Source organism: Schistocerca cancellata, chromosome 6 (assembly GCF_023864275.1).
Source record: "Schistocerca cancellata isolate TAMUIC-IGC-003103 chromosome 6, iqSchCanc2.1, whole genome shotgun sequence".
Taxonomy (NCBI): Eukaryota; Metazoa; Arthropoda; class Insecta; order Orthoptera; family Acrididae; genus Schistocerca; species Schistocerca cancellata.
In genome coordinates, this window is record NC_064631.1 from 416095545 (window position 1) to 416167633 (window position 72089).

The following is a 72089-nucleotide window of genomic DNA, read 5'->3' on the forward strand; positions in this document are numbered from 1 at the left end:
GGGCGCGGCTCGAAAATTAGCAGCGTCGACAGCTTGGAGCTCTCCCTCAAGAGCTGCCGAAGCACCGACTCTCAATACGCAACACAAGCGGCATGTCGCTTCCCACAGTTCGCTGTGCTATATGTTATCGTCTCGACGTTTGCTGTAAGAAAAGATGAAGCTCGGACAGCATTCGGACATCATGATGTGTTCACACCTTCGGAGGTCATTTGTGTACTATGTGACTGTCGTACTAACTTCACAATATCCGTTTACGTTAACATCCTCAATCCGGCAAACCTATCCCATACAAACGCCAAAGCGTACAAGTCTGGAAATGCCAACTTTTTCGTTACCCCGTTACACGATATACGAAACGTGAAACTCTGCACCAGCGTCCCAAGTGTACATATCTGGAAATACATCCTTGTAAAGCTGCTGTCTGCTCATATTGAAACTTCTGAGAGGTCTAGCTTCTACATCTACACTACTGGCCGTTAAAATTGCTACACCAAGAAGAAATTCAGATGACAAACGGGTATTCATTGGACAAATATATTATACTAGAACTGACATGTGATTATATTTCCACGCAATTTCGTGGCATAGAACCTGAGAAATCAGTATCCAGAAGAACCACCTCTCGTCGTAATAACGGCCTTGATACGCCTGGGTATTGAGTCAAACAGAGCTTGGATGCCGTGCACAGGTACAGCTGCCCATGCAGCTTCAACACGATACCACACTTCATCAAGAGTAGTGACCGGCGTATTGTGATGAGACAGTTGCTCGGCCACCATTGACCACACCTTTCCAATTGATGAGAGATCTGGAGAATGTGCTGGCGAGGGCAGCAGTCGAACATTTTCTGTATCCAGAAAGGCCCGTACAGGACCTGCAACATGCGGTCGTGCATTATCCTACTGAAATGTAGGGTTTCGCAGTGATCGAATGAAGGGTAGAGCCACGGGTCGTAACACATCAGAAATGTAACGTCCACTGTTCAAAGTGCCGTAGATTCGAACAAGAGGTGACCGAGACGTGTAACCAATGGCACCCCATATCATCACGCCAGGTGATACGCCAGTATGGCGATGACGAATACACGCTTCCAATGTGCGTTCACCGCGATGTCGCCAAACACGGATGTGACCATCATGATGCTGTAAACAGAACCTGGATTCATCAGAAAAAATGACGTTTTGCCATTCGTGCACCCACATTCGTCGTTGAGTACACCATCGCAGGCGCCCCTGTCTGTGATGCAGCGTCAAGAGTAACCGCAACCATGGTCTTCGAGCTGATAGTCGATGCCGCTGCAAACGCCGTCGGACTGTTGGTGCATATGGTTGATGTCTTGCAAACGTCCCCATCTGTTGACTCAGGGATCGAGACGAGGCTGCACGATCCGTTACAACCATGCGGATAAGATGCCTGTCATCTCGACTGCTTGTGATACGAGGCCGTTGGGATCCAGCACGGCGTTCCGCATTACCATCCTGAACCCACCGATTCCATATTCTGGTAACAGTCATTAGATCTCGACCAATGTGAGCAGCACTCTTACGATACGATAAACCGCAATCGCGATAGGCTACAATCTGACCTTTATCAAAGTCGGAAACGTGATGGTACGCATTTCGCCTCCTTACACGAGGCATCACAACAACGTTTCACCAGGCAACGCCGGTCAGCCGCTGTTTGTGTATGAGAAATCGGTTGGAAACTTTCCTCATGTCAGCACGTTGTAGGTGTCGCCACCAGCGCCAGCCTTGTGTGAATGCTCTGGAAAGGTAATCATTTGCATATCACAGCATCTTCTTTCTGTCGGTTAAATTTCGCGTCTGTAGCACGTCATCTTGGTAGTGTAGCAATTTTAATGGCCAGTAGTGTACATCTAAATGGATACCCTACAAATCACATTTAAGTGTCTGGCAGAGGGTTCATCGAAACACCTTCACAATTCTCTATTGTTCCAATCTCGTATAGCGCGCGGAAAGAACGAACACCTGTATCTTTCCATACGAGCTCTGATTTCTCTTATTTTATCATGGTGATTTTTCTCCTGTGGAGGTTGGTCTCAACAAAATATTTTCGCATTCGGAGGAGAAAGTTGGTGATTGGAATTTCGTGAGAAGATTCCGCGGCAACGGAAAACGCCCTTGTTTTTATGATATCCACCCCAAATCCTGTATCGATTCAGTGACGCTCTCTCCCCTATTTCCCGATAATACAAAAAGCGGCTGCTCTTCTTCGTAAGGATCCCACACCGCACAGCAGTATTCTAAAACAGAACGGACAAGCGTAGTGTAGGCAGATTCCTTACCAGATCTGTTACATTTTCTAAGTGTCCTGCCAATAAAAAGCAGTCTTTGGTTAGCCTTCCCACAACATTTTCAGTGTGTTCCTTCCCTTTAAGTTGTTCGTAATTGTAATTCCTAGTTATTTACTCAAATTTACGGCCTTTAGATCTGACTGATTTATCGTTCAACCGTAATTGACCAGACTCCTTTTAGCACTCATGTGGATGAGGGTCAACTGTCAATTTCGCACCATACAGATATCTTTTATAAATAGTTTTCAAATTTGTTTTGATCTTCTGATGACTTTATTACTCAATAAGCGACAGCGTAATCTGAAAACAACATAAGACTGTTCCTCACGTTGTCTTACATATTGTTTCTATAGATAAGGAATAGCAAAGGGTCTATAACATTACCCTCGGAAACGCCAGCGATCACTTCTGTTTTACTCGATGACTTTTCGTCAGTTACTACGAACTGTGACCTCTCTGACAGGTAATGAAGAATCCAGTCACATAACTGAAACTCTGTTCCATAAGCACGTTGTTTCACTATAAGCCGCTTCAAGTGTCGTATAGTATCAAGAGCCTTCCGGACATCCAAAAATACGGAATCAATCTGTAATCTCTTTTCAATAGCACTCAACACTTGATGCGAGTAAAGAACCAGTTGTGTTTCACAAAAACGACGTTTTCTAAACCTATGTCAACTATGTGTCAATAGACCGTTTTCTTCGAGGTACTTCATGATATCGACCGCAATATATATTCCAAAATCCTGCTGCATAATGACGTTAATGATATGGGCCTGTAATTTAGTGGATTACTCCTACTACCTTTCTTGTATATTGATGTGACCTGTGCATCTTTCTACATATTTATTAAGTATTTCCATTTCGTAAATCGTTACAGAGTTCAATGTTCTTAACAGCAGTTAAAATGAAATTACATTATGATTATACAGGATTATGACTAAAGAGTTCGTTTTGTGTCATGCTGATCCAAGCAAATGATTATGTGTACTGAGATGACAGAAGTCATTGAATAGCGATGAGTACATTTACGGATGGTGGTATATCAAATAAACAAGGTATAAAAATGTAGTGAATTGGTGGAGCTGTGATTTGTGCTCAGCTGATTCATGAGAAAAAGTTTACGACGCGATTATGACCGCACGTTGGGAATTAACAGACTTTGGACGTGAAAAGGTAGTGGGAGATAAATTTATATAAGGTCCATTTCGGAGATCGTCACAGAATTGAACATTCCGAAATCCACAGTGTCAAGAGTGTGCCGAGAGTACTGAATGTCAGGCATTACCTCTCACCACGGACAACAGACTGGCAGACGGCTTTCACTTAAACATGAAGAGCAGCGGCGTTTGCGTGGAGTGGTCAGTGCTAACGATAGACAGCATTGCGAGATATAACCGCGGAAATCAATTTGGGACGTACGAAGAATATATCAGTTATTACAGCGAAGCAAATTTCTGCGTTAATGGGGTGTGACAGCGGAGGACGGACACGAGTGCCTTTGGTAACAGCACGACATCGCTGCTTTCCTGGGCTCATGACCATATTTGTTTGACCCTAGACGACTGGAAAACCTTGGTATGGTCAAATGAGTCCTGGTTTCAGTTGGTAAGGGCTAATAGTGGGGCACAAGTTGTCAACGCGGCAATGTGCAAAATAGTGGTGGCTCCGAAATGGTGTGGGCTTTACAAGGAATGGACTGGGTAGTCTGGTCCAAGTGAAGCGATCATAGATTGGAAATGGGTAAGATGGGCTACTTGGTGACCTTTTGCAGCCATTCATGGACTTCATATTCCCAATCAACGACGGAATCTTTTTAGACGGCAATGGGCGAAGTCACTGATCAACAGTTATTCGCTACTGGTTTGAAGAACGTTTGGGACAATTCAAAGCAATGATTCGGTCGCTTGTCGAACATTTATGGCACATAATGGAGAGATCAGTTCGTGCACAAAGTCCGCCACAGGCAACACCTTTTCGATTACGTATTGCTATACGGGCAGCATGGCTAAATATTTCTTCTAGGGAGTTCCAGCGACTTGTTGAGTCTACGCCACGCCAAGCTGCTAAGCTACGCCGGGGAAAAGGGAGTCCGACATGATATTAGGAGGTATCTCATGACTTCCGTCACCTCATTGTATGTTTACGTTTCACAGCACATTAGACATGTAGAACGAAATTATCTATGCAGCATTTGCTGCGACAGTGTCCACCCTCATCGTTAGGATAGAGCAGTATACGACGTAATGCCAGGAAAAGGAATTGGGTTCGACCCTAGCTGGCAAGAAGGAGGGAAGGCGGAGACATAAACTAAACTCCTTCCGAACACGTCTTGGAAGGCCCAATGGTACCGACCGGCCGCCGTGTTATCCTCAGGCCACAGGCGCTACTTGGATGCGGATGGGGGCATGCGGTCAGTACACTGCTCTCTCACTTTACGAGACCGGAGCCGCTACTTCTCGATAACATTGCTCTTCAGTTTGCATCACAAAAACAAGGGCTGAGTGCACCCCACTTGCCAACAGCGCTCGGCAGAACAGATGGTCACCCATCCAAGCGCTAGCCAAGCTCGAAGCGCTTAACTTCAGTGATCTGACGGGAACCGATGTTACCACTGCGGCAATGCCGTCGGCCAGTCACTCAAACCCCATGATAATGTAGTAAAAATGGTTGAAATGGCTCTGAGCACTTGTAAGGTGTCAGGCAAATCCAACACCTTCCATGAAAACCCTCACATGATACGCAAATCCAGTAGTATGTCACATAGCTCCGAATAAATCGTGACATTAAATTAACCAAAGTAATACGAGTAACGAGTGAGCAAATGGAATACCACAGACTAACACAAGAATGCCTAATGCATATCATACCTTCCTACCGTGAGACAGACGCAGTTTCGAGGGGAGAAACGAGAACAGAAGCCGAGAGCAGAACCGTGTTAAGCTAGAAGGCCCTACGATAAGGGACGGACACCAACATCTCCAGCTAACCGCTAGGACCACCCCCCAGCCCATGTTAAAAGGTAGAGCCCTCCAGAAGAACAGTCTAGATCTTACGATAGCACTAAAAGGGCCACCCCAGCCGCAAGTTATAGCGTGAGACTTTTTTGCGTCTCTTTTACGTCAGGACCACCCCCCCATCCCATGTTGAGAGATAGAGCCCTCCAGGAGAACAGTATAGATCTTACGATAACACTAAAAGGACCACACCAGCTGCAAGTTTTAGCGTGAGACTTTTTCGCGTCTCTGTTACGTTGCAAACTTTAAAAACATTGCCCCACCACGAAAAGTATAACTTTTCTCATTGGATAGACAGAATTTTTGTAGGTGGAGCTTAAGGTTAACATTGAGACCCTGATTGGTCAGTTGAAAACACAGCCAGATAGTGTTTTTAAACCAACTTCGGTAAATTGTAGTAAGGAGAAGTTAGGAGAGAGTTGCTTCCGAGATGGCGAGGTGAGGGGAGCTGTGCTGTCCGCCACCCCCTGACGAACACCGACAAGGTAATGAATGCACGCAATGCTGCATAACAGCACATAAAGCTTCACTCAGAACTGCGGGAGTCTCATCTGTTACACCCCCTTTTTGCGTAATACTAGCGTCGATCGTCAATTAAAGCTCATGGTGTTCACATTTGCCACTTGAAGTAAAATCTGAAACGCGATGATTTTTCTGTTATATAGTTATTGAGAAGCCACATCAGCCACTGTAATTTACGAATAGTTAGATAAGTAATTAAAGATAATTGAGGGTCACTGTAGACCATTTTGATAGTTTTCTCCTTTGTGAAACTTAATTTAAACCTAGATTATAGATGTGATATGGCATAGGTCATCCTTCGATCCATTGTAGAACTTGGAAACCCATTCAGGGAATATTCGTTCACATTTTTGTTGAACGCAGTTGGTTTTTACCATCCTGCATTAAAACATTTTCTTTTATCAATAGTGCAATTTATAAACAATGTTTTGTGAGTAGAATAAAATTTCCAATGGTAAACTTAACTGCTTTTTCGACGTTATTTTAACAGCTAACTAAAAATAGGAAAGACTTGAACCCCATCCACTAAATTTAGTTAGTATTAAGATTCTTTTACAGGGAGTGCAGTGGAGCTGACGCTGAAATCATTAAGTATTCGGTTATATCATCGCTAGTCTCACTGAACTGTTCTGAATTCTACATGTCATGTGTGGTCTGGCGTCACCTTACCAGCAACAGGTCCCAGGTTCAAACTAGTCAATTCCTTAAAAAACACACTCAGAGCGTCGTTGCAGGAAAGTGGTAGGGAGACACGACGTAGAACAAACAGAAACCACGCAGAATGTTAGAGAATGGCGACCCTGCCAGGATGGTAAAATACCATGATTGAAGGTCGACCACATGCCTAACCAGGTCAGAAAAATATCCTGTTAAAAATTTTTCGTAATAAAAAAAAAATTTTTAAAGGCATAAATAGTTGAAAACAGTAGCTGCAGCGATAGATAGTGAGACATTCTAGCAGAGACAATAGCATAATTAAGCTATGTGTTTTAAAAATAGTTAGAATTAAGTTTTATCCTCAATGCAAGTGCACAGGTGGCGGCTATATCGTTGACAAGTTGGTTCTGACCCAACAAGTAAGTGAATGGATTGTCAATCTTCGGTATAATAGGTGTCAAGTCGTGTCATCAAAAAGTTTATGAAACGCGTGAGATCGTATGAGCGCATGTTGACTCGAAGTAGGGCGCGTGAATTGCTTTTAAAGCAGAAAATAAGGGATTCGGAAAGATTAGCAATGGCAGATCGAGACCTTGACCGAATTGAGGTAGAGAACCAGCATGAAAATGGACAGAGAATAGAGGACAGTACAACAGACGATGCAGTATCGCGAGAAATAGGACATATAACGAACCATAACGAGGATAATGTACGTCAAGGCATAGAAAACATAAGTCATCATACGACAGAATAGCAGGAAAGTAGAGAGACAGTCGATGAGGGTTCTAACTTGCGTCTTGAATATGTAGAACCCATAGTACAAGTAATCAGAGCTCCCTCACCACAGAGTTCAAGGAATGCGAACAGAAACGTGTCAGAGCGCAGTTCAATGCAATCGGTTGCGAACCAACACTTGGGCGAAAACACAGAGCGTAGGAGATCGGAAGAAAACGCAATAGGACCCACCAATCTGGCAGAATTATTACAACAAATTACGGAAACCATGGCAAGGCAAAATAAAGACATAGCGAACCAAATTCAAATTCAGAATGCAGAAACCACGAGACAAATGCGTACGATTAAAGAACAAAACAAAAAAATTCAGTCACACCTAAGTCATATTGAAGATGAGGCAAAAGAATCTCGGGAAGTGATAGGAAACTTAATAACAGGTCACAATCAGTTGAGAACAGACATTGACAAAGCACAAGCGGACGTACAAACACTGCGTAATGACATTCAGGACGAGATCCAAACATTACGTAACAACACCCAGGGAGTAGTCAAGAAACTAGAGAAACAGATAAACGAAATTACTAGACAAGCAGCAGGTACAGCGCGTGAAGTTAATGAAAACAGTGTGTTACACAAACGTATCACAAAAGCAGCGCTGAAAAGATATGATAACCGCATAGTGAAAATAGAAGCGCAAACGAAGCGACAATTTCAGAAATTGCGAACAGAGTTGTTGCAAACCATTTAAGAGCGTAGTGAACAGGATCGAACAAACACAGAGTCTGCACCCACTTCCGTATCTGTAACAGCACCGGCAAAACAAGCAATTAAGGAAGATATTACGCATTTGCGATTCCAATCACAGGCGGAAAGTAACATACGTGAAATCAGACAGCCTGCACAGCAACAAACACGTTACGAAATTCTTGATGAACAAACGTCATCACAAACACATGCGGAACCACAAATGTATGTTTCAAGACAGTTTGGATCGTGCAATGAAGCAGCAAGGTTAGCCAGACAAAATACCGAACCAATACCTGACAATGGAAAGCCAGGTCGCGAAGAGTACAGTGCAATGCATTCAGCTACACGTTCACAACCGATGGAAGAAAATTATTGCGTACCACTCCAAAGATACTACGCAAGGGTAGGCGAAAGTTACAGTGGACAATATCCAATGGATCTACCACAACCGGAAAGAACGACGGGAGAAATGGTCAGAAACAAAAGTGGCGAAGAATCGCAAATTTCATATGGAACTATGACGAAGTACGACAACGATCATTTCCTCACAGTCAGAAAATTTCAACACTTTCGAGAAGGAAACTCATTACAACCACGAATTTTTATTGGTCAATCCCGAGTAGGATTACCAGAACACTGGACGTTAGCGCACAAATTAGACTTTATATGTGCACACATGTCAGGAACAGTCTCAGAAACCATGCAGAATGTAGCAGCGACATGCCGATCGTACGAAGATTTCAGAGAGAAGTTTCTCTCACGAGATTGGTCCAGCGAAGGACAGAACAGAGTGAAGTACGAATTATTACAGAACCCATATTTCGAAAATTCAGGAGAGAAGAGTCCCGCGAAATTTTTCGAATTAATGGCAAAGAAAAATCAATGCTTAGATGTACAATACAGTGACAGAGAGTTGATTAAATTATGCGGGATGAAGCTACGATTGAAATACCGGCAATCATTAGTAGGTCGCGGAGGCTATGACGTCGAAGCATTTAAAGGTATTCTAAGGGAATTAGAGTTCATACTTTCGAAAGATGACGCAAGAAAAAGACGAAACGCACGTGAAAACGAAAGCAAAAAGCAGTGGAATCCACAAGACACAGTAGGAAGAAACAATAATTACGAACCATGTGATAATTTCGCACCAAGAAACGACAATAGATTTCAACAAAGAACCGGTTATTGATTTAGAAGAGAATATGGCAATAACTATAATTCACCCAGGAACGGCAACAACTATTACAGAGGGAATAATGACAACCGGAACGGGTACTGGAGAACCAACAGACCGACAAATTATCAACAAATAAACCACTATCAACAAGCTGAACAAGAAAAGAGAATACAGATAGAAGAGGTGGAGGTAAGACCACCAAACCCCCATAAACGTTCGAATTGACAGCTAAGCGCCCATGCAAAAGAGAATGACGCACCGACCCAGGACAATTGCAGCACCTTGAACAGAGAAGTAAAAATCTTATCACGAGAAGAAAAGAAGGAAGAAACAAATCCGCAGGGACCAGATCAAAATGAACACAGGAAAATAACAATATCGTGTTGGGACGAAATTAATTGGGAGAATACTGACGAGGAAGATGAATTACCAGAGGCATGCACAACGAATGTAGGAGGAAAGGACGAAGTAATGAGTATTGCAGAGCTGTTTGAGATGGAAACCAGGGAAAGCGAATTCAATGAGGATAATGCGCAGTCAGCAGGAGTTGAAAATAAGTTACTAGTGGGCGCACAACCCAACGTATATAATGAAGGAAGTTATGAAGCGATAATTAGAGCATTTAGATGCGATTATGTGGAAGTAGTGATGAAGAAGGAGAAGATAGACGAGGATGAGGAAAAAGTAGAGGATGCTGAAGAAAGCGTAAATGAAGTAAGAAATAGAGAAGAGGAAATAAAAGAGAGAGAAGTAGCAGTCGAAGCTTATCCTACAGAAAGTTCGAATTCACAAGGGAAATTCCTAAAAAGACTCATGTATGATTCAGTGGAGGATTCGTTAATGCAACAAGAAGAAGCACAGAACCAACCCTTTCAAATTCAACCAATTGTGAAGGCCATAGTAAAGCATATCCCAGTCAATATTGTAATTGATAGCGGAAGTGAACTGACTGCGCTCTCAGAAAATGTATTCATGTAGTGTAATGTAAATGAGGATTTGCCAGTTCTGAAAACACGTAAGATTAAATTAAGAGGTCCTATTAGGAACAATGCTGCGGAAGTTATGAGACAAACAAGGTTAACTCTTTCGTGTCAAGGTCAAAAGATCGAAGCCAACTCTGTGATTATACCTAAACTAACTGTAGATTTGATTATAGGTGCAGATTTTTTAAATGAGAGACGAGCGATAATACACTCCTGGAAATTGAAATAAGAACACCGTGAATTCATTGTCCCAGGAAGGGGAAACTTTATTGACACATTCCTGGGGTCAGATACATCACATGATCACACTGACAGAACCACAGGCACATAGACACAGGCAACAGAGCATGCACAATGTCGGCACTAGTACAGTGTATATCCACCTTTCGCAGCAATGCAGGCTGCTATTCTCCCATGGAGACGATCGTAGAGATGCTGGATGTAGTCCTGTGGAACGGCTTGCCATGCCATTTCCACCTGGCGCCTCAGTTGGACCAGCGTTCGTGCTGGACGTGCAGACCGCGTGAGACGACGCTTCATCCAGTCCCAAACATGCTCAATGGGGGACAGATCCGGATATCTTGCTGGCCAGGGTAGTTGCCTTACACCTTCTAGAGCACGTTGGGTGGCACGGGATACATGCGGACGTGCATTGTCCTGTTGGAACAGCAAGTTCCCTTGCCGGTCTAGGAATGGTAGAACGATGGGTTCGATGACGGTTTGGATGTACCGTGCACTATTCAGTGTCCCCTCGACGATCACCAGTGGTGTACGGCCAGTGTAGGAGATCGCTCCCCACACCATGATGCCGGGTGTTGGCCCCGTGTGCCTCGGTCGTATGCAGTCCTGATTGTGGCGCTCACCTGCACGGCGCCAAACACGCATACGACCATCATTGGCACCAAGGCAGAAGCGACTCTCATCGCTGAAGACGACACGTCTCCATTCGTCCCTCCATTCACGCCTGTCGCGACACCACTGGAACGGGCTGCACGATGTTGGGGCGTGAGCGGAAGACCGCCTAACGGTGTGCGGGACCGTAGCCCAGCTTCATGGAGACGGTTGCGAATGGTCCTCGCCGATACCCCAGGAGCAACAGTGTCCCTAATTTGCTGGGAAGTGGCGGTGCGGTCCCCTACGGCACTGCGTAGGATCCTACGGTCTTGGCGTGCATCCGTGCGTCGCTGCGGCCCGGTTCCAGGTCGACGGGCACGTGCACCTTCCGCCGACCACTGGCGAACAACATCGATGTACTGTGGAGACCTCACGCCCCACGTGTTGAGCAATTCGGCGGTACGTCCACACGGCCTCCTGCATGCCCACTATACGCCCTCGCTCAAAGTCCGTCAACTGCACATACGGTTCACGTCCACGCTGTCGCGGCATGCTACCAGTGTTAAAGACTGCGATGGAGCTCCGTATGCCACGGCAAACTGGCTGACACTGACGGCGGCGGTGCACAAATGCTGCGCAGCTAGCGCCATTCGACGGTCAACACCGCGGTTCCTGGTGTGTCCGCTGTGCCGTGCGTGTGATCATTGCTTGTACAGCCCTCTCGCAGTGTCCGGAGCAAGTATGGTGGGTCTGACACACCGGTGTCAATGTGTTCTTTTTTCCATTTCCAGGAGTGTAGATATGGGGAAAGGTAGCGTAACATTCGGGAATGTCACACTTCTCTTTGAGCAAAGCTAAAATTAGAAGAAATGCCAGTTATAAACAAACAATTAAGAATGATGTGAATAAAGAGGATGAAGAATTAGAATGGTATGCACAAAAGGGGGAATCGCCTCAACTCATGTTAGAAGTCCATAAAGAAATGGACGAAAAATTGCAAGAAGTTCAAGGTATTTCGGAACACAGTAAAAGAGAATTAGAGGGTATTTTACGAGTTAAAGCAGAGGTATATTTACCTAAGACTGGCAATATTAAACACTTTCAGTACAAGTTTAAAGATTACTTTTATTACTGGTAAATAATCAGCACAATATTTCAAGATTATGTTGCAGATAAGATCGTCAGGAAAAAGAAGAATGAAGAGAGAGGAAGGTGGGAAAAAGTAGTTTCAATAAAAACAAAAACAAAAATAACACCAATAGTACCATAGATTAAGGTGAAGGGATAAAGTGTAGATAGTCTAACAGCATGAAATACTAAAATACTATACACCATGACACTACACAAAAATAAAAAACGAATTTGAGGATTCTTGTAGACATTAAGACTCAAAATATCTTAGAATTGTAACATGGAAAGGGCGCCGAAATTTGTAAAGCTTTTAAGAAGGCGTAAAACAATGTAGGTACTAGACATATGTTAGATGATTATAAGTAAAACTTTTTGTAAGAACCATTGTAAAAACTCCAGCAAGGACAAGATGCAACGATGCACAAGTTGCAACATGAGAAGTATCAAGAATGGAAAGGACGTAATTAGCACGACACGATTCCTACAAGGCAGAAGCATCGAGAGATGGGAAAGGACAGCGAGACCAAGAGAAGGCCCTTGTAGCCGAAGTGGGCAGTAAATAAACCACAAGGTGGCGGAACCCTGCTGGGACAGAACACAGAACCACACAGTGGCGGAACCCTGCAGAGACACGACAGGGCACCAAACGCCAGAAGGGTCTCCGAACGCTCTGACTCAGCAGAGCGAGCAAAAAACAGCCCGACGAGAAGACCGCTTGGGCAAGCCACCACTGGCAAAAAATATGTGTGAAAGTCACAATACTGCTATTAAACAGCAAGCTGATGCACGACACTGAAGAAAACTTCCACAAAGTAAAAATTACACGCCCAAACAATTTATCAAACTGTTACTAAGAGGAGAACTTCAAAGCAACTAGTTATCAATAGATATTTCCATATCCTGCCCAGATAAGAACCAAGAAGCAAGTAAGAAGCAGAGAAAAAGCAGGAAGAAGTTGAAGAAGTTGAAGATTCACAAGATTGAGACCGAGAAAGAAGATGGGTGAAGAACAGACGACATACCTTCCCAAATCCCTATCCTATTGTAAACTAGTCAAAACAACGAAAAACGACCGCTTTCAGCGACACATAACGATGACTTTCACGCGTACAAAGCCAGTAAACCACGATATTCTGCACTCACAGCTCCATTCCATTATGGGACCTCCACAACAGCAACACACACTTGCAAAGCCAACAAGGAATGACAAACGAAGCTGTACATCAAATACTTGCCCACATCCATCTCGCTCAAGTCCATCACCTTCGTGCCAAAAACATTCGCCAACCTCATGCTTAAACATTCATAGGATTGTGTGAATGTGTGAAATCAAATTATGTGATATAGGAATTGTGCAAAAGAAACATGTGAAAAACCAAATAAGTTAAGCACACCAGACAGATAATAAACTACAAAATAACAGGCATTGACTATGGACTTAAGTAAAAAATAGACTATCGATAGAAATAAGTCATTAGTTCTGAATTGGACATTATATAAAGAACAAAAGTAAGGCATAATAAACACTAAAACTATATGCCACTTATTTTCTCCTCACAAAAATAAACGAATAACTATATTTTACTTATTTTCTCCTTATAAAAAACAGAATAAAAAATTATCTTGTTGGATATTTTACCTTTTTTTACATTTGTACCATTTGTTAGGATAATATCTCAATACTTGTGTATGTATATTTCTTTGTCAAACCAATTCTTGGAAATAATTCTTATTTGTTAGTGTAACAGTGTTGAAATAAGTATCTAGAAACAAAAACATTTTACTCGTACATGATATTTAGAAAATGTGTTAGGAATAGGTTTTACTTAATTACTACATTTATAAAAAGAATATTTCTAAGAAAATCGATGTGAAAGACTCCTCACTTTCGATAACAAACTTCTTAAAAAACAAATTTCACAATTAAATAAAGAAAGAAAATAATTAAAAAATAATAATTATAATAGAACAAAAATATTCTTCCCTTGTCAATATAAACATGTTTTTGATAATAATGTGGAAGAATATAAAAGTATAAATTAGTAATACAAACTAGCATAGAACAGAATAATGTTGCTGAACAGTAGGCAACCAAATTTAGATAACAGAATAATTTTTGACTGGCTTAGACAATGATTCAATCATTACCTAACTTCACTACAAAAATTAAGTTCGAAGGGTGGTGATATGTAAGGTGTCAGGCAAATCCAACACCTTCATGAAAACCCTCACATGATAAGCAAATCCAGTAGTATGTCACATAGCTCCGAATAAATCGTGACATTAAATTAACCAAAGTAATACGAGTAACGAGTGAGCAAATGGAATACCACAGACTAACACAAGAATGCCTAATGCATATCATACCTTCCCACCATGAGACAGACGCAGTTCTGAGGGGAGAAACGAGAACAGAAGCCGAGAGCAGAACCGTGTTAAGCTAGAAGGCCCTACGATAAGGGACAGAAACCCACGTCGCCAGCTAACCGCTAGGACCACCCTCCAGCCCATGTTAAAAGGTAGAGCCCTCCAGAAGAACAGTCTACATCTTACAATAACACTAAAAGGTCCACCCCAGCCGCAAGTTATAGCGGGAGACTTTTTGCGTCTCTTTTACGTCAGGACCACCCCCCATCCCATGTTAAAAGATAGATCCCTCCAGAAGAACAGTATAGATCTCACGATAACACTATAAGGTCCACACCAGCTGCAAGTTTTAGCGTGAGACTTTTTTCATCTCTGTTACATTGCAAACTTTAAAAACATTGCCCCACCACGAAAAGTATAACGTTTCTCATTGGATAGACAGAATTTTTGTAGGCGGAGCTTAAGGTTAACACTGAGACCCTGATTGGTCAGTTGGAAACACAGCCAGATAGTTTTTTTAAACCAACTTCGGTAAATTGTAGTAAGGAGAAGTTAGGAGAGAGTTGGTTCCGAGACGGCGAGGTGAGTGGAGCTGTGCTGCCCGCCACCCCGTGACGAACACCAACAAGGTAATGAACGCTCGCGATGCCGCATAACAGCACATAAAGCTTCACTCAGAACTGCAGAAGTCTCAGAGCATCGTTGCGCAAAAGTGGTAGGGAGACACGACATAGAACAAACAGAAACCACGCAGAATGTTAGACACTATGGGACTTAACGTCTGAGGTCATCAGTTCGCTAGAACTTGGAACTACTTAAACCTAAGCAACCTAAGGACATCACACACATCCATGCCCAAGGCAGGATTCGAAACTGCGACCATAGCGGTCGCGTGGTTCCAGATTCTAGCGCCTAGAACCGCTCGGCCACTCCAGCCGGCTTTAATGTAGTAGTCGAGATCCTAATATCCTCATGAATGTAGGACCTTTGTCGGAATGGATGTACATTGTCGATTCCTTTCAGGAGATTCTCGAAAGTGACATGGGAGTGAGGGAACTATTTCACAGCAGTACGGCTGCAAAGATGCAAAAGGGCTTTTACAGTCGTCATTGGTCGCTGCGCTGACTCTTGTGACTATTCTCTAGTCATACTTCTTCCTGGAATGCTGAAAGTATATAAAAGATGCAATTAAATCAAGTACATGCGGTACTGTTACCGACTAAGTTGATACGTTCACACATTGAAAGCAAAATTGTATGCACATGTATGTAAAACACGGTAACTCAGAACTAAACATATGTAGAAGTTCTTTATTCTGGCACAGCGTATCTAGAGAGTGATACAGGTCTCAATAAGAACGCTTACACTTTCTTAATGTGATTGCATTCCTACAACAAAAGCCTATCAACAGATATACAGCTTTCCTCAACGGCAGTACAAAAAACAGGAATTTCTACTGTTTTATTATTGTATCTGAAAAAAATTACTCACTAAAAATGTATAGGGTATCTCGCACAGTGGCCCAAATAAGTCCTCAAGAGGTCACAGATTCCTCGTCTGCAATCACACATGAAAACAATAAGAAACAGAAAGCCGATGGAAATGATATGTCCTGCGCATGCGGGCATCCGCCTTTTCTACCAAGAATGCATGGATCCACGGTCGAATAGATCAATTCCTACTTCTCCACTGCGGGTAAATGGTCTGCTAAAATCGCAGCTTTATCTGTTCTACCGCTAGGTGACAGGCCATCTATTCATGACGTTCACACGTTAGATGTGTCGTGTAATATTGGATTTAAAACTACTGTCACGTTCTGGCCTGAGGGAGACAGCTATACCGGTCATGGAACAACATGCCACTACAACTGTCTTTCCAATAGGGAGAGCAGAGGTCAGAACTTACAGTAACCAATTATCAGACAATGTCCTGAGTAGCATTACAATCCTCTCCGCAGTCTCTAATGATTTCGTGAAATGTTGTGACGAAATTGTTGATCGTAAATGCACTATATAAATGATGAATTTTCACATACAGAAACATGTGCCCTTTAGGTATAGTTTTTTTTATTTGTCAACTGGTCTCAGTAACTTGTGTGTATTGAAGAAGCGAATAAAATTCATTGGAATGAAATGATTGCTCATTGAGGATGAAAAAATGAAGACGCAGTGAAACTTAATGATATCAATGAAACAGTTCAGGAATGCTGAGCCTAAAATGTATTTGCCTTCACAAATGAAAATTTGTGGAAGACTCTAACATACTCGTACATTAACCACGTTTCACAGGCAATGCCTTAACAAATTAAGGTACAATTAGTCATGGCGTATGTATCACTTCTGCTAGTTCAGTGTTTGTGGAAGATTTAAGATTGTATCATTCTGTAACTGTATCATCCAGCCATTCATTTGATTTCACTAGCAGAGGGAGGTGGGGGAGGGGTTGGGGAGAGAGGGTGTCTGATACGTGGGTCATCGATGTTGATCAAGTTTTGCAAGGACGATCTATATCAAAAATAAAGAGATACCTCGATCAAAATGGGTGACACGTATTTCAGACCCTTCCCCTTGTGAGTTTAACTTGTATGAGGTGACCGGACAAAACGTCACCTACCCGCTTAAAAGAGCACGTTGTTCGTTTTGGAGTGCAACAGATGGTGCAGAAACGTTACCAAGCAGTGAAGGGCCCTCCACCACTGACATAAGTGACGGCAGTGGAGAGGTGTGTGTGCGCGCCAGTCGGTTACATGTTTTGAGCACTGTGAGATGAATGGACTTGGATACATGACAGAATGAGAGAGCTGTCTTCGTGCCTGCTCGTTGAGTGCACTTAGAGCAGTGTGGTGGGTCGACGTGTAGAGAAGACTAAATGCCAGAAAAGAGTTCTCGTATTTTTGTGTGCCTGTGACTACGCTATGACAACGCTGTGGGTACGAAATTGCCGCATTGCTGGTGCATCAACACGACCTATCCAACGTCAATATGCGCTGGTGCGCAAAATGTACGGCCGAAATTAACTTTCAAATGATGTGTCACTGAAAAGGAACTTGATCTACACAGAGAAAGAGCTGCTAGAATATACATCAGACCTGAAAGAAATACACAGTGAGACAAATATAAATGACACTTTTATTCAAAGAATATATTTACACGAACTCACTGCGTTGTATGATGGTCCCTGGCCATTAAATAAGGCACGAAATGGTTTTTTATAGTGTCTGTGATAATCACGGAGAGCAAACGCATCCTGGCGTTCCATTCTTCCATCAGCACAGCTGACAACTGCTGAATGGTCGTTCGTGCAAGGGACGGGTTGCAATATACCTCCTCAAGGCATCTCGTACGTGCTAGATGGGATTTAAGTATGAGATCTGAGCAGACCAGCCCCTTCGCCAAATATCATTCTGTTCCAAGAGCTCCTACAATCGCGCTGTTTGAAGCAGTTGTGTTTTGGCACCTATAACAATAAACTCAGCGCTGGATGCTCCCCTGAACAAACGCACATACAGAAGTGTCATAATAAAGTTGACCGGTGAGTGTACCATGTTCAAGATTTGCAGGTTAGTACACTCATACAAGAGTAGTTCAAGAGTGCAATTAAAATTCAAGGTGAAAGTATATCATGATTCCTTTACTATCCTTAGTGAAAATGAAGAAAACTTACAGCATCAGTTGAATGGAATGAACAATCTACTGAATACAGAATATGGATTTTAAGTAAATCGAAGAATGGCGGAAGCAATGAGAAATAGCTGGAATAAGAACAAGGAGAAATTTAACATCATAATAGCGAATCACGAAGTAGACGAAATTAAGGAATCTGCTACCTGGCCAGCGAAATAACCCATGATCGACGGAGCAAGAAAGACATAAAACAGAGTCTATCAGTGGCGAAAAGGGCTTACTGACCAAGGGAGTTCTACTAATATCAAACAGAGCTCTTAATTAGAGGAAGAAATTTCTGAGAGTGTGCGTTCTGAGAACAGATTTGTATGGTAGTGAAGCATGGACAGTGGAAAAACAGGAAAGGAAGAAAATCTAAGCATTTGAGATGTCCCGCTACAGAACAATGTTGAAAACTGTGTGGACTAATAAGCTGAGGAGTGAGGAGGTTCTCTGCAAAATCGTCGAGGAAAGGAATATGTGAGAAACGGTGACAAGGAGAAAGTGCAGAATGATACCACATCTGTTCAGAGATTAGGGAATGTCTTTCATGGTACTAGAGGGATTCATAGTAAAACATTTTTATTCACCAATCAGCTGTATTGGTTATATGCTGTTTAAGACTTTCTGACGTAGTAATTGCTTCCTTGGTTTACGTCAGTCAGCACCTGAAGATGACGAGCAGCTGTCTCGTTGAAACATTGTGCAGCTTTCACGACATTATCCGACGCCCGTCAACCAAGGAAGCCGTATTAATTATATTTATTCGACCGATTTCGTTTCTTTCAGTCATCAACAACTGGAGGAAAAACTTACAACATATGTTGGTTTAGAAATTCATTGTTCATATAGTAGACACTGTCATATACCAAACACGAAACCGGATAAACGTAAAATGCAACACAATCGTATTTGGACAAATTCTTAAAAACTTACATAAACTCCACATGCACTTGTGACAGTTAAAAGGTCGCCTGTTGGGTATGGTACAACTGAAGAAATTTATGGAATGTGTTCCTAGCTGAGGACATGATAAATGAAAGTGATGTTAGACGATGTTAGCTTAATGTTCGTGGTGTATACCTCATTCCATATGGTACAATAACACACGATTCTCCACAAAATCCGTTCTCCGTGCTAGCATAGGCAGCAACACATATAACACAGAATACTTGAGACAGGCTTAGTGGCGTGCTCATATGGCTTAATACTTTTATCTGAGTTTGATTATCGGTTCAGTACAAAATTTCATCCGATACAAGTTACTATAATATTACTGTAATAATCCGAGATGCTAATAGTTTCCCCACAGGTAAGGTAAATATTTTGTTGGCTCCTACTTTTCAAGTTGGATTTTTCTTTGTGCAACCCTCTAGTTTAGTTCTATTGCACGATAGAAAATGTATGTAATTTTCTTCACGTAGTGTAAATGGAAACCTGACACAAGGCCTCTGCATTTGGAAAAAGCTCAAAAAATTACATAAAAGTTGTATATACATTTTATTTCAAAAGATGTTATACTAACGAAGGTAAAGCACTATTATGGATGCTATTTGTTGGATAAATATGGTGAATAAATCAAATTTTCTTTTGTAATTCCTTATTTTTTGACAAAGTCTTTTTTTGTGTTTTGTGAACCTATTGTGAAACTCGATCATAATCTGAAGCACATAATGTTTCCGTTTCTCGATTGTTTTAAGCAATTTATTGTAGTTCTCAACGAGCTTGACACTTCTTTCTGTTAGATAATTTACAACTCTGAGTTAAATAAACTGGGCCCAGAGTGTAGATTAAATTTTCTCTTTCCTAACACCGCGAAGAATCTGTCTTAAGGAACTCGTCTCTCAAATGAAATTTGGTAAAATAAAGTCTTGTCTTATTTGAAACAAACTGTTTATTAATGATTCCTGAGATATTATCGTTTCGTACTTGCAACTTTTCTATTATTCCAGTCTGCTGCTTCCACTCCATAACTTCTCTGCACGTGATGGTTTCAGAGCAGATGACGCAGAGGAACACCCTTTGACAAACACAGTGATTAGGAAAATACAAATATTATAAACTGCTTTCATTTCTGGTGGTGATAATTGAAATTTATTACGGAAAACCACCTTTACAATCAGTAAACGGTTTAGTCATCCAGCTAGCGTTGTGGACAGAGCTCCGTCAAGAAAGATACCAATTAATTATAAATGTTACCTACAGTCCTCTCGAGGTTACTGTTCTCTCAAAGTATCTCAAACAAAATCTAGAATTCGAGACAAATCGACTCGATCAGTGGTTCCCTTGACTTTCTATACATAATTCTGGTTTGGAATTTATTAATATCAATTCCATCTCAAGGGATTTGAAATCTTTGAAAGACTGTTTTCGTCTGAGCTCAGAAGCACTTTCGACACAGTGTTAAGCGTTGAATAGAGGAGATATTTTTCTAAAGAATTTTCGAGAAAATCACACACTCCTCTAAAAGTTCTCTTATTTGAGAGTGTTGTCCCAAAAACGAATGCAGTAAGTCAGGGCTGAAAATATTATACAGCGAGAGTTTCAGACACAGCTGTAGTCTGCTGGTTCGCTGTAGCAGATGGCAATGTTGGAACTCCAGAATGTTGTTCAGTACCACAATTTAAAGAATCAATGTCTTTCAGCAGTATCATTACCTGTTAATATACAGCCCTCAAATGACATTTGCAGCCAGGAATTTCTTACCATTTCAACATTTAGACCACTCTCTGAGTCGGTACCGCTCACTATTTTTTTTTTCTGAAATCACCCACCTTCTCAGTACTCTCAGCGATTTCAGTATCGAGATGGGATTGGAGTCTCTGGTCGCCGCATATCTTTGGCGAGTTGGCTTCCCGCTTGCCTCGAGGCGACAGAACGAGGAAGAAGGGTGTTGCTGTGAGTTATCTCTGGACTGTGCGTAAGGAGCAACGTCGGTGTCGGAGGGCAAGGCCGCTTTGTCTGAGAGCCCCACGGAAGCAGTCGATTGGGGACGGAACGCTGTGGGCTCGAAGATCCTAGTGTGGACGGCCGGTGTTGTCCCGATGGTGACCATTGTGTGATCATTGAAGGCCTGAGAAGTAATTTCTTGGCTCTGCTCTTGGATTCCGACTGTTAATTACCGATACTTTGGTGTATGAGGTGAACATAAGAATTCTATAAAGATGCACGTTGGTGGCGCGTATACCTGACTTGTAAGTGGTGTAAACTTTGCTTGGGTACTGATGGCTCCAGTTAGGGCGGTGCTTGGGAGGAGAGCGTTGATATCGGCGTTGTCACCTATTTAGCTGCTTCAAAGTAGATGACTGTTTAGTATCGAAAGTGGATCTAAGTGAGGGACCGAATCATTGCTTGTCTTATTAAGACAGCGTGTTAAACTTTGTTATCTACAGTTATAACGAGTAATTTGACACTCTGGTAATGTCCACGAGTGAACTTTGGAGGCACTGTTAATGTTTGTAGCAATTAAAAGACTGACTGTGGAGCTTTTCAGTCAGACGTTTATGAATCGTGTTAATTACTGTTCACTTCTTATGGTATTTTAAGGTTATACTTGCCCTGGCGAAATATCCGAAAGTATTTTCATAATTTAGCTTGGGACGTCATTCTGTGGTTTGGTGTGGCCCTCCGAAGAGTGTAAAGCCCCAAATATTTTCTTATTGCCTTGCTGAGATTGCCTTGCAACAGTTCATCTACATCTACGTCTACATCTACATCTACATCTACACGATTACTCTGCAATTCACATTTAAGTGCTTGGCAGAGGGTTCATCGAACCACAATCTCTCTACCATTCCACTCCCGAACAGCGCGCGGGAAAAACGAACACCTAAACCTTTCTGTTCGAGCTCTGATTTCTCTTATTTTATTTTTATGATCATTCCTGCCTATGTAGGTTGGGCTCAACAAAATATTTTCGCATTCGGAAGAGAAAGTTGGTGACTGAAATTTCGTAAATAGATCTCGCCGCGACGAAAACGACTTTGCTGTAATGACTTGCATCTCAATTCGCGTATGATATCTGCAACACTCTCTCCCCTATTACGTGATAATACAAAACGAGCTGCCCTTTTTTGCACCCTTTCGACGTCCTCCGTCAATCCCACCTGGTCGGGACCCCACACAGAGCAGCAATATTCTATCAGAGGACGAACGAGTAAGCTGTCTCTTTAGTGGACTTGTTGCATCTTCTAAGTATCCTGCAATGAACGCAACCTTTGGCACGCCTTCCCCACAATATTATCTATGTGGTCTTTCCAACTGAAGTTGTTCGTAATTTTAACACCCAGGTACTTAGTTGAATTGACAGCCTTGAGAACTGTACTATTTATCGAGTAATCGAATTCCAACGGATTTCTTTTGGAACTCATGTGGATCACCTCACACTTTTCGTTATTTAGCGTCAACTGCCACCTGCCACACCATACAGCAATCTTTTCTAAATCACTTTACAACTGATACTGGTCTTCGGATGATCTTACTAGTTGCTGATTTGTCTCTCGTCTACCCCACTGTACTGCTGTTTGGTGCGGTGCGGTATAGTCGAAGTGATCAGTAGTACCGCATCTACTGCCTTGCCCGTTTTAAGATTTGCGAGCCGAACCAGCATCGACGTTTAATACCAGCTAGCAATTTGTGTACGTTGGTTGCGCCCTGTTAACGTTTTGTACATCGTGGAAATCTTTTCCGTGTCGCATGTGATCCTGATGGACAGCACGATGCACAACGGCGCATGACCATGACGAAATCAAAAGATATGTATTGTATATGATTTTTTTAACGGATGAAACCACTGAGTTTAACAGTTGATTTGTGTGTTTTTTATTTATTTATAAAGAAAAAGATTTGCATACCTGGTTAATTATAACATCTATGCTTCATTACTTGTCATAATTCATTGGGTGTAGTACGCATCACATGTAGCAAGGCTTATGGTGTAAAGTTTAAAAGGAAGGAAAACATGTTGTGATACGTTGCGCGCCATAGGAGCTACGGGGTTTGAGTGTACGTTGATAGCAATCAGATTTTGCTGCATTTAAGTTGTTGTTTTAATTATAATTTTGTAATAAATATTTTATTACCTTTAGAGTTCACAGGTAATTGCATTATGCAATTTGTTTTCTTTCCTTGCTTAAAAAGGTAGTTTTAGTTTTAAGAGCTGTAAATTGATTCTGAGAGCTGTTCTTTGATCTGCTATTATTCAAGAGACTATTGGTTAAATGATGCATCAGGAACATTCATTAAGAAACAATATTGAGGATAGTGCTGTTCATGATAACGAATGTTCACTTACTATTTTAAAATCAAGTTAATAAAGTTGTAAAATTTCAAAGGTAAAAAAAAAAACTTTTATTACAGAAATGGTGCCTGCCCGTACTCCCCAAACCTCCCAGTATTAAAGGTATTGGCCTTCTGGCGTTGTCTGATGTTTTCCCCAGTATCTATCGCAGTTAACGCCTGCGGGTCCATGTCACACTCACTGATGTAAAAGATAAAAAGTGAAATAAATATTAACCAGATTTAATTAATCAGGTTAATCAGATTTAGCTACTCATACTTCCACCAGGTGCCATTGTGCAACCTGGCATCATACTAGGAATGCATGAGTACCTAGCAGAGTGATGTAGCAATTCTGACGCATTACACATGCTTTGCAAGTAAGCGTTTTATTTACGTAAAATCGTAGTATAATCACCCTTGCAATACCAACACATTTTCCAATGGTGAGTGGGGGTATCTTATGCCCACCTAAAAAAAAATACTTTTTGAAGAGGTTATTGATTTTATGTAAGTTCTAGAACCTGAAAACATCTTTTTGCTCTCTCTTAGCAATACCAATGCACTTTTAGAGACATGCACCACCTTTAGTGGTTTACTTTCTTAACAACACAAAAAATTTACAAGATAAAAATTTCGTTAATCGTTGCTAATTTTTACTCACGTTATAATATTTAGAGAAATTAGGAAATACAGATATGTATTTTGGGTCCTGAATCAGGAAATATTGAATAATACGCTCACTGTGAAAAGCCACATCCGCTAGTAACACTTAAATTTAATTGAAAAATTTGTCTAATCTGGTAGAAAACTTCATTAAAAACAAGAAATGCAAAGTACTTCACTAGACCACTATATTTTCTAAATCTTCAAAATCTGGGCGTAAAGTACCCTCTCCCACTCCGCCCCCTTAGTGCAGAGTGGGTTAACATTCAGATAGAGCTAACAACGATAAGGCTTTTTGTTTACATATTTCGGTTTTCTTAGTGTTTTTGAGTAGGGTGGATTTGCTGACCCAGCGCTTGCTATATTTTAATTACATGTGTATAAACTATGACATAGTCTATCCGCCGGAAAAAATTCAAGACACACGAATATGACCATAATATAGTATATACGCAAGCAGCAAAATAAACGAAAATAACGATTTGTGCGTTTAGTTCATCAAACTTCGGAAAGCATACCGATGAAGAAATGTGTTTTCAAAAGAACACACATATCTATTGGATATTATAAAACGTTGCTCTCGATTACTGTTTGAAAAATTTATGAACTTTTTGAGAATAACCATGTCAAGGAACGAAATATTTTACCAGAAATGCCCACCGTAATCGATCTGGTAGATACACTTGTACAAGTACTACCATAACATTAGTTTTCCGCAAAGCAAAGTCTAAAATTGCTAACTTTTTCTGTATGAAACTGTTAGCTATATTACATAGTGAAACGGAAAATTAAAATTCTGTACTTGACAAAATACGGAAGAAAATGTGTAGCAACACTTATAGAAATAAAGTTATCGGTTACCTGTTACAGCGCTTACAATTTATTTAGAATAAGATGATAGAAATAGGGGTCTTCTTTATATATCTGCTATTCCACTTTATTGGAACAAATACACTGTAACGTATTTCTCTATTAGTAGCAATATCAATGGCAGTTAATATTTTTTTTAATAGCAGAATTTAAGACATCTTATTGTCTTTAATCTGCGTACACAACAAGGCTACTTAACCGCTCGTAGCAAATTTTCGCGTCTTTGTATGACAACGTCTGAACACAAAACGACGCTAATTTTCGTCTTCTACTTTGAGATCGAAGACAACGAGCGAAACAATATACAATGACAAATGTTTAACTACCCGCTCTGAGTCTTTGGCGTAGTAAGCATACACTGTTAGACGAGTGATACAATTTATTTTCTCGTAAATTATCATGATTTAAATATGCACTGTCGGAAAAAAAATTGTACAAATTGAAAAACGACTATCTCCGTCGGGCATGGGTGTGTTTGTTGTTCTTAGCATAAGTTAGTTTAAGGTAGCTTAAGTAGTGTGTAAGTCTAGGGACCGATGATCTCAGCAGTTTGGTCCCTTCAGAATTCAAACACACACTTCTAGCCTGTGTTAAAATCATGCCAGAGCATCGACGTGCACGGTTCTTTACTGCTGTCGTCAGAGGATCACTTGGAAGACGGAATGACGCATCATTCTCTTCAGCAATGAGAGCAGATTCTGCCTGCTTGCACATGATAGTCGTTTGTATGTACAACGTAGATCTGGTGAGCACCGTCTGGTACAGTGCACAGAGCGAGGTGGCGCAGTGGACTCGCATTCCGGAGGACGACGGTTCGAATCCGCGTCCGGCCATTCAGTTATAGGTTTTCTGCGATTTCCTTTCCCGTCCCTGACACAATCCGAGCTTGTATTCCGTCTCCAATGGCCTCTATGTCGGAGGGACGTTAAACCAAATCCTAATTAATTTGAGGGATGCATTCGTTGAAGACACAGTGGGCCAACCCCAGGCTCTATGTTCTGGGAGGCGATAAGTTACAATTCCCGTTCACTTGCGGTGTTTGTGGAAGGAACGCCAAGTTGAACTCAGTATATGTACCGTAGTATGTTGATAGACATGTTCTTTTGCTGTTCTTGCAACAGAATTGAGACGTATGATTCCAACAGTATAATGTTCACCCACACAGTACCCGTGAAACTCAACTTGCTCTGCAAGACGTGCATCAATTTCTCTGGCCAGCACAATCTCCAGACATTTTTGCAATTGAACACGTGTGTGATGTGGTGGGGTAAGAAATGACTCGTGCGACTCGTCAACCAACAATTACAGATCTGGATGAACAGGTCGAACATGTGTGGGATAACGTATCGCAGGACTGTATTCCCCATCTGTACGCTAGACTTGATTCCAGAGTCAGCGCTTCCAATGCCCTCTGTGGAAGCTATATTGCATACTGATACGTGAGTTTCAGCGTGGATCAATATGTGGTACCACAGAACCGCGTGTGCTACTGCTATAAATATACTTGTTTCACGTACACCACATGCACTGTTGCAACATTAAATCTTGAGTGATTTGGAAACGTCTAAAACATTTTTTCCAGCAGTGAATTTTGTTACGCTACGTAAGCTGCCTTACTTCTCTTCATAACTGATGGCCAGCAGTGCAGAATGGATTGAATGACCTCAATTCTGTTTCAGTAATAACATCAAATTTAATCATTATAAATAAACAACGTATCCTATCCAAACCCTGCCTGATGTATCTTGTTCATACCAATTATGACGGGTAATCCTGTAGGGCACCGTCATATGTCCCACTTCTGACGCTCTGCTCTCAACCACGCAATCATCTCCGAAAGGATAGCTGCTCGGTTTTGTTTCGGCTGTGCCCGTTTCACGCCCGGGTACTGAAAGCCGAGAGCAAAAAGAGTGTGCAGCTGGGCCAAAGCTTTGCCTGTGCGCCTGCGATTCGGCAGCCCCGCACTACAGCGCCCTCCCAGGCCGGAGCACTTGCCGGCCACTAGATCCCGGCGAATTTGCGCCCGCTGCTCACTTGTTCGCTGCGTGAAAAAAACTCTGGGCAGCGGGAATGAGTGAGAGATTTTTTGCTGGGTGGACAGCAAAGAGAATGGTAAAATACAAAAGCCGAATAGGAGGCAGCAGTCGCTCACTGCGGTCAAGCGAATATGCACAAGAGCGACAGCAATTAGCGTCACGTGGAAGGTGCTGTCAACAAAAGCTCAATCGTCTCTCGTTCCCAAAATTCTCTGATATTGCTGATATTATAGGGACAAAACTGTCCGCCTGTGAACCATGCTGGCGAACCGGAGTTGTCCTCTCCCTCGACCTCTGTAGATGGAAAAAACAGAGGGAAACCACAGCGGGTTCCTATTCGTTTGCGTACTACTGATGTTGTTTAATGTTAACTGTACTACTGATGTAGGCAAGATCCCTATGAAGTTCATGTTCAGTAGGATAGCCCTTCAAAACAGCAGAATCCATAAAAATATAACCGCCAGTTTTGCGAAATGCACAAAAAATTGATTAATTATTCAGTATAGAAAGACTTTTAATTCATAACTGAAAGCGTTCTAAAGACTAAGATCACCTTGTCTGGTTGACATGATGGATCAATGATCCCAACAATCGTACAGGGAGGGCAACTTTCATTCTTTCCGACAACTTCAATAGTACATTTCTACAGCTCTAAATTTGATGATTTATTTTACAAAGCGAGAATTTCCTAGCACGTAAATATTTTTTTAATAGAGAACAATTCCGCTTATAGAGCGTCAACGTCTATCTACCTATCTGTGTTTCACACTTTTCACCGTCTGTTTCTTCCAGTTATGTGGGCAACAATGCAGGAGGAATGGAATTCATTTCCAATGAAGTACACAGTAGAACTACACCAGATTTAATCTGATACTTTTATAAATAATCTCTAAGTTTCCCTGGGCTATCATCCATTTGGTACATTTCATGAAAAATGATCCCTATGAAGTTCATGTTCAGTAGGATAGCCCTTCAAAACAGCAGAATCCATAAAAATATAACCGCCAGTTTTGCGAAATGCACAAAAAATTGATTAATTATTCAGTATAGAAAGACTTTTAATTCATAACTGAAAGCGTTCTAAAGACTAAGATCACCTTGTCTGGTTGACATGATGGATCAATGATCCCAACAATCGTACAGGGAGGGCAACGCGCCTTTGTGGCACAACCGGCACCATCATAATAGTCTTTCACCTGCGAGGAAAGGTAACAGTCTAGCTGAGAGAATGTCTCTGTCCTTACTTCACCTACTGCAGAAAATTTATTTACTCTGCTGTCGCTCCAATGAAGTAAATGGAAGCTAACTGCTACCTCTCAGATATACGTTAAATGTTTTCTATTATCATTTGCAGAGGAGTTTGTAAACTGTATTACAAAGTGCTGTAGTGACTGGACGAGAAATTACGATTTATTGGGAAAATGCAAGAATTCCAATTCAGCAGCTGCCAAAATACATAAAGTTAGAACCTTTGTATCGACAGTGAAAGCAGCTACGAAAGCATGACGGAATATCTTTAGATCTTGTACAGAAACGTGGCGACATTTTTGACATAGTACGTGTTAGCTATAGCTTTAGTTACCATTACTCCTGAAGAAGACAAAGTTCTCGATCATCCACCATTTGAATGAACGTCCAGGATTCACACATGAGATCGATACCAGGTACTTGAGAGAGAGCAGAGCATCTCAGCCAGCTGATGCACTGAAGCGTTAACATCTGGGGACTGTTGACCTCAGAAGTTAAGTCCCATAGTGCCCAGAGCCATTTTTTGTTAACATCTATCTTTTCTTTGGTTTCTTCTCATTTCGTTGGTGTTCGTAATGATGCTCTGAGAGTACAATTTATTTATAAAAATTATGAGATCAAATTTATTACTTCTCAACTAAGCAGCGAACACATTTATAATTGTAATAAATACATCGAAGCTACCAGAAGCTGTATAAAATATTAAAGTAGGATGACGTATTCTATCCCATGGCCGAAAAGGGAAGCAGTACAGCGAGACACAAAAGAAATATGTACGATATAGTTTTTTACACAGCGTATTACTTGCAAAGACTCTCCTTTTTTCCCAAGATTTTGGTGCATATTTCATTATCAATATGTATGCAGTAAGATAAGTCTTTTTGCTATTTGGATATGTGGAGTGTTCCTCACTACACAATTCCAAATACTTGATGTGTATCTTCATCATGTTGTATATACGTATGTGAAGTATTGGTGCTCTAAGATAGAGCTATGTAGAATAAAAGTGATTCATATTTGTCTTAGAGCGTTCTGCTTTACTTTGTACATGTAAAGTAACGGTATCTGAATAAGGACTAATTAGTTGATTTCTTGTAAACAGATAGTTTGTAAATATTTATTTAAGCATTAAATGAGAACAGACGTTTGATTTAGTTTCTGCGAAAAATGTTTCTGCCATATGGACAATGCTAGAGGAAGTAGGAAATGTTATGCTTGTGGCCAAATTGATTGTAATCTGATCAGGAAGAGTTACTATGAATGAAAGATATTACCTTTGTGGTGTATCACAAACTTGTACAGCTTACAGATAAAGCATCCTACATGCTCTGCTTGGACACTGGGACTGTGATACGCAGAATCTCACTGATCTACCTAGTGACAAATATGCAGATGTTGTGATACAAGTCGCGTTTTCTTTAATTTAAACCAAGACAACAGAGTGGTATACTTAACATGTCATTACGTGTGAAGTCTATCTTATAGTCTTTCACCTAGAGTAGGAAAAACAACTATTTATTGTTAGTACCTATTAAGTAAGTTTTCATTCGCATACGAATGATATAATCCCTTGATACTCGATGCAATTCAAGCTATGAGTTGTTCGATGTGTGTTTCATCCTAATCTTGAGTTCTTGTTCTCTCTTGTGAAAACGGGGGTTTTTATGTTTCCCTTTTCTATCGGCATCAGAATTCGGGACGCGACGATTCGTCACGTACGAGTGTAGATAAGTGGTATCCAGTGTATTGAAGTTGGTACTTTGAAAAAGAAAAAAAGTATGGTTTGCTTGTTAGGATCTGGCCACTAAGTTAAAGGCCACGAATAGATAGAAGAGAAAAGTTTTGAGCCCTGTTTACTTCATATAACGATTGTAAATGTTAGTTGACCATTCAATATAAAGAAAAGTTGTACAATCAGCGGGACAAGACAGAAAGAGACTTTATATGTTAACGAGGACAGATAAATTTGTGAACCTGGTGCTTCTCACTCGAGCTGAAATAACTCAAGTAAGATGTATAGGATGTTCATGAGAACGCCAATGTTAAGTGGAACACACATGCAGACGTTTAGAAACATTTGAAAAAGCGGAAAGCCTCTATACTCACCTCTGATAATCTGCAAGGACGCGAAATAGAGTGATTAATCCTAAGACACGTCTTGTCTTCTGCGAATCCTGCAGATGTTGGTAAGTACAACCACCCGCAAACACACGAAATACCAACGCAAACTGTGTCTTCGGAGTAACCACTGGTCAAATGGTAGACACCAATAATGTCACTGCACTGTCGGCTGTCACCGAGTATCTAATTTCACAGTCTGCCAAAAAGCATTGAATGCGGTTTATGCGCATTTACACTGTAGTGACATTCGCTAGTTCCTTGTGACGAACCCTCAAATGATTTGTGTTCTTGTATGTTACATGCTTCGGTATGAAGTGCAAAGATCATTTAGTTTATATGAATGTTACGTATTTAAGACAGCAAACAATGTTACCAACTTAATGTTTCGTAGAAAGCGTAAGTCTCCGAAGGATCTGGGTCGTAAAAGTGTATACATACGTAAATTAAAAATTCCTTGTATTATGAATCTACTTACCCGTGATTTTTCGAACCCCTAGAACTGTCGTCGGGAGTAACATATCCCATCCATAGTCGATACGTTTACAGTCTGTTCGTAGTCTTTTTTTCCTTTAGGGGTAAATGTTTCGGTAACAAATAGTCACACCAAAATCTTTTACTTTTTTGAATTCTAAACACTGAACTTTTTCTTCCAAATCAAATATCTGTATGTGAGTTGTATGTAGGGGGTTGTAGTATATTCGAAAAATCATCATTTAAAGCCATTTCTTGAAACTTTCTTAGTAGACCTGCCAGCTCGCATCTCTGTAACGTTTTCCCATGGCTTAAACAAACCTGTGACAATTCGTGCGCCCTTTCTCTGTATACATTTAACATCCACTGTTAGTTCTATTTGGTATGTGTACCACACATTTGTGCAATTTTCTAGAATGTGCCACACAAGTGATTTCTAAAAAATCTCCTTCGTAGACTAATTGCACTTCCCCTGTGTTCTACAATAAACCGAAGTCAACTACCTGCTTGATGAACCTATGTCATCATTCCATTTCATAATCCTAGAAAGTGTTACACAGCGGTTTTGTGTGAGTTGGCCTATACCAAATCTGACTCCTTGATATAAACATAGGATATTACGTTTTGTCGCTTTGTGAAGAGTATAATTTTACATTTATGAACATTTGCAGTAAGTTGCCAATCTTTGCACCAGTTTGAAATCTTATCAACATCTGAATGAAGATTTCTGCAACCTCTTTCAGACAATACCTCATTACAGATAACTGTATAATCAGCAAACAATCTCAAGTTACTATTGATATTATCCAGAAAGTCATTAATATACAACATGAACAATAAACGTCCGACACACATTCCTGGGGTACACCCGAAGTGGTCAAAGACAGCATGCTGCGCTCTCCCTATCAAAAAGTCCTCAGTCCAGTGACAAATATCGCTGGATACCTCATTTGAAGTAACTTTAGACAATTCACGTAGATTTGTTAACGTGTCAAATGCTTTTCGGAAATCAAGAAATATTACATCTACCTGATATAATATAATTGACTTCTACACTTTGATACATGCTGTCTAAACGTAAATGTTACAGTCTGTGTAAGTAAATATGTTCCTTTCAGATAACTAAAGATCATCGTTGTTTGTAGACTAAGCTATGGGTCATTCCATGTCATGTGTCCCAGTTGAGAAGATGCTCCCAGCTCGACCACCTTCAATTTCGATGAAACTTGTAGAGTGCGTACCTGAGGGCTCTAAATAAACTTATGCAAAGTTTCAGGCTCATCTGTAACTTGGTTGAGGCGCTAGAACCACTTTCGTGAAGACCACTCTTACCGAGATCGAAAAGTCGCGAAGGAATCTTCAAGTTTGACATTCCACTGTTCCTAATGTAAAACAGCTAGACTCTTGCTAATGGGTATACTGGTACAAATTGTGTTGCTCTACACATAAATGATGGAAGTAGAGTTTTGAAAGCAATGTATCTGGCATAATCTCAGTTCAAATTGGGCAACAAATCATGTCGTGAGAAATTTGTCCCATACTTTAACGAGGCATAAGTCGTGCAGAATCTGCGCTACGGATTTAGTCTTTTGCCAAACTACTGTCTGTCTGGGTATTCAGAATATCACAAATTTGGGTCTGGCTTGTTTGTTTAATTACTGTGCTACCATCCAGTAAATCTGGTAAAAAAGCATGAATGCATCAAAATATACCAATGTTCAAAGTCATCTGTCTCAAATTTTGCACCTAACACATTACATTCATTAACACCACTCAACAGAGCACATTTTATTCTAATAGAAGAACTGATTTTCATTTTGGTGTCTCTTCGGTTAAGGTGCAAAAATTGCGCCTTAAATTTGAAAATTTATTCATTATGTCTGCAGTGTTTAAATATTCATTTTGGTGTTTATTTGGTAATTTTAAAAATGTTCTTGACAGTTTCATTGCCAAATTTAGCTATTTATCTGTACTAATTTTAACCATTTAATTGTACTAATTTTTGTGAAGCTGAATGCTTATTAATTTTATTTCTTTTCTTTATTGAGGAGTCGACAATTTGATTTTAGTGCCTGAAGCATATCGAGTCGAGACTAAAATGAATCAACAAAGTCAAGTTATGTAATCAGTTTGGACGAACTGATTCCCCATGCCATTTACCGACCTACAGTGCCTTAAAAGGACTAAAAGCTGTAAAGGAACTTTCCCTAGGAGAACAACAATTACTTACTAGATGGAGTGGTTTACACTCTACTGAAAATGCTCAGCTATGTTTCCACCATGAAGCTTTACTCCTACAAAAATTTTAATTTTTGCAAAGGGTATACTGCAACCCATTTGGTAAGAAAAACCATACTGCACGAAAAAGTTTGCGATCAATTAACATAGAAACAGCTGATCTACTGAAAATGATAACCGTGTCTGATATTAAACTACGCCAAAAAAATGTGCCCTTCCTGTAGAAAAGAATTTGATACACTGAAACACTCACAAATGCAACTTACATCTCAGTCAGATGAAGATGATGAGACTAATGTTGCTCACAATTCGAATACCAGCTTAACAACTGTTGGAGTATCACCATTAAAATGTCAACAAACTGGTACAAGGTATACACAAGGATACGCAAAGTGCAAAAAAATACATCGAATTGGAGGTGAAATTAGTAAGAAAATTGCAGAAGTGGGAGGACTTGATCCCAGTGGACTCGGGCAACCATCCACAAGCAAGCAACACTTGTTCAGATTACGGTCAGCTGATCTAAAAATTGAAAGACAAATTACGTAAATCCAATCATAATGAGAAAATTCAAATTCGGATCTTAATTCCCCAAAGCTGGTCTATCAGAAAGACTATGGAAGAATTTTGTGAGTCACAAAGAATGGTAACGAAGGTTAGAAAGTTAAAAGCTGAAAAGGAAATATTTAAACAGCTGAAAGGGAATTGTGGGGAAAAGCTTTCTGAGGTTGTGAAGGCAAGAGTCATAGAACATTTTTATGGTAAAGAGTTTATTCGGGTTTGTCCAGGAAAAAAGGACTGTACTACTGTTCGGATTGACGGAGGAAAGGTTCAAAAACAAAACTGTTTATTGCTGAACAACTTAAAAGAAATGTTTGTTGCATACTGCAATAAAAATGGACCAGAAATGAGATTTTCCTAATTTTGTGAATTAAGTCTAAAGTGGTGTGTGACTGTAGGCACAGCTGGTTCACATTCAGTTTGTGTCTGCACAATACATCAAAGAGTGAAACTAATGTTGGCACATAGCCCAATAAAAGAAAGAAAATATTATTGAGCAAAATTTTCTGTAATTTGGAAACAAAGGATTGTATGGTTCATTGCTGTGAAGTATGTCCAAGAACAGAAGCTCTAAGGGAATATGTGGAAAGCACTTTTGCAGATATTGATCCTGAGGATACATTTCAGTTCAAACAATGGACTCACACTGACAGAGGTACACTTGAAACCAGAGAAATGAAAGTTAAGGAATTCATTGAACTATTAGTTACAATACTTTTGGCCCTTTCTATTCACCACTACACTGCAAAGCATCAGAGCAAGCATTTTCTGTTCACTAAAGAAGGTCTCAAACCAGGAGAATTAACTTTATTAATGTATTTCGCTGAAAATTACTCCTTTATTGTCCAAGACGCAGTCAAGTTAGAATACATCCATTTGTTAATTTACTACAAAGATAATGAATACCTAAAAAGCATCAGCTACTGAATAATCAGTGATTGCTTCCGACATGGCACAGCTGCAGTGCATATGTTTTTAACGTACATTATCAAATCCCTGAAATGCATTTTTAAAGAAATTAAGCATATTCATTATTTTAGTCATGGTTCTGCTGCACAATACTAAAATTTTAAAAGCTTCCTAAATTTTCCATCATTAAAAAGATTTTGGCATTACTGCCGAATGGAATTTTTCTGAACAAGCCATGGGAAATCACCATGTGACGGAATTGGGGTCACTGTTAAGCGTTTAGCAGCAAGCGCTAGCCTTCAGCGCCCAGTTGACAACAAAATCTTAATACCAACTGAACTGAAACTTCCTGGCAGATTAAAACTGTGTGCCCGACCGAGACTCGAACTCGGGACCTTTGCCTTTCGCGGGCAAGTGCTCTACCAACTGAGCACTTGCCCGCGAAAGGCAAAGGTCCCGAGTTCGAGTCTCGGTCGGGCACACAGTTTTAATCTGCCAGGAAGTTTCATATCAGCGCACACTCCGCTGCAGAGTGAAAATCTCATTCTGGAAACATCCCTCAGGCTGTGGCTAAGCCATGTCTCCGCAATATCCTTTCTTTCAGGAGTGCTAGTTCTGCAAGGTTCGCAGAAGAGCTTCTGTAAAGTTTGGAAGGTAGGAGACGAGATACTGGCAGAAGTAAAGCTGTGAGACCGGGCGTGAGTCGTGCTTCGGTAGCTCAGTTGGTAGAGCACTTGCCCGCGAAAGGCAAAGGTCCCGAGTTCGAGTCTCGGTCGGGCACACAGTTTTAATCTGCCAGGAAGTTTCATATCAGCGCACACTCCGCTGCAGAGTGAAAATCTCATTCTGGAAACATCCCTCAGGCTGTGGCTAAGCCATGTCTCCGCAATATCCTTTCTTTCAGGAGTGCTAGTTCTGCAAGGTTCGCAGAAGAGCTTGTGTAAAGTTTGGAAGGTAGGAGACGAGATACTGGCAGAAGTAAAGCTGTGAGACCGGGCGTGAGTCGTGCTTCGGTAGCTCAGTTGGTAGAGCACTTGCCCGCGAAAGGCAAAGGTCCCGAGTTCGAGTCTCGGTCGGGCACACAGTTTTAATCTGCCAGGAAGTTTCATATCAGCGCACACTCCGCTGCAGAGTGAAAATCTCATTCTGGAAACATCCCTCAGGCTGTGGCTAAGCCATGTCTCCGCAATATCCTTTCTTTCAGGAGTGCTAGTTCTGCAAGGTTCGCAGAAGAGCTTCTGTAAAGTTTGGAAGGTAGGAGACGAGATACTGGCAGAAGTAAAGCTGTGAGACCGGGCGTGAGTCGTGCTTCGGTAGCTCAGTTGGTAGAGCACTTGCCCGCGAAAGGCAAAGGTCCCGAGTTCGAGTCTCGGTCGGGCACACAGTTTTAATCTGCCAGGAAGTTTCATATCAGCGCACACTCCGCTGCAGAGTGAAAATCTCATTCTGGAAACATCCCTCAGGCTGTGGCTAAGCCATGTCTCCGCAATATCCTTTCTTTCAGGAGTGCTAGTTCTGCAAGGTTCGCAGAAGAGCTTCTGTAAAGTTTGGAAGGTAGGAGACGAGATACTGGCAGAAGTAAAGCTGTGAGACCGGGCGTGAGTCGTGCTTCGGTAGCTCAGTTGGTAGAGCACTTGCCCGCGAAAGGCAAAGGTCCCGAGTTCGAGTCTCGGTCGGGCACACAGTTTTAATCTGCCAGGAAGTTTCATATCAGCGCACACTCCGCTGCAGAGTGAAAATCTCATTCTGGAAACATCCCTCAGGCTGTGGCTAAGCCATGTCTCCGCAATATCCTTTCTTTCAGGAGTGCTAGTTCTGCAAGGTTCGCAGAAGAGCTTCTGTAAAGTTTGGAAGGTAGGAGACGAGATACTGGCAGAAGTAAAGCTGTGAGACCGGGCGTGAGTCGTGCTTCGGTAGCTCAGTTGGTAGAGCACTTGCCCGCGAAAGGCAAAGGTCCCGATTTCGAGTCTCGGTCGGGCACACAGTTTTAATCTGCCAGGAAGTTTCATATCAGCGCACACTCCGCTGCAGAGTGAAAATCTCATTCTGGAAACATCCCTCAGGCTGTGGCTAAGCCATGTCTCCGCAATATCCTTTCTTTCAGGAGTGCTAGTTCTGCAAGGTTCGCAGAAGAGCTTCTGTAAAGTTTGGAAGGTAGGAGACGAGATACTGGCAGAAGTAAAGCTGTGAGACCGGGCGTGAGTCGTGCTTCGGTAGCTCAGTTGGTAGAGCACTTGCCCGCGAAAGGCAAAGGTCCCGAGTTCGAGTCTCGGTCGGGCACACAGTTTTAATCTGCCAGGAAGTTTCATATCAGCGCACACTCCGCTGCAGAGTGAAAATCTCATTCTGGAAACATCCCTCAGGCTGTGGCTAAGCCATGTCTCCGCAATATCCTTTCTTTCAGGAGTGCTAGTTCTGCAAGGTTCGCAGAAGAGCTTCTGTAAAGTTTGGAAGGTAGGAGACGAGATACTGGCAGAAGTAAAGCTGTGAGACCGGGCGTGAGTCGTGCTTCGGTAGCTCAGTTGGTAGAGCACTTGCCCGCGAAAGGCAAAGGTCCCGAGTTCGAGTCTCGGTCGGGCACACAGTTTTAATCTGCCAGGAAGTTTCATATCAGCGCACACTCCGCTGCAGAGTGAAAATCTCATTCTGGAACCAACTGAACTGTTTGAATATTGTCATAAAAATGCGCAAGGCATTGTCTTTACCTACATTAAAAAAGAAATTATTGAAGATGCAGAAATTGATCAAGAAAAACATTTTGAGAATGGATGTACAGCGTCCGGTACAAGAGACTATCGTCAATTTGTGCCAGTTGACGAAAAGCTACTCCGTATTCATAGAGTATCGAATGACACTTGTTCCTTTATAGCAAACATTAACCGGTATGCTGAAGTTGCTGCTAAACATGGTGCCATTACTGAACTGCAGCCTGGCCAGTATGTCGCTTGCGTCTATGACGGAAAATGGTGGATAGGAAATACCTGTGAATTTTCATGCGAAGAAAAAGATACCTTGATTAATTTCATATTGAGCTGCTCGATCATTTCACTGGCCAGCTGGAGGGGACATATGCTTCATTACAGAACAACAGATAATTGCAGTCATGCCAGTTCCAGCTGCTTCAGTGATGGGGTGGCAATACAGTTTGCCGGAAGCAATAGTTGTGGATATCAGCAACAAACTTAAAGCATTTAACAACTGAAGAATTCTGCATTATGACTGGGGAACCAAAAAGACACCCAAACAAGGCTTGGGAACCTGTTGGATACCCACATACCTGCTTGAGAACCTGCTAGACTCCCACTTTCAGGCTTGGGAACATGCAGTAAAGAAACCCGCCCTGGCTGACCTAGCATGGCTACCGGGCGTGGCCCCTTGGCGATGGGGCCTCCATTCACAGATTAGTGGTGGCATAGCCACCATGGACCAACACAAGGATTTGTCTCGAATTACAAAAAAATCAACATTTTAGGCCCAATTTTTGCACATTACCCAAAGAGATACCAAAATGAAACTACGTTTTTCTAATAGAATGAAATGTGTCCAGTTTGAGACACATATCTTTCAACATGGGTATATTTTGACACATTCACTTCTTTTAGCAAATTTACAGAATGTACTAAACACCCAGGCAGACAGCAGTTCGGCAAAAGACCATCTCCATAGCGCTCTTTCTGCACTACTTATTCTCTCTTAAATATGGGACAAATTTCTCACGACATGATTTGTTGCCCACTTTCAACTGAGATTACGTCAGACGCATTGCTTTCTGAACTCTACTTCCATCATTCGTGTGTAGAGCACAAAAAGTTGTACCACTATACACAGAAGCAAGAGTCTAGCTCTTTCACATTATTAACAGTGGAATGCCAAACTTGAAGATACCTTCATGACTTTTCAGTCTTGTTAAGAGAGGTCTTCACAAAAGTGTCTCTAGCAGGTGAGCCTGAAACTTCGATAAGGTTCGTGTATGGCCCTCAGGTATGTACTGTACTAAATTAATAAAAATTGAAGATGGTTGAGCTGTGAGTCCTATGACACTTCACGTGGAATGACCCCTAAGCAATTTGCGCTGAGTTAGGAAACTGTAACAAAACATTTCTTATAAAATAGTCTTGGTTTCTATATCTTTGATAATTCCCACTCTGAGTTTAATGAGGAGATATCGCCTTTTTACGTTGATTTTTGTTACATTTATTCTTACCCGAAGCATTTATACCTGTTAAATCAACAACATTAAAAATACGATTTTTTTTGTCGACAGTTTTCCAACTGGTTTGCAGTGAACCGCAACGAATTCCTCTCCTGTGCCACTTCATCTCAGAGTATAAATACAATTTACATCCTCAATTATTTGCTGGTTGTGTTCCAATCTCTGAGTGCTGTATGGTTTTCACCTTCTACAGCACTCTCTATTACCATGAAAGTTATTCCGTGATGTCTTAACGCGTGTCCTACCAACCTCTTCCTTTTTCTTGACAGTGTCTGCCATATATTCATTTCCTCATGGATTCTGTGGGGGATCTCATTCCTTGCCTTATCAGTCCACCTAATTTTCACCATACCTCTGTAGCACCACATCTGTAAAGCCTAGATTCTGAAATTCGTAAACACTCGATGTGGAAGGACAAGGAAAGTATGGAAGGTCGAACCCAGAATAGCAGCGTCATTTGTTGTCTGAATGGTTACAATTATTTAAACATCACATAATAGCTTGAATAAATATATAAAACAATCACAAATAATTATGTGTGACAAGGAGGGCCAATTAGTTCCTTGCACCAATAATCGACTTTCAGTAATAGTTTTACCTACACAGAGTACGCGAAAGAACTTGCCCCCCATCTAACAGCCGTGTACCGCAAGTCTCTAGAGGAACGGAAGGTTCCAGATGGTTGGAAAAGAGCACAGGCAGTCCCAGTGTTCAAGAAGGGCCGTCGAGCAGATGCACAAAACTATAGGCCTATATCTCTGACGTCGATCTGTTGTAGAATTTTAGAACATGTTTTTTGCTCGAGTATCATGTCGCTTTTGGAAACCCAGAATCTACTCTGTAGGAATCAACATGGATTCCGGAAACAGCGATCGTGTGAGACCCAACTCACTTTATTTGTTCATGAGACCCAGAAAATATTAGATACAGGCTCCCAGGTAGATGCTATTTTCCTTGACTTCCGGAAGGCGTTCGATACAGTTCCGCACTGTCGCCTGATAAACAAAGTAAGAGCCTACGGAATATCAGACCAGCTGTGTGGCTGGATTGAAGATTTTATCATGTTGTTATCTATGGAGAGACGTCTACAGACGTTAAGGTAACCTCTGGCGTGCCACAGGGGAGTGTTATGGGACCATTGCTTTTCACAATATATATAAATTACCTAGTAGATAGTTCCATGCGGCTTTTCGCGGATGATGCTGTAGTACACAGAGAAGTTGCAACATTAGAAAATTGTAGCGAAATGCAGGAAGATCTGCGGCGGATAGGTACTTAGTGCAGGGAGTGGTGACTGACCCTTAACATAGACAAATGTAACGTATTGCGAATACATAGAAAGAAGGATCCTTTATTGTATATGATAGGGGAACAAACACTGGTAGCAGTTACTTCAGTAAAATATCTGGGAGTATGCGTGCGGAACGATTTCAAGTGGAATGATCATATAAAATTAATTGTTGGTAAGGCGGGTACCAGGTTGAGATTCATTGGGAGAGTCCTTAGAAAATGTAGTCCATCAACAAAGGAGGTGGCTACAAAGCACTCGTTCGACCTATGCTTGAGTATTGCTCATCAGTGTGGGATCCGTACCAGATCGGGTTGACGGAGCAGATAGAGAAGATCCAAAGAAGAGCAGCGCGTTTCGTCACAGGGTTATTTGGTAACCGTGATAGCGTTACGGAGATGTTTAGCAAACTCAAGTGGCAGACTCTGCAAGAGAGGCGCTCTGGATCGCGGTGTAGCTTGCTCGCCAGGTTTCGAGAGGGTGCGTTTCTGGATGAGGTATCGAATATATTGCTTCCCCCTAATTATACCTCCGAGGAGATCACAAATGTAAAATTAGAGGGATTCGAGCGCGCTCGGAGGCTTTCAGACAGTCGTTCTTCCCGCGAACCATACGCGACTGGAACAGAAAAGGGAGGTAATAACAGTGGCACGTAAAGCGCCCTCCGCCACACACCGTTGGGTGGCTTGCGGAGTATAAATGTAGATGTAAACAAGCCTCAAAACACAGAGCCAGAATAAACACAAAAGTAAAAATTTCTTTTTTTTAACAAAAACTTCTTTTCGTATAGAAAAGGTTACTTAACTCCAAAGAGATTTTCAGAAAACCAGTATTTTTTTAAGAGACAGACCCTTCACGCTGCAGGGGGCTAACACACTGAAAATAAGAGATAAGATAGGCTGTTTTATCAAGCACCAAAACAGCACAGGTTGTCCACAGATGAGGCAAGTACAATCACAATTTAGGTTCAGACCAGTAATTATGTTGAAGTGATTTGGAAATATTCGCTTAAAATAATAATCAAGACACCACCTTGTGCTTAAGCAACTTAAGCAACAACTTAGCTACCCAAAATTCATAACATCGCAAATACAAGCATATTTCTATCTATGTGTACAACTTAAGGTGAAACTTTAAATAAGGTTCCATAGATCAGAACATAAAGTAATATCCACTACCTAAAATTTATTAGCAGGCAACGCAAACCATCTCTCTAAAGTAAGTCACAGATGCGCCTCTAAAGCAGCCAATAAACACCAAGTCAGTGTGTAACAGCAATAAGTCCCCGTGGGCGCCAGCCGTTTAAAAACCGACCGAAAAGCTCAGAAGACTAAGTATGGCTGTTAACAAAGATATGAGAACAATAGGCCAAACGAACAAGTAAAGCAAATATTAATGTCAGCTTACTTGATAAATGGTCAGCATTGGGTCCGCGTAACAGGGCACCAAATTTCAAAAAAATTTCTTGAAGCAAATTTCCAAACGTTCAAGAATGTGTAGTAGTAGTAGCACAGGTAATGTCTCTTAAATCATCTACCTGAATAATATTTGATAAGGAAACATTAATAAAGACACATAGAATAAGATCTGACGGTAATTTAACAAACCACACGGCCAGGAACCTTGCATGAACCAAACAGATATGCAAGGAAAATGACAAGTTTACCTATACGAGGTGGTAATTAACAATTACATCTCACAAACAATGCTTCCTTCCGTTGTCTTTAGATATGGAAATCGAAAATACAATTTTAACAACTACATTAAATGCATGAAATTCCTGTTAAAGCAGAAAATATATACACACATTAAACATAGTTTTGCATAACCCCGGTTCCCAGAACTCCTTAAGATAGACGTTGACTGTGGATATCGTATCAGACACAGTCCCTTGGGCTGTTCAGCGATGTCACTATACCCGCCCAAAGATGCAAACAACCAAGCATGAGCAGCCCATATTAGGCGGAGAGGGTCTGACAACCGATCAGTTCCAGTCATTTCACCTGGAAGAAGATACATGGCTCGTGTTGTCTGTAGACCGTCTATAGATGGTCTGCGGTTCAACCATGCCTAAACAGTCAATACCGCGGTTCGATCGCGTCCGCGTTGATACTTTGTGCCAGGAAGTGTTCTCAACAAGGGAAGTGCAAGGGCTCTCGGAGTGATCCGTAACTATGTTGTTCGGACATGTAGGAGATACAGAGAGACAGGAACTGTAGATGAAATGCCTCGCTCAGGCCGCCTAAGGGCTACTACTGCTGTGGATGACCGCTACCTACGCATTATGGCTCGGAGGAACCCTAACAGCAACTCCGCCATGTTGAAAAATGCTTTTTGTGCAACCACAGTACTTCGTGTTACGACTCAAACTCTGAGCAGTAGTCTGCATGATGTGCAAATTCCCTCCCGACGTCCATGGCGAGGTCCATCTTTGCAACCACAACATGCAACGCGGTACAGATGGGCCCAAAAACGTGCCGAACGGACCACTCAGGATTAGCATCACGTTCTCTTTACCGATGAGTGTCGCATATGTCTTGAACCACACAATATTCACAGACGTGTTTGGAGGCAACCCGGTCAGGCTTAAGGCCTTACACACACCGTCCAGCGAGTGAAGCAAGGTGGAGGTTCCCTTCTGTTTTGGGGTGGTATTATGTGGGGCCGACGTACGCCGCTGGTAGTCATGGAAGGACTCGTAACGGCTGTACGATACGTGAACGCCATCCTCCGACCGACAGTGCAACCAATCGGCAGCATATTTGCAAGGCATTCGTCTCCATGCACGACAGTTCGCGCCCCCATCGTGCATATCTTTTGAATGACTTCCTTCAGGATGACGACATCGCTCGACTAAAATGACCAGCATGTTCTCTAGACATGAACTCTACTGAACATGCTTGGGATAGATTGAAAAGGGTTGTTTGTGAACAACGTGACCCACCAACCACTCTGAGGGATCTACGCCGAATCGCCGTTGAGGAGTGGGACAATCTGTACTAACAGTGCGTTGATGAACTTGTGGACAGTATGCCACGACGAATACAGGTATGCCTCACTGCAAGAGGACGTGCTACTGGGTATTAGAAGTACCGGTGGGTACAGCAGTCTAGACCACCACCTCTGAAGATCTCGATGTATGGTGGTGCAATATACAATGTGTGGTTTTAATGAGCTATAATAAGGGCGGAATGTTGATCTCTATTTCAATTTTCTGTACAGGTTCCAGAGCTCTCGGAACCGAGATGGTGCAAAACTTTTTTTGATTAGTGTAGAATGAAGATTAAATGCAAACTCCTTAAAAAGACTAAGACCACAATTTAACACGCAAAATTTTTTCACACGGCACGTAGCCAAATCTGTTTGCCAGAATACTTCGGAACAAGGAAGCCGACGGCCATATCAGTGGGAAACTATAACATTAGGGTTAACCACTAAATTTAGTCTTTCACACTGTGTATAGCCAGCAGAAATACTCTACAATGAAGCTCTCCATCTTAGGTCCTGCACACAAAATCCCCAATACAGGCACCTACATATATACCCAAATATTCGACTGATCAGAAATATAAATAATCTTAAGCAACGAAGCCTTAGCTTAGATAATTATGCCCGAACACATATTTCAGTAATCCAGCAGGGAATTGAAGTGGGCGTGTCGTAGTGTGATAAATATTATAAACGCACATTGTGGAAGATATTTGATAATCCAGGAAATATCCAGTGGGGCTCACAGCAGCCAGGGACGCACAGCATGGAATATCAAAAGCCGGACAAATTAATGGGCGTGGAGAGAAGGACTGCGTACTCAGCTCAGGGTCGTAACTCCGACTTCACCAGTTACACCAAGTCTTGACATAAACTAAGATAAGGGGCGACTGACGAAATATGCCCAGACCTCGGCCTGCGAGGCCCTCCAGTCACCCGTCACTCGCTGCCTCGCTCTTTCTGCCTGCTCAGCGCTGCTCAGGGTCACTTTAGGCCTCGCTGTGCAAGAGATACTCCGCGACAAGATACACTCCTGGAAATGGAAAAAAGAACACATTGACACCGGTGTGTCAGACCCACCATACTTGCTCCGGACACTGCGAGAGGGCTGTACAAGCAATGATCACACGCACGGCAAAGCGGACACACCAGGAACCGCGGTGTTGGCCGTCGAATGGCGCTAGCTGCGCAGCATTTGTGCACCGCCGCCGTCAGTGTCAGCCAGTTTGCCGTGGCATACGGATCTCCATCGCAGTCTTTAACACTGGTAGCATGCCGTGACAGCGTGGACGTGAACCGTATGTGCAGTTGACGGACTTTGAGCGAGGGCGTATAGTGGGCATGCGGGAGGCCGGGTGGACGTACCGCCGAATTGCTCAACACGTGGGGCGTGAGGTCTCCACAGTACATCGATGTTGTCGCCAGTGGTCGGCGGAAGGTGCACGTGCCCGTCGACCTGGGACCGGACCGCAGCGACGCACGGATGCACGCCAAGACCGTAGGATCCTACGCAGTGCCGTAGGGGACTGCACCGCCACTTCCCAGCAAATTAGGGACACTGTTGCTCCTGGGGTATCGGCGAGGACCATTCGCAACCGTCTCCATGAAGCTGGGCTACGGTCCCGCACACCGTTAGGCCGTCTTCCGCTCACGCCCCAACATCGTGCAGCCCGCCTCCAGTGGTGTCGCGACAGGCGTGAATGGAGGGACGAATGGAGACGTGTCGTCTTCAGCGATGAGAGTCGCTTCTGCCTTGGTGCCAATGATGGTCGTATGCGTGTTTGGCGCCGTGCAGGTGAGCGCCACAATCAGGACTGCATACGACCGAGGCACACAGGGCCAACACCCGGCATCATGGTGTGGGGAGCGATCTCCTACACTGGCCGTACACCACTGGTGATCGTCGAGGGGACACTGAATAGTGCACGGTACATCCAAACCGTCATCGAACCCATCGTTCTACCATTCCTAGACCGGCAAAGGAACTTGCTGTTCCAACAGGACAATGCACGTCCGCATGTATCCCGTGCCACCCAACGTGCTCTAGAAGGTGTAAGTCAACTACCCTGGCCAGCAAGATCTCCGGATCTGTCCCCCATTGAGCATGTTTGGGACTGGATGAAGCGTCGTCTCACGCGGTCTGCACGTCCAGCACGAACGCTGGTCCAACTGAGACGCCAGGTGGAAATGGCATGGCAAGCCGTTCCACAGGACTACATCCAGCATCTCTACGATCGTCTCCATGGGAGAATAGCAGCCTGCATTGCTGCGAAAGGTGGATATACACTGTACAAGTGCCGACATTGTGCATGCTCTGTTGCCTGTGTCTATGTGCCTGTGGTTCTGTCAGTGTGATCATGTGATGTATCTGACCCCAGGAATGTGTCAATAAAGTTTCCCCTTCCTGGGACAATGAATTCATGGTGTTCTTATTTCAATTTCCAGGAGTGTATAATCGATTCGCGCTGCCAATAGTAGTGCCAGCGAATAACGCCCGAAATCAAGGCACGCGAAATCGAGCCCCACCGCCCCATGGTCCAGATTCTCTTTTTACACAGTACATGTTTCACCACCTTATAATGCGGTGCTCCAAACACACTTTCTCAGAAATTTCTTCATCAAATTAAGCCCATGTGCGACACTAGCAGATTTCTCTTGGTCGAGTATGCACTTTTTGCCAGTACTAGTCTGGTTTTTATTTACTCCTTCCCCCATCCGTCATGGTTTCTTTTGTTGCCTCGGTAGCAGAATTCATTAATTCCATCTGCTTCGTTATCCCCAGTTCTTATGCTAATTTTAAGGGTTTTATCATCTGTTGCTTCCTATGAATTTCGTCTTTCTTCTATTTACTCTCACTCCGTATTCTGTATCCATCAGGCTGTTCATTCCATTCACCAGCTTCTGTAATTCTTCTTCACTGTCACCAAAGATAACAATATCATCAGAGGATCTTATCATCGATATCCTTTCACCTTGAATTTTAATTCCACTCTTTAACCTCCTTTTTACTTATGTTATTGCTTCTTCGGTGTATAGATTTAACAATGGGGGTGAAAGACTACATCCAAGAGCTACAACCTTTTTAAGTGTTTCTTGGTCTTCCACTCTTACAATTCCCACTTGGCTCTTGCAGAAATCGCCGTTCTTTCCCTACAGCTTACTCCTACTTTTCTAATAATTTCCAACATTTTGCAATATTTGACATCGTCGATCGCTTTTCCCAAGTCGACAGATCCTATGATACTGTCTTAATTTTTCTTTAGTCTTGCTTCCCTTATCGACCGCAACGTCAGAACTGCCTCTTTGGTGCCGTTATCTTTACTGAAGCCAAGCTGATCGTCATCTAACACATATTCGTATTCTTTTCCAGTCTTCTGCATATTATTGTGTCAGCAACTTGGAGACATGAGTTGTTAAGTTGATTGTGCGATAATCCTCGCACTTTTCAGCTCTTGTAATTTTCGAAATTATGTGAATGACCTTCTACAGTAAGTCAGATGGGGTGTCGCCAGACTCATACATTCTGCTCACGAACGTGAACAGTCCCTTTGTTGCCAGTTCCCCCAAAGATTTTAGAAATTGTGATGTAATGTTCTTTATTCCTTCTGCATTATCAGATTTTAAGTCTTCAGAAACTCTTTTAAATTCTGATTATAATACTTGATCTTCTATCTGCTCTAAATCGACTGCTGTTTCTTCTTCTATCACACCAGAGAAAATCTTCGCCTTCATACCGGTCTTCAATGTGCTCTTCCCACCTATCCTCTCGCTCCTCTGCATTTAGCAGAGGAATTCCTGTTGCACACTTAATGTTACCATTTTTGCTTTTAATTTCACCAAAGGTTGTTTTGACTTTCCTATGTGCTGATCCAGTCCTTCCAACAATCATTTCTTTCTCGATTTCTTCTCATTTTTCATGCAGCCACCTCGACTTACCTTCCCTGCCCTTCTTGTTTATTTCATCCCTAAGTGACTTATATTTCTGCGTTAACTTAATTTCCCTGAATACTTTTATACTTCGTTCTTTCATCGTATTGTCACTTCTGTTCCCCACGGTTTCTTTGCAGTTGCGTTCTTTGTATCTATATTTTTCGTTCCAATATCTATGACTGACAGTTTTTGAGTCGCCCATTCGTCTACAACTGATCTGCTTATTGAACTACTCATTACGGCAATTTATATAACCTCAGAGAACTTCAAGTGTATCCCTTCATTTCTTAGTACCTGCCTATCCAATTTCTATACGCACTGATTCTTCCTGACTTCTGCGTACACCTCATTAGTGCTAAATTGCAATTGGAGACTTTCTCTGTTCCTGCGTTTGCCTTGCAATCCAGTACTGAAATCTTCCCAAGTCTGCTTGCATTTTCCAAGTATAGCTCCTCCTCTTGATATTCTTAACCAGCGTATTCGGTATTACTAACTGAAATTTATTGCAGAACTCAATTAGTTTTCCTCTAATTTTTTGTCCCAAGCCCACATTCCCCCGTAAAACTTTCTTCTAGTCCTTCCTATACTACTGCGTTCAAACCACCCGTGACTATTAGATTTTCATCTGTCCGTCCCTACTGCATTAATTATCCAATATCCTCACACACTTTATCTGTCTCTTCAAGTTTAGCTCACGACGTCAGCATGTATACCTGTACTATCGTTGTCCGTGTTCATTTTCTGTCGAATATGATGAGAACAACTCTATCACTGAACTTGTCACAGTAACTCACTCTCCTTCCTACCTTCCTATTCCCACCGAATCCTACGCCCGCTATTTTCTCCTGCTGTTAATAATATCCTATACTCACCTGACCAGAAGTCCTAGTCTTCTTTCCGTTTGACCTGGCTGACCACACTATACGTAGACTGCGACTTAGCACTTTACTTTTAAAATATACTGGCTTCCCTACATCATTCAAACTTCTGACATTCCTTGCCCCAACTCGTAGAATGTTATCCTTTCATTCTTTTTTCAGTCTTTTGCTAATGTTTATCTCCCCCTTGGCAGTCCCCTCCCAGAGATGCGAATGGGAGACTAGTCCAGAATCTTATGCCAATGGAGAGATCGTCTTGACACTTTTTAAATAAGAGGACACATTTACTGCGTACATATATTACTTGTCTTTAATACAGTGATTTAAATTGCTTCCTACATCCTCAGACCATTCATCATCGCTGATTCTTCCGCCTTCAGGGTCAGTTTCCCGCCCCAAGGGCAAGAGAATGCCCTGAACCTCAGTCCGCCCCTTTGCTCTCTTTGAGAAGGCTGTTGGCAGATTGACGGTGACTTTCTGTGCCGGAAGTCTTCAGCCGCTATTGCTGATGATTTTTATTCCAAATTTATGGGCTGGAAAGTTCGAACCCGGGGTTAAGGGCGTTTTGAGTATTAATCAAAGACGCTACACCTAGACTACTGGACTACTGGCACCTTGTAACTGAAAATTATTACAGTTACAACTGACTTACCTTGATGCCTTGCGATGGTGAAATTTTTACAGTTTTTCGTACTGTGGGGAGGCGGTGTAATATTTTTCTCTTGTTGCCATTCTCAACACAGGCTCTCTAACTACATGTTGGCAACCAGAAAGTGATTAGCAAAAACGCGATACCTGTAATTAAAGTTCACTGTGCCCACTCTGATGGAGAAATAAAGTTATTGATCACTGAGGTTCATTATGCTGAGGATTTAGGACGATGTCTGGGATTCATAGAAAATGCAGTTTACTATAACAGTTTTCAATACGACTGAAGTCGTTCCGCAATTAACACTTTACCACAATGCGAACTCATTGTTACGTGCATACCGAGTTAGATAATGCGGCATCCAAGGCTGTTCCTTGCAACTGCACAGACGCGATGGGGCTTCTGACACGGAGTGTGCACCAGCACTGGCAGAACGGGCGTTCCTCACCAAGAGAAGAGAAGTAGTTTACTAGTATCGAGCGTAGGCCTTAATTTGCGGAAGGAATTCCTGAGAATGTACGTTTGAGCACAACATTGCATGGAATGTGGCAAAACGGGAACAGAAGAGAATCGAAACATCTGATATGTTGTGCAACAGGAAACTGTTGAAAATTAGGTTTACTGGTAAACTAGGAAATGAGTAGCTTCTCCGTAGAATTGGCGATGAAACGAATGTATGGAAAACACTGAGAAGAAGAAGGGATAGAGTGATAGGATACCTGTTAAGACATCATTGAATATCTTCCTTCCACCAGAGGGAGCTGTATATAATATAATCTCTAGGGGAATACAAATATTGGAATACATCCAGCACGTAATTGAGGACGTAAGTCTAAAGTGCTACTCTGAAATGAAAACGTTGACCCAAGAGTGTAATTCGTGGATTCGTGATTGGTTGCGTCAAATCAGTCAGAAAACTGATGCCAGAGAAAAGGTACATGCTCTGACAGTTTGCTACAACTCTTTGCATATGTATGACACAAGAGCAAGTTTATCGTTTTTCAGTTGTCCCAAAAGTGCCAATCACAAATCAAACTTCAAGTGCATTGTGTTTTCCCTGAATCAATTAAGTAATGTCACAGACTTGCAGAATTGTACTCTCAATTTCTGTGATGAAAGAAGTTCCACGTCTATTATTTCTGATTCAGCGGCCTCCCTGACATACAGAGGAGCAAGAAATGCATCAAATTGTACCAATGGTAGTGTCAATACTTCATCTCACAATGCTGTATGCGTCTCCGTTTCAGTACATTTTTTAATGTGTTTGAGAACAGATTCATCAATCAAACAAGGACCTAGAAAAATTCTACTTTCTTCCTATTATACATGAAATCCATCCATCATCATTGCTCCTTGCCTCATGCTGTATTCTGTTTCCTATCACAAACAACGTCAGTTGGATTACCGTTAGTATCTTCTCCTTGGAATTCAGCTTCTCCCGTATCGCATTATTTATCAAGGCTAACATTTGGTCATCCGTGAGACCGTGAGGAAAAGCCATGCTGCTCTATCTCAAAGTGCCTCTTTGTTTTATGGATATACAGTTTTATTTTGTAACAGATGTTGTACTTAGTTCCATATCTGCTTTGCAGCAGCAGACACAATATAGGTTACAAATAATGTCTAGCAATGGGTAGTACCTAGATTATTCAGTGGGACAAAAACGTCTCGTTGGCGGTTGTAGGTATTTTTTATTTTTTCTCATAAACTATGAAATAGAAAGCGTACGTATTTATTTCAAAATGAACCAGGCTATGAAATGTTTAGACATGGACTTTCAGCCACCTTCTAAACCAATTAGGAGAAGGAGAGGAGCAAAAATTGTCCCGCCAGCTGTTCTAGTGTTTCCTGATTTTTATTTATTTATTTATTTATTTGATAGGCCAGGGCAGCATTTCAAGCCTTCATGTAACAATGACACCGCGCGTTGTTCCAAGAATTCCTTCACGAGCTGTTTGAATGCCACACTCCAGTCACATTTGAGTGGCGTTCGTCAACTGTCCCTCGCGCCTACACGCCATCTGTCAACAGAGTCATTGACATGACATTGCCTGATAAACCAGGGACCACATGTCAGTCACTCACTGCCGCACAGCGGTTCATCAAGCGATAACTATTTCTTTTTATTGCTATGTACAACATTTTGGATAACAAAACATAAAAGAAAATTATGTGTCAAATAGTGACTTAATAAATCAAAGTATTATTAGGAGAGATTATGAATTTATACACTTCGGGTATAGACATATTGTTGGTGTGGTGGTCATCTGTGTGAAGATTGGTTTTATGCAGCTCTCGATGATCACCTATGCTCTGCGAACCTCTTCATCCCCAAATAATTACTGCAAGCTACATCTTCAAGAATCTGCTAACTGTATTCAATCTTCCTCTACCATTTTTACGCCACACAATTCCCTCCAGTAGTAAACTGGTGCTGATCGCATGAAAATCTGTAAATTCAAATCAGGCTTTAAACACAGTTATTACTTATAGACATGTAACATGGTCTCTGCAGCTATATCCCGTGAAGTATTTTAAAACAACGACAACATAAAATGTACGGTAATGACACTAGTTCCAGATTTTGTTTTAGGCTATTTTTTTGTTTTCAGCGAGCGTCGCCAGAATGTGCAGGGAGAAAACCTAAACCACATTAAATGACCCATCTAAACCGATTCAACTATAAAGTTCTCATAAAGCGCTGCAAAGTAAAATCAGTTTTGTCATGACTAGCATACTTGGCTTATTCAAGTTATCTCCCAATGATTTACCATGGTTGCAAAGATTTTAATAAAATATTTGTAAAAAATTTTGATTTCTTGTTTCACGGCGTGTGACCTCTTACTAAAAACTGATGGAAATATGTTATGCTCTGAGAAGAATGAACCCCCACGGTAGTAAAATCTTTTCGGTGTATGCTGTTGGCGTGATAACTCCAACTATTCACGAGGCCAATGGAACTTTTATTTTATTTTTTCTTTAAATTTTCTCTTTTAGCTGGTGTTCGTAATTATACTTCTTAAGAGAACAAGTTATTCATAAAATTACGGGAAGCAACGTATTACTTCTCAGTGAACCAAGAACACTTTTATAATTGAAATAAATACATCGAAGCTTCGAGAAACTGTAGAAATTATTAAAGTAATGATGCTGAGAAAAGTGACAGGGGCTAATTCACTTATCATAGATCTACCCTCTTGTTTTTCGTTCAAGAGAGTTTGTGCTGTCAACATGAAAATTAGGATACATTGTAATTTTCTGGCTTAATAATTACCTATTTCACTATAATTTCATTTTTTAAAGAGAACAGCGATCCGTCTCTTTATAATATACATAATTTGAATTGTATTTTTTATGTTTTTCAACGCCGGTGTAGAACAGGTTGAGGCGGATTGTTCGGGGAACAACGACCGAACTTTATACTGGTTAACTGTGTCTCTGTCGGAAGCCGGAAGCCGAGATATTTTTATCCGATCGTTTTCCTGGTTATGCGTAACATATTATCTAAAGAATTGTGTGAGTTTGATTGGTCTCCTCCATCGAACAGTGACTCTTCTACATCTACATCTACATCGACATTTATACTCCGCAAGCCACCCAACGGTGTGTGGCGGAGGGCACTTTACGTGCCACTGTCATTACCTCCCTTTCCTGTTCCAGTCGCGTATGGTTCGCGGGAAGAACGACTGTCTGAAAGCCTCTGTGCGCGCTCTAATCTCTCTAATTTTACATTCGTGATGTCCTCGGCAGGTGTAAGTAGGGGGAAGCAATATATACGATACCTCATCCAGAAACGCACCCTCTCGAAACCTGGCGAGCTACTGTACTGAATGGCCTCACGTAGTCCCGCTTGTGAGAGCAATGACATGGCTATGGACCCATAAAGGTAACCTTTAAGTCAGTGTAACAGAACGTCATGTGAATCGCACAATACTGTGCTATTGGAGGGTTGATCGTCCATCATGAATGTAGGTTCCTTCCACGTCGCGAAAGCTGACTTAGGTAAACACATCTTAAGAAGTGCTAATTTATGTCGCACGTTTGAGAAAGTTTCAGCTCAAAAATCTCGCTGAGAGTCAAGAGGGAAATCACACAGCATCTGGGAAGAGGAGATATCGAAGCGAATTTGAAATTCTTCAGTTCGGTAAATAGTTTATTTAATTTGTAACATAAATGTTACACACTACATCTGGAAGTATCGGAATAGAAAAATCCACTATATATTCAGTGCTGATAATTTTCTCAAATATCGCTCTGTTAAATTGTTATCGTTCAGATTATCTCAACATTTTTTGCAAGATTGGCCTGGGAATTTGTAACGTCAAACTTCAGTAGTATTAAATAAGATATACTTGATTTCGAAGAAACTTCATGAACATCAGCTGATACACTGTTTAAAAAATTTAAGCTCCACAACTAGTAAAAGGAAGTCAGAAGAAATTACTACAAATCCTTCAGCTGCCTTGGACACCTGTTCACATTCTGATAGATAAGTCGTAGCTCTACGTCAAGATATCGAAGATTTGGCAGTCAACAGGACTTCTCAACAGGACTTCTGTTCACAAGATGCAAGATAAACGCCATGAGAAAAAGGCTACTGAAATCAGTAACCAATTAAGGCTAATAAACCGGAGGCTGCTGCCGACATTTGGGACTGGAAATTAATACCACCGAAAACAGATAACAATAAAGTAGAACGTTTTTCTGTGATTCTTTCATGTTGTGGTACTGAACAATTTGTTTGAGTGCCTACACTGCGATCTGAGAGTGGGGAAAAAAGTGTATAAAACACTCTATTTCAACATGGCGGCATCAAATGCTGTGAATTATCCTACTCAGTGTATTTTAACTCAAGAGCTTTTACAAATACGTAGCAGTCATCACATATATGAAATCATTCTCGAAGGAAAATTGGGCCCTAAAGATACAGGCCTAAGTGTAAGATATCAAAATGCGGGTGCTGGTATTTCGGCTAGTAAAAACTAAACTGTAGTTTACGGAAGAGTCAAGGAGCCATAGGGATCAAGTCCACGTCTCTCACGTGTTCGGTTTTCAATGCTTTCAGAGGATAGAAGCCTAGAGAGTATTGTAAACAAGGTTTAGAGTTAACTGTGATCCATGTATGAACAGAGAGAGGCAATATTGATCCTACGACTTACCTAAGAAGATAGGTTAAGGAAAGTTCAGTTCATGTTTAAAGCACTTGTAGATTTAGAGAATGCTTTTGACAATGTTGACTGTCTTTGAAATTCTGAGCGGAATGACACAGGGAGCGAAAGGCTATTTACAACTTGTTCTGTCAGACTCAGCAAAAGGACTAGTAAAAGCAGTCGAACGGAATGGACAGTGTCTTGAAAGGAGGATATAAGATAAACATTAACAATAATCAAATGTAGTCGATTTAAACCAGGTTTGCCGAGGGAACTGCATTACGAAACGAGGCACTTAACGTAGTACTTGAGTTTTGCCATTTGGACAGCAAAATAACTGACGATAGCTGAAGTAGAGGGAATACAAAAATGTAGGCTGGAAATGGAAAGAAAAGCGTTTCTGACGAAGAGAAATTTGTTAATATCGAATATAGATTAAAGTGTTCGGAAGTTTTTCTGAATGTATTTGTTTGGAGTGTAGTCGTGTATGGAAGTGAAACGTGGATGGTAAACAGCTTAGACAAGAAGAGAATAGCAGCTTTTGAAATGTGAGCTTCTGAAATGTGACGCTACAGAAGAATCCTGAAGAGTAGATGCGTAGATCGTGTAGTTAATGAGGAGGTACTCAATAGAAGTGGAGAGAAAAGAAATATATGGTATAACCTGACTAGAAGAAGGGATCCTTCGATAGGACACGGTCTGAGACGACATGATGTCACCAATTTAGTATTGGAGGGAAGTGTGGGGAGTAAAAATCGTAGATCGAGACAAGGAGATAAACACAGTCAGCAGATTCAGAAGGATGTAGGTGGCAGTGGTTAACCAGAGATGGAGAAACTTACACGAGATAGAGAGCTGCAATAAACCAGTCTACGCACTGAAGACAATGAAGACAATAACAGCTTGATCTTTCTCGGCGAAGTTCCATCTCGTGGCGTATCCTTCCTTGTCACAACGAAACATCCACCAAGAACGCTGTATACCGAAATCCATTTATTGTTTGAAAATATTTACAAGTATGTTCTTTAATTGCGACTTGACCTAAAGGGTATAGCACTGAATAGTTTATCTCTAAGCAACATTACATATGGGCAGACCAACAGAAACTTCGGCTGCGGTTATTTGTAGTTTAGATACTTGGAATATGTACAGCTGTGTTTGAAAAGAATAGGGTCGAGCCACACGTCTCCTTTCATGTCCAGCAGGTAAAGCTCTGCAAATAATAGCCTTTAACTGTGATCCAACACTCAGATAGCCTATGCATTGACAAAAATAAATCAATAACTAATAAAAATATTCTGTTCTAACACGTGTAACTGAGTGGAGACAACACCAGATAATTTTGTTGAATAGCGATTATTCAAGAACGTAAGCCGGTCGCTGTGGTCGAGCGGCTCTAGGCGCTTCAGTTCGGAGCCGCGCTGCTTAGTTCTAAGTTCTAGGCGACTGATGACCTCAGAAGTTACGTCGCATAGTGCTCAGAGCCATTTGAACCATTTGATTTGATAATGATAATTATGGGGAAATGATTACCAATCGTGGAACTCTACTGGCTTAGACAAGAGGTTCTTTTGTCAGTTTAATTATAGGAAATAACTAATATTGAAATAGTTATAAAGTAATTGTAGTTTTTGAACTGATTATTATTTGAATTCTCAAGCTACATTCACTGCCTTAGATTATTTATCTCAAGCGGAAAATGTGATAATTGGGTCTAGTATAGTTTGAGTATTTGTAGCCAGTTGCTTATTCCTGATTGCTGTTATTGTAATACAACAGTTAAAGCTGGCTGATCTTTTAGCATGGGGACCCAAAAACTTATCTATAGGCAGACTCAGATCGGGGCTGTACACTTTAGTCACAACAGAATATGGGGAACACGTTATCTATGTAATACATGAAACTCTGAACACTATTATTTCAATAAGAAAAATCTTTGAACTGAATACCTTAAATCTTCTCTTAGTAATTGTATTCTGATGAAACTTTAACTATCTACTTATCAAAATTACGTGGAGTATTTCAGAAATTATGTTCACTAAATAATTATGTACAGAGTGATTATAACGAAGGTTAAACTTTCAAAACGCTGTAAAAATAACACCACTGGTCAGAATGACATCAAATTGCAACGGAATATTGTCGGAGAAGGGGGGAAAACGTATAGCAGAAGAAAAAAAATAGTGTGAAGACTGATCAATAGATAGCACTGGAGGTGTCAGAATATGTAAATGAAAACACCTGTCATGCGCAGGAAGTTGGTATAAGCAAGACGGGTACACGACTTTTCCTCGTTTCGCGTCTGCGACGTTCACCATGACTGTCTCAATGCAAGATGGCGCTCTGCTTGTAAAGCTGTATTACAAGAATGATGACAGTGTACACATCGCTCTGCAGAACTTCCGGGCAATGAAGGGTATAAAAAAAGGCGTTTATCCGATGACCGTCGTGGGTCTGGAGAAAATGATTCTGAAATTCGAAAAGACGGGTTCTTTTGGTGTGCAACCTGGTAGAGAAAGGAAAAGAATTGTTTCCGCGTCAGTGGAAGCAGTGGCCACAGCACTACAGAAGGAGACGGGTGGTGGTGCGCAAACGTGCAGTGCACGGAGAACTGCCCGAAAATTGGACATACTCGTGAGCAAGGTACGTAAAATCCTACGAAACATCTTCCTTTGCTACACATTCAAAATTACCCATGTGCACGAGTTGCTTCCTGTTGACCTGCTGGCAAGAGAGACCTATGCTTTAGAATTTCTTGCTCGCATGAAAATGAACAATGATTGGCCGTGGAAGGTTTTGTGGCCAGATGAAGCCCCATTCCATTTGACATGATATGTCAAAATACACAATTGTCGGATAAGGGCAACGGAAAATCCACACGCAATTCAACCAGTACCACTTCATCCTGCGTTGTGCGGGTTTATGGCATCATTTATCATTGGCCCACATGTTTTCGAAGAGACAGACGCTTCCGGTCCTGTTACCTGTACCGTCACTGTTAGGCGCTATGAGTGTCTTTTGCGCAAGCAAGTCATTTCAGCTCTCCAACAGCGTGGATGGGATCATTTTTAGGCAAGATGGCGCTCCTACGCACATTGCAAATCCAGTTAAGCAGCTGCCGAAGCACCATTTCGGAAATGCTAGAATTATCAGCCGCCATTTTCCTACAGCCTGGCCGTCCCGATCACCTGATCTAAATCCGTGTGACTTCTAGCTGTGGGGCTATGTGAAAGATGTTGTGTTCAGTGTTCCGACTGCAAACATAGCTTCATTGAAGGTACGCACTGCGCAACACATTCTGAGCGTGATCCCGGAAACACTTCGGTCAGTTGTGGAACATGCTGTTTCTGGATTTCAACTTGTTTCAGAAAACGGTGGACAGCATACTGATTACGTTTTCCGCCAGTCTCACAGCAATTAATAATGCGATTTGAATTTGATTCATGCTTTTTATGCGGGGTTTGGCCTCACGACAATTAAAAACCGATTTTTCCCATCCGATGTGATATGACCGTGCTGTGGTGGATGGGCTTACGTAACTAACAATATACGAGTACACCTGTACACCCTTGCACACTGAGTAGCGCAGTTTGTTTTGTGTGAAACGTACACCTTAGGCATTTTTGTATTATTTATTTGTTATTTATAGTCGACCACTATTAAATTATGATGTTTACAGTGCCATCTATTGCTATCCCATCTGTTGCTACGTTGCGTAACAATTTATTTATCTTTTGCCATGCGCTTTCCCCCTTTTCAAAAAATATTATGTTGCGATTTGGCGTCATTGTGACCAGTGGTGTTATTGCTACAGCGGTTTGAAAGTTTAACTTTAATTACAATCAGTCTGTATTTTACAACTCTACAAATTTCATTAACTTTTGTTAAGGAAGATCTTTGCTTTTCATTTCAGTAAAACTGGATACCCAGATTCATAATAGTACTTCGGATAGGACACTGTCTAGGTAAATGACTAAGGACAAAATACTGTGGCTCAGCACCAAGTTTACAGAATACGAACTTATTATTGTAAATGAAACCATATAACTGGTTCATGCAGTTGTACAGTGCTCAACTAATAATTTGAGATGAAGGTGCGGGGTCAGCACCTTCTGTGCTAGTCAGAAAAGGCGACAAATGTATCTTGGCTCTTTCTGTGTAACAAACTCTGAAAATTCTCTTCTTAGCGTCAGATTTTCATACTACAGTGGTAACCAAAGTATGTCATGAATAATATGCCGAATTACTTCATCATTCGAGGCTATATTACATAATATTGCAGTTCTTCTGACCTTTTCCAGTTCGTAAGATGTGCACCCTTTGCCTGCTAGCCACCGAATGACTCTTGTCACGCGGAAACCTTGTTGTTCGACCACCAGATCCATCTTTTCTGTTCTGTGAGTTAACGAGCATTGCGCTCTCATTTAAATATATGGCCAAAAGAGTCAGCCTACAGGAATTGTGAAACGAATTCTGTCGTCCAGGACCGCGTGGCACAAAGGGCGCAGATCCACCACGAGTTGGGGAAACACACAGGCGTCTATTGTCTGTTCAGGCCTAAGCGCTGTAGCGTGCTAGTGAGACAGATGAGAACTTACGTGATAGGGAAACGCAGTAGAAGTCGTTTGTGGCCAAGGACGCGTAACAGTGTTAAATATGGTGGTCCTAAGATCGACTAAAAAGGGAAACATTTATGGAAAATATTTAATTATGTAGCAATGAAAGGAATGAAGCGACAGTAGTTTTAATCTACCATCCCTCATAAAATTTAACAGTGATCTCAATAAAACTTGAATATTGATCTTATCTATAATAGTTTAAGATTTACTGTTGAAGTGAAATTAACAAGTTTTGTAACAAAGACATCAATGCTAAAATCTGAACGCTTCGGTCGATCTTAGCGATCGACATTTCATATTGAAGCGCATCGTTAAAACTACAAACGTTGTAAATGTCCGCTCTGTAACTTCATATCTTTAAAAGATATAGTAAAATTAAATTATCAGTAATTTCATTTAAACGTCAGATCATTATTTCCTCCATACAAAACACATTGAACGTTGACAGATTGACACCTTATTGACTCATTAGGTAACAGAATATTTATTGTAAAGTTTAGTGCAATAATAGTCACTTTTGTTCTTTATTTATTTTTCAGAAAGCACATGTGTGCAAGGCTACTGGCCGTGACATTCAAAGTTAAGAACGAAATTATATTGTTTTCATGTAAAAGAATTTAACGTTTGTTATGTAATGGATATTATTGTTAGTTTATTTAGAACGTGAAAGTGGTCAAGCTCTTGTAGGGAAGCGGCACACTCACGCCTTATAAAATTCTCATCAGTCTTTCCATTATGTGCCAGCCTGGTCCGCTGTAACTAGCTCTGACGTCATAAATATTGCGCAATACTTTAAAATGAAGTAAATAACCAGAAACGTTTCTAGCATGTCAGGAGTAATACAAAATCAATATGTGTTGCATATCAGTTCAATAACTTTAACCATTTTCGAAATTTGGATGTTTTTCTGTAAAAATCATTGGCGCAACAGAAAAGAGCTAGAAACTTAAAAATTTATATTTAGATTCCTTTTGCATAATAATTTAGTAGAAACAGTATTCTGGATCTTACAAATTAAAATTTTAGTTGAAGTTCATGATTTTCTGGTTTTTGTCTTAGAAATTAAGGAAGCAAGATAGATTAAGTAGGCGTATAAATAAAGCTAGGATGTTTAAATTTAAGTAGGGGGAGATCCGCTATAATTATAAAAATCTGAGAAGTTTCAACAGAATAACTATAAAACTATAGCTATAGCGTATCTCCAAAGAGAAAGTTCAGAGCTCGTCTACTGCGTGTAGTGTAATTAAATTAATTCTCTCGCCCAAAATATTTGACTTAGCCATGTCAGACTTTTATTATGATTACTTACTTGTGTGCTGATTGCATATTTAAATTGAGAGCTTCATCGGCCATCAGCAAAGGAAGCAATGACTTATTCGATAACGTAAAGTGGTGCATTACTAGCCCAGCGGCTGGTCGGGAGAGCAGATTTGATCAGGCGTTCCCTTAGCCGTCCGTACCGCGGCTTTATATGTAAGAACGCTGCGCGAGCAAAAAAAGACCCCAGTTCTCTCCAGACGCTGATTAGTGCACCACCTGTGCCGGGAGTCGCGTCGCGTCGGTATCGTTGATATAAACAGCTTCGGATGCAGTTAATAAGTTACTCGGGATACGCGTAACCTTGAAATCGTTTTCGACTGAAGTGCTAATTTTGGGATGACGTTAATGATCTATCTTTAGTCTGCGTATGACGCATTTTCACGTGCCGCCGCAGGACAGACATTCTACCATTATTAGCGGGGCGTTTGATGAACATTATCATCAAATTACGGCAAGCATTCACTTAAACATTTAATTTGAACAGTTATAGTTGCATCAGCGCATTAGACTTTGAACTGCTCTGGTAGTTGGATTGTGTAGATTCTTTTTGGTCTGTGACTTTCAGAATATAGTGAACATTTTAGAGAGAATGGTTTCTGATTATGAATCCCAGACAATCTCATAATTCCTCGGAGCTATAAGCTGTAGCTATACACGTATTTCTGAGATGAAGTGGGCACTAGGAATTCTAATTACAGGCTTCACGTTTTGCTAATCACTTTCTGGTTGCCAATATTGTAGTTAGAGAGCCAGTGTTGAGAACGGCAAACAACAGCATTAAATAAATAATAGGAACATTATTCCACCCGCCGCCCCACACTCTGATTATTTAAATATGTTAAAATGTAAAATAATATAGAATAAGCTGTAGCCAATCAGATGGGCAGCTTCAGGAAAGCGCACTGCCCTAGTCAGTTGAGCGAGGGTATTCGGCTCGTGGGAAACGCAGCCTAGGACGGGCAGAGGGTGTACTGCTGCAGAGGCGAAAGCTGACAGTTCGGTTGGAGACACTAAAGGGTACGATTCGGATTGAGACGCGAAAGCAGACTGTCGGTCTTTAGGCAGCTAGGAAGTGAAACGACTTAGAACATTTCGCGTTGTGTAGTATCGCGGGACTTAGTCTCTGAGCGGTGAGCAGCCGTGCGCCTGGTGTTAACTCGTGTTTTCGCATAGTTAACGAGATGGAGTATCGAATTTGTAATTCGCGATGAGACTGTGAATGATTGAACTGTGTCAAATGGATACGCACTGGAGTGTAACAGTAACTCTAAATACGATCACTTTCGCAATTAATTTTCTTTCTGAATAAACATTATTCTAACCAAATGGCAACTGTGTGGCCGACATGATTTAAGGGTCGTTAATTTAGTCCCTCATTTTTTATTAACGTTATTATATGTTATATTAACTTTGTATTTCGCAAACTTGCCATCAGCCAGACAATTTAACCAAAGGATCAAATGTGTCTTATTTAGGACGTGCAGTTCAACCCCTAGACGATTTTGAGTCAAGACATTTCGATGAATGGGAACCCCATATAAGCCCATACATCGTTAGGATGTTACCTCGCAGTTCCCACCTAATCAGACCCATTGCGGAGAGACTTTCCTGAAAGTTTTCCTTGATTACAAACCTGCTTTCCATATGTATCAATCATTATTACAAATACAGTTACAACTTTTACATTGCTTTACAGTATCTTGCCTTTGAAATAATAATAATGATGCAATAATGATTGACCGTCTGTCGTGCTGACCACTCAGCTACCGGGGGCGGACATTTGGGGCACTAAGAATCCGCATTTCGTGATCGAAAAGTCTCTTCAGCCACAACGGGTGACTGTGTGGTGTGCAAAGTCCAGCCACGGAATAATCAGTGCGATATTCCCTGATGACACAGAGACTACCGAACGTGAAGGTTTTGGAAGTTGATTTGATCCTCACTTTCCAAAGTGACCCTGATTTCCACAAGATGTGGATCATGCAAGACGGAGCTCGACCTCATTGAAGCAGGAGAGTGTTTGTTGCCCCGTAGGCGTACTTCCGGCACCTCATTCTGGCTCTGGGGTACCCAGAGGCCCCTGGCATGGTCCTCGATTGGCCGCCGGTTTCTCCGGATCTTATCGCATACGACTGCTCTTTGTGGGGCTGTATTAAAGACAAGGTATACAGCAATAACCCCAAAACCCCGCTGATCTGAAAACAGCCATTCAGTATGTCATCGACACCATCGATGTTCCGACACTTCAACTTTTCATGCAGAATTTCGCTATTCCTCTCGTCCACATCCTCGCCAATGATGGCAGGCATATCGAACATGCCATAATTTAAATCCTAATACCTGTAGTGACGTTTAAATGTTGAATATAGTGTGGACACGCCGTAGTTCGCAACTAATTTACGTTTTTTTCCATATAATTCAATAATTGTCACCCTGTAAGTTGGCACTGACTCCGAAAACATCGATAAAAAGCTCAACCCTCTCAAACTGCCCTTCCTAATAATGCTGTAAAGACCTTTCGGAAAAGCTGTGGTAGTCCCTCACTGTCACTGATTTTACATAACTGCAAACTGTCACAATGAACTGTAGTTTTTTCCGTAATATTCAGAATTATAATTAAAAGTCGTTTCTTTCGTGAAACTATTTTTTACTAGTTGTAATTCCGCTGACCCATTAACTTCCGAAACCACCCTCATTATCCCAAATAACTGCTAATGAGGCCAAAGCTAATCAGTCTTTGTTTTTCATTTGCTTTTTAATAGCTTTTGCATATTTATTCGTGTTATTTGTGAATTTTCATCTAGATTTGCTTGTGTTTTCATTTTTGTGCTAATTTTCATGTGGTTTATTGTCCTGTGTCGATCAAATACGCACACTGTACTGTTTCTCCCATTATGTTAGCAGACAGTAGCCCACCAGAACTTGTCCAGTGTATTTAGTGAAATATGTTGTTAGGGGTAAGCTATTTTGGTTGTGATAGATGTGTGAAAACTAAACATTTGATAGTCTTATGAACCTTGCTTGGGTGTGTGAGGGTAGTATTCAGTTTAATAAACGTTAAATATTTTCGGTATCAGTTACCGCAAAAGTTACGTACATGTGAAATTAGGGAAGGCTTGTCAGGGTTCCCCACTTTTATTAGATGTTCACAGTTATTGATATTCGAGGTGAGACCTATTTCGTCAGAATATGATGAATATGTTGTCTTGGGAAATGTTCCCAGATAATCGCTGCCAGAGATTCATTTGGGTTTTCAGCTTTAACTTCAACATACTTCGTTAGTTGGTAACATTGCCAGGAACCTAATATGGGCTGGATAGCATTCTGCAATACATTTCTTGTCGGTGTAGACACTGTTATTCCACAGACACCTGCGGCAGGTAGTGTGGCCGGGAAACGTAGAATAAAGTTTACTTTTTATCCCTTGACTTCCAATGCGAGTTCGAAAATGACGTTTTCGGAAATAGCTGTCAATAAATTTTACTACTGTATGGAAACGGAAAACAGAATTGAAAATTTCGCCACGTTCGATCTCGTCTTTTACGTAATAAAGAATATAATGAAAATAATCCAATAATATATAAATAATTTGCATTCAGCGTAGTTGATATCTTAGGGGACACTGGTGCTGTTGTGGTCAATGAAAATGATTGAAATAAACTTTTACTCAAAGGTACCTTGGCCTTAATGTAGAAAATTTTCAATTTCCATTACAGAACTGTGTTATATTAATTTCTAAATACACCAAATTTCTCTAATTTCATTTCAAAAGTTTATTGTTTATATAGATGTCATGATAAACCTTCGTAGGATTTGTTTGGTTAACTTAGAACTAGCTTTTTTGTACAATACGGCAACTAGTGTTGGATAAATAACGTCCAGTGACACAGGAGTAATGTAGAAACTTATCGGACATGCATTGAACGACTGGCTTTTAGGTATTACAAGATTACATTTTAACAACAGAACCATCATGAAGTTCAACAGGCCTGACCCTACGATTCTGCCGTGAGCAGAATTCATACCTGAAGAGAAATTCTAGAAGACCTACAAAATATTCATCTACAGCTGATATAATACTATTATTTTATTGAAAATATTCTTCAGTCGATAACTTTGTTCTGCATAGGAACTGTGAAATCGGCCAAATTTGCTGAGTGTGATGGATTTTTCAATTAATTATGCTTCATACGGATTAGTTTATCATATGGGCAAGTCTCCTTTAGGGATAAGTGGAGTGACTTGACGAAGGGTTACAGTTTCTTTGATAAATATGTATTGCAGGTAACTATTGTATTTTGCTATGTAGTTGTGCAAGTAGCCTGTCGTATCCACATGGAACTACATATCAGAATTCAGTAGTTTGCAACTGTGGAATATGGTGTAGATAAAATATTAACAGAGGGTGGAGAGAGCAGAATGGACTTACATGCAGTAAAATTTATAAACATTTGTATAAAAAAGTAGGCTTACAATAGAATTATACAGGGTGGATATTATGTAGATTACAATTAACGTTAAAATATTAAAAATTACAAAAAGACAAGTATAAAACTGTAAAAAGTACAGAACAATAAATTTCCAAAAGAGAAATTAGGTGATTTAGCAAACATTGCAGAAGGCAGGATGTAAAATCCGTAGATTGTATTTTCTTCTCTACTTGATGGCACTGTATGGTCTGCAGCAGCTTTTATGGTATGTACGGACACGAGGCAGCACTCTGGCCTGCTGTTGGGATGATGGTGTGAGCTGATGTACTGCATTGTCTCTTCTCAGCAAGTGGGAAGTGCTGATACGGACACTGTGTCGTGGTAGACAACTGAAAGAATCCTTCAAAAGTATCAAAACAAAGAACTACTAATAAAATAATTCTCATTCACTATGTTGCCAGACTCCTGTGAATGGTGTACAAAAATTTCAATTTTTTCCAAAATTAAACTTTTAGCAGGAGTCCCTTAAATTCATCATGCATCACTTCCAAAAGATAACAATTAGCTCAACAGATTACTCAGAGAAATTTCTTCTAAAATCTGTTGTATAATTATAGTAGCTGAAGAAACCTGGCATTGCCCAGGTACTTATTTTACCAATTTTCATTTAGAAACGCGAACTAATAAGGGAGCTATGCTTCGGTGTAATATCAAAAATATTTGATGTATGTTCTGGGATTATGAAACAGTCGTACAAAGAAAAAAGCAAATTAAGAAAAATAGTTTGTATGTGTTAGTTCCATTTGCTTCAGTTGTCTAAAATTGGATTTTGTGAATGTGTCTGTGGTATCACTTCTTGATGATTCCATAGCCAGCTAATGTTATGCTTACAGACATTCGTGCTTCGCAGGTTTAGGCTGTCAACATCGCTGCCAGGTCTCAGGGATCTCCTTAAGGTGGCTAGACTGTAGGAGTTTCTTAGCAGTAAAGAATAAATGTGTCAGAACATCGTGCAAGATGGGACAATTTTTTCATGCATGTCAGTGTTCATGAGTGATATTTCTTGAATTAAGTGTCGTACAATGATATATTTGCGTAGATACATTTAGTGGCATATCTGGACACTGTGAAATACATTACGAATAGAGTTAGTGGAAAAGAACTAATAAATGTAAAAGTCATGAATGATGCGGCAGTTTTTTACGAATGTCTGTGTTTATGGCGTCATATCGCCTGCTCTATGTGTCTTGCAATGACATAATACTGTAGGTACATTCAGCGCCATGTGAGCATATTTCCTGCAAAATGTGTTGCGAATAGAATTGATAGCAAAGAAATAATGAATTTAAACGTCGTGTACAATGCCGAATTTCTTAGGAATCTCATTTTTAAGATTTTATACATCTTGAACAATGAAAGGTTCTTACCCCTAACAGAAATAGTTGGCTGAGAGTAAATAACATGTGTAACTAATGTGGTTGAAATCGGTTCAGTGGTTTATGAGCAGACATGGGACATACACACACATACATGCATATATACAAACATTCTTGCATCAGATTTTATAATTTTAAGGATACTAAGTGACGTTTAAAAGGTTTTTCAAAAGTTCTGCCTCTCCAAGCTATGTAATCTTTTGTACAGTGCCCACACTTCAGCTTGTATATACTGATTGCCGAGAATTTCGAGACTGTTTTATGCACGCAATGCTTCAACCCGAAGTGAAGGATGCCGTTACTCTCAAACAGTGTACTCCAATTATTGGTATTGAAATCACTAGAAAATACTTCCGACACTCGTTATGTTTAGATCATGGGTAGGTAAATTCCTACGTGTTATTGTGAAGCTTTTATTTCTCATTTCCTAACTAGTCAAACAGAGAATCCTCTTATGTCAAAGAACCTTGGCACTAACTATTTCGGCTATTAAAGCACATTTTCTCTTTTTAGTGTAGAGTAGGCCGACCTCCGCTCACTGCATAGAATGCAGTTTCCTCTCTGATGTATAGTAGGTGATGACACCTCTCATCGTCAGTAGCAAGTCAGTGCCGATAATCAGTGCATATCGTTTAAATCCATCAATTTTTAAAAACGGCTAAATTACTGCTTTCAAAATCGATTTTGCATTCACTTTTTCCCAGAATGCTGAAAATAGAGCATTTACATTGCACAAAAATTTCTCATAAATACCTCAAATAAAGTACACAATACGGATGCTGCTTGTATGTGTACATTATCAACTATTCCATTGACTGACCAAGCCCTTTTTTGTCCCTTCTTGTCATTTTCATTTTTGTAGTAGTTTTTGGGGCTACCATTCCTTGAATTCTATTCAAGAGAAGAGGGCATATTTCCAGTAAATACCCTATTTATTACCCATTGGAACTGTGGGAGCTGATCCTTTATAAAAATCCTGAAAATGTGTTAGAATTTTTGTTGCCAACACAACATCCTTAAAAGCGAACTTTATGACGACATACTATCCCTCTTTAGACAATTAAATAAGACGCAAATGGCATGACAACTTCAAAAAGAATTCGATGTCAAACTATCTTCCAGATCAGAAAGGTATCTGACTTGCATTTCGCTACAGAACGTACCAACATAGCTAATCTGTTCCAGGCAGTACAAGTTTTTCCGTACACTTATAGTGCTCAGCTTAGTTACATTTAGATTAAACTGGTGGCCTGTATTGGTCATATTCTTTGACGAAGTACTAATATGACTTTTCAGGCCCATTTTGCAATAAAGGACATTGAAAAGTGCAGGCGATAGCGTGTGTTGTCTACATGCCAAGGCAAAACTATGACATCACAGTCTATGCCCACCCACCCCTTATCTATTACATGTACAAGCGGTACTCCTCACATCAATCGAGCAACGAGTTATGCTCCGCTTATGTATGTTGTCACAAACAAAGACAGTGGTAAGCCACACCCTTCCTGTAATCACACTGCGGTACACAATCACAAAACAGCTAATCCCAATCCAGTACTTTATTTGCCACTAAGATGTAGTAGGTCAATCAGTATGTAGCTGTCATGTTTAAGAGTATCTGAATGGTCTTTACTATCTATCAAAAAAATGAAAATACGTTTCTGCTAAATACAGCACTTATCAGCTCACATGAGCTCATACAGGAACAAAAAAAGTGTAATTACCTGTATTTATGTATCTAAAATATGTTGGTGGCATGCACACGCACAAACACAGACACACAAACACTTACATACATGATGTTTATGCCAAGATCTTACAAGCTCAGCAGCACTGTAATGCTGGGGGGTGGAGGCAGGTAGTTACAGTTTGGCTGTAGCATGTCAACCTATGTGTGTGATGGGGGATATGTTTTAGCTTCTTATAACAAGGGCATTATGTCATATATCTGTTGTTACATTGAGAGATTTACTACATTTTTGCTGTAGAATTGTAAAATATTCTTTTCCAACTTTCCTGTAATATGGCAATTCATTAGGCAAATTTGTCACAATTTTTTTGGTAACAGAGAGCTGTTTCTTATTAATTTGCTGCAATATGGATGAATTTGTTACAATGTTTCTGTAATATGAGGGAATGTGTTTGTATTTTGCTACTTAATGATTATGTGTGGAGCTGTGAAACATCATAGCAGAAGATGACAAATGCTATGTACTACAACATAACATTAAAGCCCAAGCATGGAGAGCAATGAATGTTTTGGTTGACTTCAAAAGTAGATAGTTGAAATTCTAGCGACCATCTTTTCTGATGGATACAACTGTGTACTACCACTGTTCAGTATGCTACATTATGGAAGTGTAAATGTTTGGTATTGTCACATGAAGTTAATATTTTAGCATAGGGTCACTATAACGTTTGACTGTGTTTCATACCACTTTTAACCAAAGTAAGACTAATTTCTGACAAATATGCATATTATAATCTCACTGTTTGCTCTGATATAAAAATCAAAAAGTTCTCAGTGATCCATACACCTGAAGCTGTAAGTTAGAGTGTCAGTAGTGCCGATATGTGTTTTGTAACATTATAGAACCAATTTTTTATGTATTTAACTTTCTTTAATGCAGGGTAGGAAGATTAATGTAAGCTATCAAATCAACTAACTTATTTCAGCGGTGCCAATAAATGAGCCACATGTATTTCGATAAGTAAAACAACTTACATCTGGAAATAGTCAATTTTAGGATCCACAGGAGCTGCAAAGTTTGATAGATTTTGAAAAATGTCAGAGAGCATTTAAGTCATGGCAATAGTGCCAAATGTGTTTTGGCGCAAAATGTTACATGTTTTGAGAACTTTTTGTTCAACCTCAGAGAGAAGAAATCTAGGGGAATGTTTCTCATTTGAAAGCATTACATTTTTTGCTAAATCCTTTTATTAGATGCAAATGTTGTGTTCTTGAGATACTGACATTTCACCTCTGTCTTGTTCCTCCATTGTCTTTGGCCATCTTGCATGTAAACATCTTGCATTCCATCCATTATCAACTTATACAAGAATATTAGGAAAATATGCAGTTTAATGGATACAGTGTACCATAGATCTTTACATACTCTTTGTTTGATATCCACATGGTGCTTCGTCAGTTCATTTGCCTTTAGTTGCATTGGGAGGTTTTACAAAACGAATTTGGGACCATTACAGACAAATTTAGAATCTGTTTGTTAGTTGATACTGGAAATACAGATTTAAAGAAGTGTGGAGCCATAATCACGAAATGCCGTAATTGGAGGCTTTATTCAAAGTCAATTTTTGTACAAACCCCTCGAGTAGACCAAGAGTAAATGAAATAAAAAGTTACATTACTTTTCCATAAGTTTGATAATATTTTTTGTGGAACAATATACACTATTGTCTTCACCCCTAATTTCACCAATAAAATGATAATAGGATAAGTGACATATTACTAAAAACTTCTAAAATGTTATTTCTTTTTAGTTCATTATATGAACTACAAACAATAAAACAATTCCCATATTTTGACAGATATTTCAGATGTGGAAATAACACTGTAACACTTCACTATATAATATATATGTAACATTTCATGCTATACATGCACAGTATTGACACAAACAGTTTTAACTGTATTTTCATTGATAATGAAGGTCATATACAGGGTGTCCCAGCTATCTTGTCCACCCAAAATATCTCTGGAACAATAACAGCTATTGGAAAACGACTTTCACCAGTATCAATGTAGGGCTGGGGCCCATGAATGTACATATTTGGAAACATTCTAAAACGAAAGCATATGTGTTTTTTAACACAAACTTATGTTTTTTTTAAATGGACCTCCTATATTTTTTCTTCAGCAATCCATAGCATGACAAAGCACATGCACAATGGCGTTGAATGCATCGCAATATTCCCATTACATCCCGAGATATTAAGACGCGAAGTTGACGCTTGAAACACCCGACATGCGCTGCTAGCGCACGTCCTGAGGCTCAGGCGTGAACCACATGCTGCCCGTAATCGCGATGTGATTGACATGCGTAATTACACTTCCATACTTATCAAGAGGTCCGAAACGAATAATATGGTCTACTGCCATCAACTCTCATAAGCACATAATGGTTTCCCTCTTGCACGTTTTACGTATCTACGTACACAATATGAACCAGTACCGATCGGTGTACACCCGTCAGGTTGTCTTATTTATCTTGCACACCCAAAATAAGGTTTCTCTAATGCGTTATATGACCCATTGTGGCTGTCGCGCAGGGCCTGGCTATACCTAGTCAAGTGTCCAACGTAGTTACCACTACTGACACAGTTACCACTTCGCCTTGTTTATGATTTGCGACCCATGCAAACTCCTGTACTCCACCACCCTCCGAGCATCCCTTTTGTTGTTGCTTTGGCGTGCAGTACACCTCTTGCCAGTGTAGTCGTGCATCAGAGTAATCTAGTGACGGCACGGAGGTAGTACACATTGTGAATAAACGTTGTGTTGTAGAACTTACACTGTACAGTATAATGTACAACCATGAAGATATGGTAGAAATGCTGCTGATCTATGGGGAATGTACGTTGACGGGAAACACGTTATGAGATTGCTTGTTTGTTGATAGTACTGTTAGCGAACATTATGATTATTAAGTTAATATGTCTGTTTTCCACCCTGCTCTACATACCAGTACTGTACCCTGTTGTAGGTGGACGAAATGCTGTTCAGGCAGAACGACTGTGCAGAAGACGATTCCCTGACAAGCCATCGCCTTCGCGCCGGATGTTTGGTCGTCTCACATCTCGTCTACGTGAAACGGGAAGCTTAAATCCAAGACCTCGACATCGTCCTAGAACACGCACAGATGAACGTGCTGAAGTTGCTGTGCTCGCTACCATAGCTGTGAATCCTCAAATCAGCACACGTCAAATTGAACGTGAAGTTGGTTGTCGAAATCAAGTGCACAGCGTATTCTTAAACGTCATAAATTACATCCTTTCCATGTTCATTTACACCAGGATCTTCACGGAAATGACTTCCGCAATAGGGTAACATTTTGTCGGTGGGCTCAGCAAAAACTTCTGACTAATCAAAATTATTTTGCAGATGTTCTCTTTACCTACAAGGCATCATTCTCCAACAAAGAAATTGTCAATATGAGGAATATGCATTGTTGGTCCGCAGACAATCCAAAATGGCTCCGCCAGGTAGAGCATCAACGTCCGTGGAAAGTTAATGTTTGGTGTGGGATTATTGGAAATACCATTATCGGACCTTCCCCCCATGAACCATGGACCTTGCCGTTGGTGGGGAGGCTTGCGTGCCTCAGCAATACAGATAGCCGTACCGTAGGTACAACCACAACGGAGGGGTATCTGTTGAGAGGCCAGAAAAACGTGTGGTTCCTGAAGAGGGGCAGCAGCCTTTTCAGTAGTTGCAGGGGCAACAGTCTGGATGATTGACTGATCTGGCCTTGTAACAATAACCAAAACGTCCTTGCTGTGCTGGTACTGCGAACGGCTGAAAGCAAGGGGAAACTACGGCCGTAATTTTTCCCGAGGGCATGCAGCTTTACTGCATGATTAAATGATGATGGCGTCCTCTTGGGTAAAATATTCCGGAGGTAAAATAGTCCCCCATTCGGATCTCCGGGCGGGGACTACTCAAGAGGATGTCGTTATCAGGAGAAAGAAAACTGGCGTTCTACGGATCGGAGCGTGGAATGTCAGATCCCTTAATCGGGCAGGTAGGTTAGAAAATTTAAAAAGGGAAATGGATAGATTAAAGTTAGATATAATGGGAATTAGTGAAGTTCGGTGGCAGGAGGAACAAGACTTCTGGTCAGGTGACTACAGGGTTATAAACACAAAGTCAAATAGGGGTAATGCAGGAGTAGGTATAATAATGAATAGGAAAATAGGAATGCGGGTAAGCTACTACAAACAGCATAGTGAACGCGTTATTGTGGCCAAGATAGATACGAAGCCCACGCCTACGACAGTAGTACAAGTTTATATGCCGACTAGCTCTGCAGATGATGAAGAAATCAAAGAAATGTATGATGAAATAAAAGAAATTATTCAGATGGTGAAGGGAGACGAAAATTTAATAGTCATGGGTGACTGGAATTCGAGTGTAGGAAAAGGGAGAGAAGGAAACGTAGTAGGTGAATATGGATTGGGGCTAAGAAATGAAAGAGGAAGCCGCCTGGTAGAATTTTGCACAGAGCACAACTTAATCATAGCTAACACTAGAAGGTTGTATACATGGAAGAACCCTGGAGATACTAAAAGGTATCAGATAGATTATATAATGGTAAGACAGAGATTTAGGAACCAGGTTTTAAATTGTAAGACATTTCCAGGGGCAGATGTGGACTCTGACCACAATCTATTGGTTATGACCTGTAGATTAAAACTGAAGAAACTGCAAAAAGGTGGGAATTTAAGGAGACTGGACCTGAATAACTGAAAGAACCAGAGGTTGCACAGAGTTTCAGGGAGAGCATAAGGGAACAATTGACAGGAATGGGGGAAAGAAATACAGTAGAAGAGGAATGGGTAGATTTGAGGGATGAAGTAGTGAAGGCAGCAGAGGATCAAGTAGGTAAAAAGACGAGGACTAGTAGAA